Source organism: Phascolarctos cinereus, unplaced genomic scaffold (genome assembly GCF_003287225.1).
Source record: "Phascolarctos cinereus isolate Bilbo 61053 unplaced genomic scaffold, phaCin_HiC Scaffold_9;HRSCAF=440, whole genome shotgun sequence".
NCBI lineage: Eukaryota > Metazoa > Chordata > Mammalia > Diprotodontia > Phascolarctidae > Phascolarctos > Phascolarctos cinereus.
The window spans coordinates 222,020,364-222,092,452 of record NW_027556402.1 but is presented as its reverse complement, the minus strand read 5'-3'; the positions used below and the strand labels follow the sequence as shown (position 1 = coordinate 222,092,452).

General features: G+C 37.1%; 1 pseudogene; it reads right to left on the bottom strand.

Annotated features, from left to right (window-relative positions):
• Positions 1-42,983: 42,983 nt before the first annotated feature.
• Positions 42,984-57,116, bottom strand: LOC110218932 (perilipin-3-like; annotated as a pseudogene).
• Between the last annotated feature and the right edge of the window lie 14,973 nt (positions 57,117-72,089).

The window sequence follows — 72,089 nt, the reverse complement described above, 5'->3', positions numbered from 1 at the left end:
ACAAGAATATCTGGAAGACTACCATCTAAAAGGAATTTCTCTTTGACACTGCCTCTGCTGAGTCTCCTCCATGACAGTTGTGGATACCATTGCCTGCCCTGTTGCTTAGGACAAGTGGACAATTGAACAAGGTTTGCTCTGCTGTTATATTTTATGAGGAATTGTGAACAGTTGTGCTGAAGGCAATGTAAATACCTCAGTGAATTAGAGTCTATAAGGAGTGTTTTCCTTTGTAATATCAAATGTCCATTTATCAAAATGTAAGCATCATGAGATTTTATATTTTCTTCATCGTTAAGTCAGTTGGATGAAGGTAATGATGTAGCCTTCTATGGAATGTCCAGGAAAATGCCAGATAAGTAAAACTAATATAGCCTCATATTCTTATATGTTAAAATAGTAGAAAGTAGTTATCATTAAAAGCATTCAAAGTGGTACTAGATAAAAACCAGAGAACTAGATCAATTGAATGCAATAGAGATTGTAAACATATACTAAATAAATATAGATTAATACTTGCCAAAACTACAAAAAATAAAAAGCAAGTATAAAAATTGGTTAAAATTTGTTGGATTTAGATACATATATCACATCATAGACCTAAGTGAATTCCAGCTGTATAATACAAGTATTAAAAAAGTCACAAAGAAGAAATACATCAAAATATTTTTTCATGATCATAGAGGGTAGTTTTTTTCCTAGTAGACAAATAGAAGAAATAATTAAGGACAAGATGGTTGTGCTCAATGTCATTAAAGAGTCAAATAATCCATACAATACAATAATATAATAAAAATAACTAAATGTTTATGGTATGCCAAATAGTTATTGAAAATATGACTGACAAAAACTTGACATATAAAAATATAAGGAACTGGTAAAAATTGTAGGGATTCTTCCCAGTACTTAATGAATAAATGATAAAAAGGATATGAAGAATTTTCAAAAGAGGAACCAAATTATATATAATCACTTTGAAAAATATTTAGCCTTATAATAACTGACATATTCTAATTAATCAATCAAATTTGCAAAAATAATTCAGAACAATGAAATTCATTGGTGTCAGGGCTGTAGAAAAATGAGTACATTTGTTCATTGCTGATAGAATTGCAAATTTTTAGCAGCTCTTTGGCAGCTGATTGTTGGATAGAACATCAGCCCTACAGTGAGAAGGCTCTTCTTCCTGAGTTCACATGTGGCTTAAGACACTTAATAGTTGTGTGGCCTTGGGCAAGTCACTTCACCCTGTTTGCCTCAGTTTCCTCATCTATAAAATAAATTGGAGAAGGAAATGGCAAACCAGTCCTGTGTCTTTGCCAAGAAAACCCCAAATGGGGTCATGAAGAGTCAGACCCTACTGAAACAACTGAATAACAATAGTAGCTCTTTGGAGAGCCTTCTGACCAGCGAGATGAAAAAGTGACAAAAATAAGCATGCCCTTTGATTCAATTATTCCGTTGTTGGGAATATATCCTGTTTTTCAAAAGCAAACCCCCAAAAGAGTTCTCTTTAGTTTTTGTTATTGCTGTTGTTGTTGTTTTTTATAACAGCATTTATTTGTCATAAAAACTAGAAGCAACTTAGATTTCCAATAACAGGAGAATCATTATTACATTAATGTAATAAATGGTACATTACAATTAACACTGTGAAATATGAATGATGAATGAAAATATAAATATATGAAATTTATGCAGAACAAAGACAGCAAGAGGAAAAGAATATACATTAATTACAATCACCTAAAATAAGTGAGAATAATCAATACTGATAGTTATTTAAGAGGCAGTACCGGAAAACTCAGGAATTTATAAGATTTGATTTTAATTTATTTAGAAATAGCTATAAAACACATCTTAGACTCTGCAAGCTATAGAACAATGAATTTATCTTCTATTGCACAGAAAATTCTAGAACAGATTACTGAAGAGATAGTTAATGCAAAGCTAGAAAAGGAAACAGTGATTACCAAGAGCCATCATGATTTCATCTGGTCATGGCAGAAAAACCTTATTGCTTCCCGCCTCCCCGCCCCCACCTCAATGAGACTGTATCTTCTTATGCCAGGCTAGGAGTCAGGAAGACTCCTCTTCCCGAGTTCAAATCCAGCTTCAAACACTTACTAGCTGTGTGACCCTTGGGAAGTCACTTCACCCTGTTTGCCTCAGTTTTCTCACATGTAAAATGAGCTGGAGAAGGAAGTGACAAATCGCTCCAGTATCTTTGCCAAGAAAACCACAAATGAGGTCATGAGGTCAGACACAACTGAAAAATGACTCAACCTCAGTTTGTATCTCACCCAAGCTGTGAGGGCAGTATCCATTCAAAAGGTCTAATCCCAAAACTGATTGGCAAAGAGGCTTTAACCTGTTCTATTTTTCCAAAGTGAGCTGGCTCACCCTTTTTCAGGCAATCTAGTAGCCCTCTGCTCCTGGACGACTAACCATACTGGTGCAAATCTCAGTGAAGACACCCAATCAACTTTAGCCCTCTTATAGCTCAGAACTCCTGAACTCAAGTGATCTTGAGTGAACTCAGCTATCCCAGGGGCAAGGTGTATAGGCATATGCCAAAAGGCCCAGCCTTATTTCTTTTTAAAAAATAATGCTAAAAACATTAGGTGATCAGGAGATATCATTTTGTTGGATTTCAATAAAACATCTGCTCAATTATCCCATAATATTCTTTTGGAAAAGATGAATAGGTATATATATTAGACATTAATACAACGGGTAGGTTCAGAACCAGTTGGATGGCCCAATTCAGACTAGTCCATAATGATATAATTATAGCTGTATAAAAGTAGAATTGGTTGCCTTTAGAAATGACAGGCTAGCCCTTTTTTTGATGTCTGCAAGTAGAGTCTGGAGCATTACTTATCAAGCATGTTATAACAGCTGATCGATTTTGGGTATGGGTTTCACTAAATGGTTGCTGAGTCATCTTTCAAAGCCATAGTTTTTGATTCATTAAAATTTGATTACACTGATGCTTTATATAATTTGTAGTAAATTATCCTATTAAAAATGTGTTAAACAACAGAATTAATTCTTTCCTCATATCAAAAGCAAAGCAAAGAAAAAGAACAGCAGTTATAACCCAGAAACCTGATATAGTAAAAACACTTATTAAATGAAGTGATCACAAATTGAGATGTTCTGTGGAATTAAAGTTTCAAACCATGTTGCTCAATATCTTTTTAATGACTTGTCCATTTTCCAGGCTTATTAAGTAGAACTTAATAAAAATCACTGAAGCTTTCTCTGATGACTGAGGAATTTGGAGTATCTACAGTTCATTACTGAGATGCTAAGGGTTAAAAACGTTGAGTAGAATATATTAGATCTCTGGAAGGTGATTTTCTAAAAAAAATCACTAATAATAATATTTAACTCAATTTTCTGTATTAAAATTGTACTCAAGTTTTCATTACAATAATATTTTCTAAACATCTTTCTCTTTATACTAAAAATAACGAGCTAGAAAATAAATAGCTAACTGAGAGTTCTGGTTAGCTGAAATTAAAGTTAATTGCTGTTTTGCTTTTGTAAAGTGTGTTCTAGCATTTAAAAAAAATGAGACTTTGTTGATTGCCCAATCAATTTTTTATTTTCCTACCCTATCATGGTATTCTCCAAAAAACTCAGTTCAAATGATGTACTATCAATGGTATTGACCCAGGTGTCTCAAAGGTTCTTCTAGAAGAATACAAGCCCTGGAAGGTCCTACTACTTGGAAAATTTTCAAGTACAGGTGATGGAATGGGTTACTGTTCAAAGAATGTGAGACTAGCTAGGTTGGGACAGACTCGTTACCAGAAGCATAGACACAAATGAATAATGCACATTCATGTATGTATTGTAATATGCATATATTTACATATGTGTATGTATATATACATGCATATATACATATATATGTATGTGTATATATATAAACATTCACAAAAAATAAGACTAACTATTTAACCATCGCACAATGTGTTTAGGACATAGATCAATAGCAGTACCCCGACCTAATAAAATCATGGGTTCTTGAAATATGATATTTTCAGCAGGCAACTCAATTTCAGGTTGGGATGGGAAAGGAATTTAAACCAAAATGAGAATTATGATTACTTTCAAATTATCTGATCTAGGGCTTTGTGGGAAAAAAATCAAAATGACTTGACAAGAAAAAACAGAAAATGGGAAAAGACAGCAAGGAGGAATTTTCACAAGTCACGCATGAGGAATTCATTGATGCTAGGAAGAAAAGCTACTATCTGGTGAGAGTACAAGATTTTCTAAAGTAGAAAAATGAACTTGACTGGATTCAAAGAAAGGAGAAAAACACAAGCATTTATTAAGTACACAATCTATGCAAAACCACTCCAGTATCTTTGCCAAGAAAACCCCACTCAGGGTCATGAAGAATCAGACCCAATTGAAACACCTGAACAACAACAACTCTATGCTAAACATCACATGAAGTGCTTTACATATGAGGACCATGTGATCTTCACAACAGCCCTTGAAGGTAGAGACGATTATCCCTGCATTCAGTTGAGGAAAGTGAGGTTAAGTAACTCATCCAGGGTCACATAGCTAGTAAGTGTCTAAGGCTAGAACTGAACTCCCGTCTTCCCACTACAGGCCCAGTATTCCATTCACTGAACTACCTAGTTGAAATTAGATAAATGAGAAAGCATTAAACAACCAGTCATATCCCTTTTGTGCTTTTTTTTTTTTTAAGATTAAGGAGCAAATTAGCTTTACAATGTGTTTTCTTTGGGGGGCAGGGAAGGGCATGATCAAGAGAGTCAATGATTTTTTGATTGATGAGTTTCCTAACCAATGTGCTAATGATAATGTGTCATGGTTTGTAAAGTGCTTCTAAAGCGTGTTAACTCATTGATCCCCACAACAAGCCCGGGAGGGAGGTGTTAGTAGTATCTTCATTATTATCCTCAGATGAGGGAACAGAGACAATTCTAGAGGTCATCTTCTGGCTATTTTAATATTTCCTGGATTTGAATTCAACCTGCAATGATTATTGTCCAGAGAAAGTGAAGCACTAAAATTCTCAATTACTCAGCTTTACAGGAACAGTTGTGAATAATAATAATAATAATAATAATAATAATAATAATAATAATAATAATAATAATAGCAACAATAATAATAATTTGATAGAGCTTTAAAGTTTGAAAAGCATTTTACATACCTTTTCTTTTTTGATCCCCCCCCCAAAGAACTCTTGAAAGCAGGCACAATTATTATATTAATTTTACAAATAAGAAAGCTGAGTCTCAGTAAGCCTTACTAACTTGTCCAAGGCCACAAAGCTTATAAATTTTTGAGGACAGATTTGAACTCAAATCTTCCTGACTCTAAATCCACCATTCTCTACTTCACCACTTACCTACCAAGAATAACAAAGGACTTTTGCATCAGGAATAGTTTAGAAATAGAAGCAGTGTTTGAATATTCCAAAGAAGCAAATTTAGGCATGATGTAAACATAACCTTACTAATATTTAGAGATAACCAAAATAGAACAGGCTGCCTCTTCACAGAGTGGATTTGCCATTACTGAATGGCTTTAAGCAAAAGTTATATGACAATTCATGAGGGATACTTAAAGGTGGACTCTCTTTCTGTGTTTGTGTCTCCCTCTCTGTCTCTGTCTCTCTGTCTCTCCCTCTGCCTCTCTATATACATATATATATATGTGTGTGTGTGTGTGTGTGTGTATACACACGCATGTATGTATGTACTTGGATGAATGGATGAATGGATGTGTGTGTTGTACAAGGTTGTCTCTGAAATTCTTTCTAATTTTGAAATTCTGTTAAAACATCATGGCAAGTCAGAAACCAAATAACAGATACTTATTTCAGGTTCACTCTCATTATAGTCCCATTTATTAGAGAGCAGTCATCAAGGTTAAGCAGGTACCATAAATTTCAATAAAGACAGAATGAATCATTAGAAATTCTTAATGAAAAGTACCTAACTGCTCTCAGAAGATAGCTATTCAAATAAACTATTCCATATTAGTAGAAAATCTCATTTGTGCAGAAACAAAGCAGTTTTGAAACTTTTTTCTTCCTAGAAAAAGATATTTAATAAGATATGCAAATTCAGCATCTAAAGGAAATAAATGATCAATGCCTCCAAGATGTGTAATATCTTTTACTTTCCCAAGATTTGCTCAATTATGCCCCTAAAGAAATGAAAGAAAAAAAGGATTTATATGTACAAAAAACACAGATCATTTTTGTGATGGCTCAAAACTGGGAATTAAGGGGGTGTCCTCCTTTTGGGGAATGACCAAACTGTGGTACATAAATATATTAGAAAACTGATGTTCAATAAAAATAATGAAATTGACAGTTTTAGAAGGCCTTTTTGAACTGATGCATAGTGAAGTGAAGAAAGCTACACAACCTTTAAATTCTTTAGATTTCTGATCAATACAATCATAAATCACAAGTCTAAAAGGATAAATTTGAGGCAGAGCCAAGATGGCAGATTGAAAGCAATGACTTGCTTCAGCTCTCCCCCAAACCCCTGAAAATACCTATAAAAATGGCTCTAAATAAATTCTAAAGCAGCAAAACCCACAAAAAAAGAGTGAAGAAAATTTCTAGCCCAAGACAACCTGGACGAATAATCAGAAAGATATATCATGCCAGGCTGGGAGCCGAACGCAGGCCGCAGCAAACCTGGAGCAGGCCTCAGAGCACTGAATTGCAGCTGTGCTGGCTTCCAGACTCCTCAATCCATGAATGCCAAAGACAGCTTAGAAGGTCAGTGGGAAAAGTCTGTTGCTGTGGTGCTGAGAGAGGAACTAGGTCTCAGAGTCAGTCCCAGAGCGCAGAGCACAGAGCGTGGCCCTGGGGAGGGCAGCTGCAGCTTCCAACCCACAGAATGAGGGGGAATCCAGTGGCTGATTAGAGGGGGATTTCAAGGATCTCTTTGCCAATGGCCTGAAGCAGGAATCTCTTGCTTTGCCTCTGTTTGGATCTGGGTCACAGTTCTGGACATCGGTCCTGGGGCAAGGAGGAGTGCTGGTGTGGTGGAGCTTGTAGTGGCTGTAAAGAAGAAACCTTCCTCACAGTTCCAGCACAGAAAGCAGTGCTTGTGGTCACTAATAGAGCACAGCACAGGCCAGGAAAGGAGTAAACACCTTACCTCTTATCATACCACCTTGCAAGAACTGAAAATTTACAGGTCCCTAAAGTATCTCTGAAAAAAGCTGTACAAACCCCTGAAGCTTGAGACAGTACATTCTCCACATTGGAAGCAGACTCTTACCTTAACAAAGAGTTTAAAACTCCAGTAATTGGCCCGGATCAGGAGCAAGCAGGGCAAAAAGAGTCAGACTATATTATCTTACTTTGGTGACAAGATCAAAACATATAACCAGAAGACAACAAAGTCAAAGCTCCTACATCCAAAGCCTCCAAGAAAAATATGAACCAGTCCCAGGCCTTGGAAGACCTCAAAAGGGATTTTGAGAAGCAAGTAAGAGAAGTAGAGGAAAAACTGGGAAGAGAAATGAGAGTGATGCAAGAAAATCATGAAAAACAAGTCAACAGCTTGCTAAAGGAGACCCAAAAAAACACTGAAGAAAATAACAGCTTAAAAAAGCCTAACCCAAATGGCAAAAGAGGTCCAAAAAGCCAATGAGAAGAATGGCCTAAAAAGAAAAATTGGCCAAATGGAAAAGGAAGTCCAAAAGATTACTGAAGAAAATACTTCCTTAAAAATTAGAATAGAGCAATTGGAAGCTAGTGACTTTATGAGAAATCAAGACACTGTAAACAAATCCAAAAGAATGAAAAAATAGAAGACAATGTGAAATATCTCATTGGAAAAACAACTGACCTGGAAAATAGATCCAGGAGAGAGAATTTAAAAATTATTGGACTATCTGAAAGCCATGATCAAAAAAAGAGCCTAGACATCATCTTTCAAGAAATTATCAAGGAAAACTGCCCTGATATTTTAGAACCAGAGGGCAAAATAGAAATTGAAAGAATCCACATCTCCTCCTGAAAGAGATCCCCAAAGGAAAACTCCTAGGAATATTGTAGCCAAATTCCAGAGTTCCCAGGTCAAGGAGAAAATATTACAAGCTGCCAGAAGGAAACAATTCAAGTATTGTGGAAACACAATCAGGATAACACAAGATTTAGCAGCTTCTACATTAAAGGACCGCAGGTCATGGAATATAATATTCCAGAGAGCAAAGGAGTTAGGATTACAACCAAGAATCACCTACCCAGCAAAACTGAGTATAATCCTTCAGGGGAAAAAATGGTCATTCAGTGAAATAGAGGACTTTCAAGCATTCTTGATGAAAAGACCAGAGCTGAATAGAAAATTTGACTTTCAAATACAAGACTCAAGTGGACCATGAAGAGGTAAACAGGAAAGAGAAATCATAAGAGACTTATGAAGGTTGAACTGTTTACATTCCTGCATGGAAAGATGATATTTATAACTCATGAGACCTTTGTCAGTATTAGGCAGTTGGAGGGGGAAACATTATATGTATGCATGTATGGATAGATAGATAGATAGATAGATAGATAGATAGATAGATAGAGGGCACAGGGTGAGCAGAAGATTAAGGTCATATTTGGAGAATAAAATTAAGGGATCAGAGAGGATTATACTAGGAGAAGAAGAAAGGGAGAAGTAGAACGGGGTAAATTATCTCAAAAAAAAAACAGAAAAGAAAAGGCTCTTATAGTGGAGGGAAAATGGGGGAAGGTGAGAGGGAATGAGTGAATCTTATTCTCATAGGATTTGCCTTAAGGAGGGAATAACATACACATTCAATTGGCTATGGAAATCTATCTTACCCTGCAGGAAAATGGGGGGGGGGACAAAGAGCAGGGGATGATAGAGAGGAGGGCAGATTGGGAAAGGGGTAATCAGAATCAAATACTTCTGAGGATGGACAGGGTCAAAAGAAAGAATAGAATAAATGGGGGGGACAGGATAGGATTAAGGGAAATAGAGTTAGTTTTTCACAACATGTCTACTACGGAAGTGTTTTGCATAACTGCACATGTATAACCTACATTGAGTTGCTTGCCTTTTCAATGAGGGTGGGTGGGGAGGGAGGAAAGGAGGAAATTTAGAACCCAAAGTTTTAAAAATACATGTTTAAAAAAAAAGTTTTCACATGCAACTGGGAAACAAGAAATACAGGAAATGGGGTACAGAAGTCTATCCTGCCCTACAGGAAAATAGAAGGGGAAACGGATAAGGGGGGGGGAGAGATAGAAGAAAGGGAAGACTAGGGGGAGGGGTATTCAGAATGCATGTCATCTTGGGGTGGGGGAGGGGCGAGATGGGTTGAAAATTTGGAACTCAAAATCTTGTGGAAGTAAATGTTGAAAACTAAAAATAAATAAATGTAGATCAAAAAAAATAAAAGGATAAATTTGAAAGATGCCACTCATCTCCTGACAGAGAGGTGATGAACTTAAAATACAGAAGCGATATACATTTTCTGACACAGCAAGGTGGGAATTTGTTGTGCTATGCTATGTATGTATTGAAAGTTTTCTTTATTATTATTATTATTCAGTGAGGCATAGTGGAAGAGATAGATTAATTAAAAAAACAAACAAACTTGTTACTTGAACAAAGAAAGTAATAAACCAAAACTATTAAGTATAAAATGAGGTTGACTAAAACAAAACAAAACAAAACAAAAACAACTGAAGTAACAGAATCCTAATGTGAGAATATATAACTTTACTTGCATGATCCTTATTTTATTCATCCAAAAATTTAATTCTAAGTGGAAATTTCCATATTTATTTCTCTTTTATTCCTCCTTACATGGTTCTAAATTTTCACTCTCTGACACACAAAAACTTCATAACAGATTATTAACTATCAACTTCATTGATCAATTTGATAATAATTTATTAAGTTATAGTAGATACAGCAGATGGAAAAAGAACTGAATCAGGAATCAGGCGACCTGAGTTCTAGTCTTGGGTCTGCCACTGTGACCATGGGCAAATCACTTCCCTGACCATTTATTCTATTCTTAAACTCATTTAAAACAATGAGGTGATATCTTTCACCTCTCCTGGGCTTCATTTATCTCTTAATCTTGCTCATTTTAACCTTTTCCAATTTTGAGATTGTTATTTTATAAAGACAATGGAAGTAAAATAACAATCACAGAATTTTTTTTTCCTACATTTTCTGTTACCTGCACCCTACCCCCAAGCACTAAGCCTCTCACCTGATGCTTCTTCTTTTTGTTTTGAATATTATTTCATTCAAAAGAATTCCAATTTTTCCAACTCCAAATTCTGAATATTAATAGTTGTTATTGATAGATTTTGAAATACTCACTTAGGATCAACATCTGGCATATGATTCACAGAAATTCTTTTCTGGGTTTTCTAAAGCATTTATTAATGCTGAAAGCCCTCTGCTCTTTTTTTTCGTACTCCTTCTTTCCTTGGTTTCTGGGCCAGCTTTTTCCTGGCTTTCCTAAGTGATCCATCTTAGTTTCTATAGGTTTATTCTTATCACATTCCCTAAGTATGAATGCTGTCAAGGGCTTTTAAGCCTTTCCTATTCTTTTTTTACACTTGTTAACCCAGCTATTTTGTCTGGTCCAGTGATAATTCCCAAATCTATCTATTCAGGGATAATCTGTTTAATGAACTCTAATCAATCCTAGATTTCCAATTGCCTGATGACTGTCTCTGCCTGGATTTCCTACTATCACCTCAAACTCAACATGTCCAAAAATAATTTCATTATCTTCCCATCCCTCATAAAACCTACAAAGTTTCCTAACTTCTCTATTTGTGTTTATTGGTACCACTCTCTTCCCAGTCATACAAGTCTGAAATTTTGGAGTAGTCGTTGATTCTTCCCTCAGTCTCTATACCCGATCATTCACCAAATCCTATATACTCTGCCTTGCCTATATCTTCTGCATCTCTTCCTATCAACTCACACTATTGCCACCCTACTTTGTGCCCTCATTTCCCACTGGGCCCAACATAATATATGTCTAACTGGTCTACCTACCTCTGGTCTTCTCATTCTCCAATCTATTTATAATAACAGTAACAAACAGATTTCAGCAGGAGTCTACAGACTAAATACCCAAAAACTGTAACATGCTATGTATGACCCTATAGATTGGGTCTAGTTACCCAGTTGGCTGTCTACACATCTATTCAGGGTCATACTTGGCACTTCACAACTCTCACCTGAGTATGTGAGACAGTCCACTGCTCTCTGGATTTGCCTCAATCCTCTAATTTGCCCTCACATTTGTAAGTCAAAGTTGCTGTGATAAATGATGGCCACATATTTATATTCAAACTCTTTCAAAGTCCTAATGATAACCCTGTTGAGCAGAAGTATACTTCACTTATTCACCCCTCCAGCTCTTAAGCCCCCACACAATCTATTTTTTATCTACACGCCCAGCCATTCAAAATAATGACACTTTGATTTTATACATAATGTTTTACTTAATAATGAAGCAAAGGAAATGATATAAATATCAATGTATCAAATCAAATATCTTAATGATAAAATATATCACAATATACATATAAGCCCAGATTATACCCTTTCAGCAATGTACTCAATAAACTATGTATGGTAAAGAATGGCCACACATCTATAGGAACCTGTCAGGGAAATATATGAGGTGGAAAAATTCATGCACTTTGGGTAACTCACAGCTCTAGACTTTAGGTTTCAATGATATTAGTCCATTCCCTTCACAACCGCAGATCAGATTCCACCTCTTCCATGATGTCTTCCCTGATCCTTTCAACTGAAAGTGCTTTCTCCACCTCTAAACTTTTCTGTGGTCTTTTGTCTGGGTATCTCCTTTGCCAATTTTATCTCATACCTTGTATCTTCCTAATTTGCATACCTGTGTTCTATTGTGTTTTTGATTGGAGGATTATTTAAGGTACAGTTTGTTGAATGTTTATCTTTGTTCTCCATTCAGCACCTAGCATGGGGCCTTAAACACAGTGGGCCCTTATGATATTTGTTGAACTGAATGAACAAAGCATTTTTAAGTGCAAAGCGCTATGATAAGGGAAGGGGATATAGAATCATAAAAGCAAAGGAAGTTTTGCTCTCAAGAAGCTCACATTTTAATGGAGTAGATTACACAGATAGAAGGTTTCAACTGCATGTCAGATGGAGTCTCCATGGCCATTAGGGAACAGCACACAAATAGACTGTAATGAATTGATTCATTACCTCAAAGATGTTCCACCTCTTCACAGACATAATTTGAATCTGTCATTCTTCAGAAAGAAGGGCCAATGGCATTACTTATGGAATAAGATGGAAATGGGGAGGTTTCTGAGATCAGATGTAATAAACATGAAGTACCACATGGGTGAAGGTCTTTTCTAGGTCAGTGGACCAGTGCTATCACTTCAAAAGTTGCTATTATCAGATTTTCCTTTAATTTCATGATGACTTTACCCTGCTATATCCTTGAGGCCTAATTCAAACACACTGGTAGTTAGTCCTTGGCTTTGGAATTTGATCCCAGACTTGGCTCATTTGATTCAAAATTAATTCCTGGTTTCGATCTCAGACACTCATACTGAATCTCCCAAATGAGAGATAAATAATTGCTTCCTTTTAGATCTCATACCAGAGTTGCCTTTTGGCTTAAAGAGACTGGCATCCTCTGCCCCAACATATACTGTGACTATCTCATGAACTGTTCTGATACTTCTCCCCATTTTTTTTTGCTTATAGTCTGGAATACCTGAACTATAACTTAACCCTTGAAGAAGTGACATTTATTCAAAAACGAAAACAGAAGGCAGATATGCATGGGCTAAATCCTTACTAGAAGAGAGGGGTAAATTTCATGATGGGGGGGGTGGAGATAAGGAGGAGGACATGTCCAGGAATGACTGATGTAGAAACACAAGGTATCAATAAAAATCTTTTTAAAATATTGGCTCTATCTTTATGGCATGACAAAATGGACCATTTTCCATGAATTCTCTCCACCCTTTCCCTCCCCACTCAGTGTATTCTAGTTTTCTTAACAGTCTTAATGGAATTGGACTGACAGTATAGCAATTCCCTCAATTACTCAGTAATTGGACATTATTATGACTGTAAAAGCCAATTTGAACCTGTCATATAGATGTGTTTTTTTGGATGCTGTGAAAAAAGGTGGATTACAGCAGAAGAAAGATAAATGAAATAAAAGAGACAGATGCAAGGAGTTCACTTATAAGTGAGCCTTAGAGACCAGCAGTGGAGAGAATTTTAAAAATATAATTTATAAAGAAAAGCTAAAAGCCTAATCAATGCACTAAACATCATCATTAAACAGCATCTCTGTCTTTCTTCTTCAGGAATGAATGACAATATGACATAGTATCTCAGCTCCTGGCTATAAGCACTCAAATGGTTTTTCCTGTCCTTTTTTTTGCCCATCTTTTATTCCCATTCCCCTCAAGTCAACCCTAGTGTTGTACTCCTAAGCAACCCAGCCCTTCCTTCCACCATGTTTCCTAGAAAGCATACTCCTTAGGTAATGAACTGGTTTTCCTCTCAAATCTTTGCCTTTCCCACTGCTTCTACCTCCTAGCTCTCACTGAGACACGACTCCTACTTGATGACACAGCCTCCCTGGCCACACTTACCAGCACTGGCTGTATTTTCACTAGCTAGCTAAGGTGGGAGTGTTAGAGGACTCTTTGTTCTCCACTGCCACTTACAGTACTTCATCTACCATTATTGCTTAGTAACCTCTCATCCTTAGAGCTTCAATCAATCTATATGTACTACCCAATCAATATTATAGTAGCTGTTATTTACCTACTTCATGAATACTCTCCTTCCTTCCTCAAGGAGTATACTGCCTAGATCACAGTCCTTCTCTCCTCTTCATCTCCTACCTCAAACTAGGGAGACTTCAACATATATATTAATGTATGTTATTATCAAATACTCTAAATTCACAGTTCCTCAACTGACTCATTTCATATGTCCTCTCCTCTACCCCATCTTAGCCATGCACAAAGACAACTATACCTTTGATTTTGAAATTACCCATAAATGTACCACTTCCATGTTTATGAATTCTAAAATGTCCTTCTTTTATTATAAGCTATTGTTATTTCAGAGCAGCAAGGTGGAGCAGTAGATAGAGCTTAGAATTAGGAAGAATCATCTTCCTGAATTCAAATCCAACCTCAGACATTCATTAGCTTTGTGACCTTGGGCAAGTCATTTAACCTTGCTTGCCTTAGTTTCCTCATCTATAAATTAAGTTGAAGAAAGAAAGGGCAAACCACTTGAGTATCTTCACCAAGAGAACTCCAAATAGGGTCATGAAGAGTTGGACACAACTGAAAATGACTGAACAACATTGTCATTTCATCTTTCCCTTAGCCTTGCAAACCCAAATCCTGTCCTTTACCCTCACTGTGAACTGTAACCCCTCAACCCCTCAGTTCCTTTCCAAGTCATCACCGCTACACTTGGCTACACTCTCCTTTCTTGCCCATCTTGACCCATCACTTCAATTCTGCACTGTTCTCTTCTGTACCTTACCTTCTCTTTATTGTATTGCCCTGCACCTTCACTCTTACATATGTGCTGCTAATCAGTGCTAAAGAAAATCATGAAACCATGCTGACTACAAATTTATATTACATAACTTCAACTGGACCTTCACTATGGCCAGATAATCCTTTGACACCTCCAAAATTATTTCATTATCACATTCACCACAGTGGATCTTCTCAACTTTTTCTTCCCTCCTCAAACCTCTTATGATTCCCTCTTTCCCCATTCTCTTGCTGAGAACCTTGACTCATATTTCACTGAAATAATTGAGGTCATTTACTGAGCATTCCCCTTCCTTTTTCTTCCTCATCTCAAGACATCCAAGATGCCTTCTGCCATTTCTGCCTCCATCCCTATCTCATAAAAGACATGGCCCATCTCCTACCGAGGCAAACACATCTACATGTACAAGTGATCCCATTCCAACCTGTTTTTTTTCAGTAGATTGTCTACTCCATCATCTCCTCTCACTTATCTTCCGTCTCTCCTTTACTATTGGCAGTTTCTCTACTGTCTACAAATGTGTCCATGTCTCATCAATCCCTCCAAAAACCTCTTCTTTGCTCTATATTGCTCTATCTTGTTTCCCTTTTGTGGCTACATGCCTTAAGAAATCCACCAATAATTGAAGTCTCCACTTCCTTTCCTCTCACTCTCCTGGCTGCTGACTTCATTATTCAACTGCTACTGCTTTTTTTCACTTATCAAATATCTCTTACCAGATTACCAAATCTAATGGTCTTTTTCCTCCTTTGTCCTTCTTGGACTTTCTGCAGACTCTGACACTGTCAACAACCCACTTCTCTTTAGTACTCTCTTCTCTCTAGATCTTCTCGGCACTACTCTCTCTTGGTTCTCCTTCTACCTGCCTGACTGCTCCTTCTTAGTCTCCTTTTCTGGATCTTGATCCAGGTCACATCTGCTATCTGTGGGTTTCTAACAAGGTTCTGTCTTGGGCTGCCTTCTCTTCTCCCTCTATGCTGTTTCATTTGGTGATCTCATCAGCTCTCATTGTTCAATTATCATCTCTATGTAGATGACTCTTAGATTTACGTGAGCAGAACTGACTCCACTGCTGACATCCAGATGCATCTCCAACTGCCAATTAGACATCACACACTGGATTGTAAACATCTTAAACTCAACATGTCCAAGACTGAACTCATTTTCTTTTCCCCACAATTTTCCCCCTTTCCTTACTTCTACATTACTTTTGAAGATACCACCATTGCCCAAGTCATCCAGGTTCATAACCTAGGTGTCCATCTCAATTCTTCACTTTCACCCTCTCGATCAAATCTCTGGCCAAAGTCTGTCAGTTTTATCTTCATAAAACCTCATAAATATTCCCTTTTCTTCACTTTGACATTGCCACAATTCTGGTGCCGGCTCTCATCATTTCATGCTTAGACTGTTGCAATAACCTAATAGGTTACCTGCTTGAAGTTGATCCCCAATCAAATCTATACTCCAATTGTCAAATTGAGCTTCCTAAAGCTCATATTGACCATATCACTTCCTTATTCAATATACTTCAGTGTCTAGTTTTCTCCTCTAGGATCAAATAGAAAATCCTGTTTGGCCTTGCAAACCCTTCACAACTTGGACCTCTCCTGTCTTTCTAGTCTTCTTACACCTCACTCCCCTTACATATACAAACACAGATGTGCTCTGTGATCGAATAGTAGCACTGGCCTCTTTGCTGCTCCTTGCACAAAGTATTTAATCTCCAGTCTCTGGGCATTGTTCCCTGGCTATTCTCCATGACTAGAATACTCTGCCTCCTCATTTCTACCTCTTGGCTTCCCTAGCCACCTCCAGTCCCAACTAAGATCCCATTTTCAACAAGAAGACTTTCTTCATCCCCTTTCATGTTAGTGCCTTCCTTTATGGATTATCTCCAATTCATCCTGCATATGTTTGATTTGTACATAACTGTTTGTATATTGTCTCCCCCCATTAGACTGTGAGCTCCTTGAGAGCAGGAACTACTTTTTGCTTTTCTTTGTATCCTGAGTATTTAGCAAGGTGCCTGCCACATAAAATTCATGTAATAAATGCTTGTTGACTGACTGACTGACTGACTGACTGAATCTGGAGTCAGAAAAATCTGGTTATAAGTTCTCCTTCAGAAATTTGATACATATTTGACCCTGGACAAGTCACTTATCCTCTACGGGCCTCTACTCCTCACATATAAAACAGGGGCATGCACTCAATGACATCTGCCGACTTTGAGCTTTTTACCATCTCTCATGCTTGGGAAGCTCCATTTCCTGCTTTTCTTGGACTTTAAAGTTTCAACATGAATGTCACCATCTACAAGAGGCTTACCTGGACCACCCCATATCTGCTCCATAGTGCTTTACCTTAGAAATTAACTTTCATTATTAGATATACATACAGATGATAGAGAGCTAGAGATAAGTAATATAGATGTACATATTTATATCTATATCTATATATCTTCTATCTAGATCGTTATTTATATGTTGTCTCTCCCATTACAATGAGAACCTATTACGACAAAGACCATTTTTGCCCTTTGTTGTATCCTCAGTGCTTGGCACAGTGTCTGGAACAATTTAAAGGCTTAATAAAGACTTGTTGAGTAACTGATTCAAATCTAGATCCTCTGCTTAAGAACCCATGCACTTTCTCCTATGAGACATTGCTTCCTTGAAGAATGTGGTCTCTAAGGCACTTTCTAAATCTAATGTCCTATGATTATCCCAAGGCCAAGCAGGGAAAAAAAATCACTTGTCCCTATTTTATAGTATAGGAGATTGAAAACAAAAACAAAAACAAACAAAAAGAAAACACCTAAGAAGTGACCCTATGTCTTCATAATTTATTCAGAACCTGTGATTGTAGACCTTATTTCAGATTTCCTTTGTTCCCTAAACTTTTATTTTAAAAAACACAATTTGTTTATACTCATCTTTTTACTGACATGTCTAATTTCTTGCCTACTGAACATGAACTTACTTTTACTCAGGCTCCCTTTTAATTAAACTTTCTAGTATTCATGGTTGAGATCTTTTATCAATTATTTTAAATCATGAGTGTTCTCCGTGAGTGGAATTCCATCCATGGAATTCTCTCTTTCTCCATTAGGGAGTTGCTGAAGCTAAATGAAATCATCAAAAAACCTGTTTATTGAGGCTATGTTTATGCTTATTTGCCTATGTTTCAGGTTTTCTTCACTGTTGGCTTAATCTGCATGCACACCAAGATCATTCCCCCTGTTCTCCCAATTTTTATAGAACTATTCTGTTCTAAGAGTTGAATATCTTGTTTGCTGTATCTTAATTGTTTTGCAACAACTATCTGGAACAGCAGATTATGACTAAATGTGATTGAACAAGAACAAAAGAAGACTTCTGCTTAAATGTCATTAGCAGCAGACAACAGAATATGAAAGCAGAATTTAGTTTAGATGCATTCTTTTCCTAAGTATTTCTTGAATAGACAGGTTAGCAGAGCAACCCACATTTCTGAAAAGGCAGGCATTGTATTTCTTGGTCTATTGCGTTCTCCTCATGAAGAGTATCAGGAACTTTTATCAACAGATATTGTGTCCTAAGGTCAGCATTATATTTACTTTAATGTTGTTAAGCTTCAGGAAGGTGATTTATTTTCCCTCTGCGTTCTGACTTTATCTTTTTTAGATAAAGGCTAGGCATTTTAGATAAGAGAAGAACTGAAGCACCACCACTACTAAAAGAAATTCCAATTATAAATAATCACTGGGGAAAAACTATTCATCACATCTAGTAATTAAGCAAATGTAAAATGAAACAGTTTTGAGGGACCATTCATAGCACTAAGATGGCAAAAATTAGATAAAAAATTGACATGAATCAGTGCTGGTGAAAGCATGGAAAATAAGATACTGTAAGAAAATTGCTAGTGGATTTGCAAATTAGCATTTTTTAAGCATTCTGGCAACATGCTACAAAAGTAACACCAATCATCATACCTTTTGACCAATAATCCCATTCCTGGAGACATATCCTATGGAAATTAACAAAAAAGAGAGGTCTGTGTTTAAAGACATGTATAGCTATGTTGTTTTTTATGAAGAACTGGAATCAATCTAACTGCTCTCAAATTGGTTAATGAATAAACTATATTATTTTCATATAATGAAAAATTATGATATAATTTAATACTCCAATGCACCAAATATCTATAATTCTATCATTGAGGGGACCTGCTATTTGAATGAAGGGTGCAATTCTTATATAATATAATAGATAGTCTTCAAGATGGTATTGGGGCAGAAAAATTCCCCCTGCAGCTAACCCATTGATGTTCCTTTGCTAATACTGCCTTAATCAGGCTTTGGTGTATGTTCATTTTTACCCAATATAAGATGGCAAAGGTTTGAATTCCTGGCTCTTAGGAGAGTGTTTAAACAAGTCTCCTAAACCAGGCATGGTGATTTAAGCCTCTAACCCCTGATATTTGAGGAAGCTGAGGTTGGCGAGGGTTCTGACCTATCAGGACTGAAGCTCAGAGGGTGTTGGCACTGATCTGAACATTCATATGGCAAACCCCAAGCAGCAGAGGGCCCCCAGTCTAGCTATAGAGGAACAAACTGCCTAGGTCATAAAAATTGAGCAGATTGAAGTTCTATACCAATAACCATTGGGATCAGGCCTGTGAGTGGCCTCTGAATTTCCAGTGATGGCAAGACTGAGATTCCTAATTTCCAAAAAAAAGTCTTTATGTAAAATAAACAGATAGTCATTGCTGGAGAGTGTAGGCTTACACCTCATTAGGGCTACCTTATGAAAATGACTGATGCTTCAGAATGATGAATTTGGAGCCAAAGGACCTGAATTCAAATCCATACTTTGGCTTTTGGTATTTGTGTGACCTTGGTAACTTCAGTTCTCTGAGTCTAGGCAAAATAAAACAATTAATTTGCAAGAAGAAAACTCTTTTTTTTATGACAGATGGCTTTCTGGGTGGAAAAAAAAAAGGAAATTAATGTTATGTAAAAATGAATAGCTATCACTTAGCAGCACATAACACATATATGTGTGTATGTGTGTGTGTGCATACACATGTGTCTATACCTCTAAAGTTTGCAAAGTACATTAATAACATCATTTCATTATATCATCACAACACCATTGGTGGGCTAGCAGGGATAGGGCAGGTGGGTGCTATGAGTATCCCTATTTTATAGATGAAGAAACTAAAGCAATCAGAGTTTGTTAAATGACTTGCCCAGGTCCACATAGGAAGTGTCTAAGTCTGGATTTGAACTCTCCACTAATCTATCCACTGTCCCACCTAACTGAATCAATAAAAGTAAAATCATTTTTCAAAAAAACAAAGATATTGGACTAAATTACCTCTAGGACTCCTCATTCTAGAAATCGTGATCTAAAGTATATTGAAATGTCTTGGCTTCAAAAGTTCTCCTGGAGAATCTATTATCTAATCCAAATCAGAAATTCAAGGACTGTGAGTGTCTACTCCAATTCTAACTCCCTAGGGAGCAAACTCTTTCAACTCTTTCTTCTTTTCTTCCCTCATATGCTGAAAGGCAATCCCCATAAAAAACCTCTTTTACATGGTAGTTTTAAAGCATAACTAAAACTGCTCCCTGCACACAGTAGTGAGAATCTGCACTATCCAATTTTCACTCTGACACAATGACTACTGAATATAGCTTAATGAATAAAATGTAGGCTCCAAACCTCAGGCTTCAAAGCCATGCACTTTTTACCTTCATCTGCCCAACTACAATCTCTTAGCTATTTGTTCTTCGGCTTTTGAACTTCTCCTTTTCCTGTGAGTCTCCCTTTGTATTATGAATCGTAGGAAATGATAAAAATGTACATCTGGAAGCAATTTTACAGATCACCTAGTGGTTTAGTGAAATCAGAGAAGTCAAGAGACTTGCTCAAGACCACACAAATACGAAGCAGCAGAACCAGGACCTCCCACAGCATTTGCTGTTCTACTATGAGTTGGAAGAGACCTCAGTGGTCAAGTGCAACTGGCATATGAAACCACAATTCTCCCTACAGCATCACTGAAAAGTAATTGTCTCGTTTTTACTTCAAGTTCTCAAGAAAGGCCATCTTACTACATTCTCTAAAATGAATTATAGTTACATTGATTAAAAAAAAACACGTTTTTTTTTAAGTTTCTTGTTTGTCTGTTTTCCTGTCACTGTCAGAGAAAGGACTACTAATTAAGTGACCATGGCCTTTTAAAGAGGGGGCACAAAACTTGAATATAAGAGTCAAAAACATCTCATAAAAAATAACATATGTAAGTTCACAAAATATTTTCTTTACAAATAGCCTTGTGGGGAAGATTATTATTATTAATTATTGTCATAAATAAACAATCAAGAAAGCAATAAGTCACTTATCAATCTACCACTGTGTACCAAGCACTGTTCTTAGTGCTGGAGATAAAAAAAATAATAATAATTAAATAGTCCCTGACCTCAAGAAACTGCTGCTCTAGAAACTAAATGACTGTGCCTGATTCAGCTATTAAGTATGTAAGGTGGCACACAAAGTCTAACATGCTATCCACTACAGCACCATGTTGAAGATATATTTTTAAAATATCCCAGATTCTTGTAAGAGGAGAGATGTCTGGTGCACTTCTAGAAATCTCAGAAACATTCTTAGAGGAAGAAGTCAGTTGTACATGGAGGCCTAAGTCAACCACATTTTCAGTTCCACCCTGAATCAATTTTAGCTGAAATGTACAACAGAAGACAGAGTGGTGGTACCTGTCTCTCTTCACTCAACTCAGGTGAAGACAGACCAGTATATCTGGGTATGAACAGATCAAGATAGGGGCTTCAGAAAATGATTTCTTAAAAAAGACAGAAGACCATTCCTGTGACTGCATAAATCTGATCTAAAGAATTTGATGCAGAAAGAGAAATCCCATTAAAAAACTATAGACAAGATAAAATACGTGGGAGTCTACCTGCCAAAACAGACCCAGAAACCATATGAACACAATTACAAATAGTTCACACAAATAAAGTCATTTCTAAACAATTGGAAAAATATTAATTGCTCATAGGTAAGCCAAGCCAATATAAAAATGTCATTTCTACCTAAATTAATTTACTCATTCAGTGCTACACCCATCAAACTACCAAAAATATTTGATGGAGCTAGAAAAATAATAGCAAAATTCATCTGAAAGAAAAAGATATCAAGGGAATTAATAAAAACAAATGTGACAGAAGGTGGCCTAGCTATACCAGATCTCAAACTGTATTATAAAGCAGTAATAATCATCAAAAAAAAATCTGGTAGTAGTTAAGAAATAGAGTTGTGAATTAGTGGAATAAATTACATCCACAAGACACAGTAATAAATGACCATAGTAATCTGGTGTTTGATAAATCCACAGACCCCAGCTTTTGGGACAAGTACTAACTGTTCGACAAAAACTGCTGGGAAAACTGGAAAACAGAAATTAGGTATATACCCACATCTCATGCTACATAACAAGATGAGGTCAAAATGGGTACATGATTTAGACATAAAGGATGATACTATAAAAAAAAATTAGGAGAGCAAGGAATAGTTTCCCTGTCACCTTATTTGGGATTTTTTTGGCAAAGATACTGGAGTATTTTACAATTTCTTTCTCTAGCTCATTTTACAGATGAGGAAACTGAGGCAAACAGGGTTAAGTGACTTGTTCAAGGTCACACCACTGGTTGTCTGAGGCTGCATTTGAGCTCAGGTCTTTCTGATTCCAGGCCTAGCACCCTTACCTACTGTGCCATCTAGCTGCCCAGGGATATATTAGATCTCAAACACCACCTCCTTCATGAAGCCTTCTCTGATCTCCCAGTTTATAATTACCTCCCTACTCATTTGCACCTTTCATACACTTACTGTGCATTGGTATGGCTTATACTTACTTACTAATTTGTAAAATTTACTACTAGACTCTCTCTTGCAATAAAAAGCATAATGCTCTGTATACAGTAGGCATGTAATAAATATCATATGAATGTACAAAAGGATATTAAATGAAAGACTAGAAATTGTTTGAGCCTTCTCAGTTGAGTAGGATTAGTTGTTCTGATTTATAGATACCAGCATCCCATTCGGCTTCATATCTGCTGACTTTAGGCTCCCCTTTTAAAGATACACATTCTTGGTTACCTTTTACTTTCTTCCACTTTCATGTGGTAAACTCTGTTTTTTCAGTGTAGCCATAAGGCATTTTACAAGGTTTCTTAAACAGAACACAGAACACAGGCCAGGGCTGAGTCTCCCGGGATTTTCTCTAGGCTTTAGCACCGCAGAACTGCATCCAAGCTACCAGACACCACAGTAATTAAAAGAAGAGTGGAAATAGAAAATGAAGGATATATTTGAAATTGATCACCAAACAAAGAGAGTGCCTCTTAAAAAAAGAAAAGGTCTACTTGTAAACACAATAAGATCAGCAGATTTTGAAACAATATCTCAAACGATAAAACAATATGAAATGAATAATTTTAAATTCCTAAATGAAGGAGAACTTTTGAAATTATAAATTTCAGGCTAGAAGAGACTTTAGAGATTAATTTGAACAACCTTCTCACTTTACAGAGGAGGAATGTGAGGCCTAGTACAGTACCTATCACAAGGTAAGGAATTAATTGTTCTATCTACCTACCTATTATCTATAATATATCTATCACCTATCATCTATCTATCTATCTATCTATCTATCTATCTATCTATCTATCTATCTATCTATCTATCATCTATTTACCTATTATCTATCTATCAGCTATCTATTACATATCAAGACCAAAAGGCTGAAGGGGTAGAGAGGGCCACATTCTTTGTGTACAGTAGGAGGTAAGACACCTGGTTCATATTCAAACTCACCACTCTGCTAATAATGATGTGACCTTGGGACAATCTGTTTCCTTTATCTGGATCCCAATTTCCCCATGTGTCCAATAACAGGGCTGTGTAGCAAGATTTCCTACTTCTGATGTGCTATGATTCTATGATTCCTTCTTCATGTAGACAGCTGGGAAACCCTATTCAAGCAGGTCATCGGTGTCCACAAATTAAAGGACAAAAAAGAAGTGTGGCTACAACTCCCTGAAGCCTGTTTTCAAGAGCAGATATTTCCTCTGAAGAATATCTTCAGGGTTGTGGATGATAATAATTAGCATTAACTCCATATCAAATGGCATAATGCATATAAATAGGTATGCAAATCAAAAAGAACACAGAGATGGGTGCTGTTGGGATTAACCTTATCTATAAACATCAACGTGGCAGGCAGGCATGCTCCTAGGGACAAGATTCCCCTAAACTTACCCTAAATCCTGCCTCCTCATCTCCACGCCCACTTCAAATCAAGTGCCTTGCATATGTCTTAGGAGATAATAAAGAAACAAAGTCCCCAGATCAGGGCAAAAGGCTGTATTGGTACTTTAATCTACCCATCCTTAGGGTTCTAAAGCCTTCATTACCAGTCAGTCAACAAGCATTTATTTAGCATCTATTATGCGTCATATACTCTGCTAAGTGTTGGGCATGCAAAGATAAACCAAATACAGTGCCTGCCCTCAAGGAGCTTACATGCTAACGTAATGGGGAAAGCAATATGGACATTTTATACATGTATGCATATGTATATATGTGTTACATATACATATATAGGGAAACACATATATACGTGTGTATATACCTGTATATAGATGATACATACAGAACAGCAGACAGCTCACTCAGAGCATGAGAGCTAAATCCCGAAAGAAATCCTGCCTGTCCAGGACCTAGCAAATTCAGACAAAAGGAACATTGCCAATGCCTATAAGGGGCAGTGAGGTGATACCATAGAGCACAGAGTGCTAGGTCTGATGTTAAGAAGACTTGATATCATTTCCGGCCTCAGACACTTACTAGCTGTGTGACCCTCGGCAAGTCACTTAATCCTGTTTGCCTCAGTTTCCTCCTCTGTGAAACGGAGATAATAAGAGCACCTACCTCCCAGGATTGTAGTGAAGATCAAAGGAGATCATAATTGTAAAACATTTAGCAAAATGCCTGGAATACAGCAGGAACTATACAAATTATATTGATGAGGATGAGGATGAGGATGAGGGTGATGCTAATGATGATGATAATGATGATGATGACGATGGTGGTAGTGGTGGTGGTGATAAGAAGACAGCTACTGGCCGGGGTCCCTTTATTCCTGAGGGAGTTGCTGAATGATTTAATTACCACATGTAACTTTGCAATGACAGTCAGCATGGCAACTCTTTAATGTTAGAGGTTACATCTAAAAAGAAAGTGCAAATCTTGATTTACAGAGGAAGCTGCTGCATTAGGAATATCCTTAACACCATCAACACAATTTCAGAAAGTACAAAACTATCTGTGAATTTGAAAAAATTCTGATTGGAGAACTTTTGCTCAAACTGAGAATGTCCTATTAACACCTCTGTGATATATATTTTAACAAATATAAAAACAGAGGAGATGAGACTGCTAATTCTGGTGTTCAGTGGATCTGTGTTCAGATCATGACTAATGATAAAAGATGCAAATGCAAATATACATATTTGTTTATGTATATACAAAAATAGAAAGGATGAATTATGTTTCCCACCTCCTAGCAGAAAAATTATGAAGAGTACAAAATTAAATCTACATTTTCTGGCATACATGGTGTGGTTTGTTATAAGACTATCCTTACTTATTTAAAGGGAATCCTTTCTCTCTCTCTCTCTCTCTCTCTCTCTCTCTCTCTCTCTCTCTCTCTCTCTCTCTCTCTCTCTCTCTCTCTCCCTCCCTCCCCCCCTCCCTCCCTCCCTCCCTCTCTCTCTCTCTCTCTCTCTCTCTCTCTCTCTCTCTCTCTCTCTCTCTCTCTCTCTCTGCCTCTCTCTCCCATTCCCAGCCCCTCTCTTTTTTTTTTTTCTACTTCTTGTCTAAGGAAGAGTTTCAGGGCTGCTCATCTACCTTTGGTGTCCATCTTCACTCATTTCTATCTGTGGCTCCAAGAAGATGCATAATGCTCAGCTGCCACTGCTGGGTAAACCATCTCAGCAGACAGGATAAACCATACTGAGGGTAACCAATAGGCCTCAAACCCATTGGTGAATTAGGGGTATGTTTACGCCAAGCATGTGAAGACTTTCCCTAGCAGAATGGGCAAATTAGAACAATTTGTTCCAATGGCCATAAAAGAGGTTGAAGCAGGCACTGTGAAGAACTTAGAGCTTGGTCGGACATCCAAGATGCCAAGGTAATCCACTGCATCCTGAGCCATTGCCAGTCCTCTTGATATTTGTCTTGCCACTGGACTTTGATGACTCTAGAAGAGAGAGTGAGGCTGATGACTTTGTACAACTCTGCCTCACTTAAATCCAATTCATGCGGAAGTCAAGACTTCACGATCATGATGTCACTGGTCCTCTTTGAAATTGAAGGACAAACAACAACGCAGAGGAATAATTGAAGGGTAGAGTAATACTAATATTAAAAAAAGAAAGAAAATAAATAAAAAGTGACAATGAATCATTAAAAATAAACAGAAGAAAGTTGGGAAGGGTACAGATGAGAAGGACAATGTTGGGACCTATTGAAGTTATGTAGAAAAGTGAACCTTAATACATCGAAAAAAAGACAAATTGTTAACAAAAGTTGACATTTCATACACAATCCTCTTGTTTATATTTCTGTTTATACTGAAATGTTCATCTTGGTTTATGTTTATTATGTTCATAATTACAATTTTAAAAATAGATTGATAAATGTATAGATACGCGAAAATGATAGATAGATAGACAGACAGAAAGATAAATAGATAGATAGATAGATAGATAGATAGATAGATAGATAGATAGATAGATAGATAGATAGATAGATGGAGCATAGATGCTCTACAAGGATTTTTTAGACATTCTGATGATGCAGGCAAGCAGTGAACATTTATTAAGTGCTGACTTTTTGCCAAGCATTATGCTAAGCACTGGGGTTACAAATACAAGCAAAAAGCAAGCCAGGCTCTGCCACAAGGAAATTGTATTCTAAAGGGGGAAGACAACACACAAAAAAAACCCAAGCTGAAAAGGGTTGATGGGGGTAAAGAAGATACCTTCCAGAGGGTACGGTGGCAAATCCAAAAAGTCAGAAGTTCATCCAGGAAGGTGATTAAGCAGATTTGGCCAATCATTAAAATGAAGAATCTCAGGAGGAAGTCAACAGTAGCAGAAGGAAGACAGCATGGTAGAGGGACATTGTCAAGAAAGAAGGCCCCAGACAAGTAGGAGAGTTCCAAGGTAAGAATGCATCTGAGTCATGATGGCAAAGTCCAAAGAGAATATATCAGGGTTGTTCAGTCATATCAGTTATATCCTACTCTTCATGACCCTATGTGGAGTTTTCTTGGCAAAGATACTGGAGCAGTTTGCCATTTCCTTCTCCAGCTCGTTTCATAGACAAAAAAAACTGAGGCAAACAGGGTGACGTGACTTGCCCAGGGTCACACAGCTAGTAAGTATCTAAGTCCAAATCTGAACTCAGGAAAAGGAGTCTTCCTGACTCCAGGCCTGGCACTTTAGATGTAAATGATTTTTTTTTAAATGGGATGCTATGTGACAGGTAAATCAGATTCTCAGGCACTCGATTTTCTTATCTATAAAATAAGCAGATTCAACTTGGCGATTTCTAAGTTCCCTTCAGCTTTATATCCTATTATCTTACTCAGCAACATTTCTCTATTTTCTCAACCATAATGACTATCAAAATAGAGTGGAAAGCTTATATAGAGTGGTTGGGTATATCCACTTACATGGGACCCCGATACAATGTAACAGCAATGCCCAACTGCAGTGAATTCACTATTTTCTCATTTAAGTTTAGAAAACAAATTAAATCCACTTCAGTGGTTAGACACAGTTTACTTTCCAATTCATTGCCCTGAAAGAGTTTCTTGTCTGTCACCTCACAGGCGGCTCAGAAGCTCTGGGGAGATGCTACCTTAGCTATACAAATGAACAGAGGCAAATAAGTACATTAAGAAACCACGTCAAGAGTTATTGGATGAAGAAGAAACCCAAAGTGTTTTCTAAAGCAACTAAATATTTTTTGTAGCAAAATTATGAGCAACACCATGATAAACTGCATATGTCATTGTTTTCAGGCTGACACAATACTTTGTAAATTTAAGATAGACAAAAAATGATCCTGATTAAAGGTTAGGCCCATGTTGAGATCTATAGATGTAAGTCGTTGGCAAGACAGGTATGAAAGAGGTCACTGGCCTTTTCTCCTCAGTTCCGTTTCTTTAGTAAGCATAGTAATGATCTAAAGCTATAAACCTTTGGGGATGCAAAATATTTGCCCAAAATATATTCTTTTTGTGTGATTTCCATGACATTAATAGGAATTGTGCATGCATAATATACTTTGGCGAATTTAAGACATTTTTCCAAAGTATAGTTTGATGTGACAGTCTTTGTATGTTATAGGCTCACCTCTGACAATTGTACTTTGCATTGCAAAATAAAAAGAACAAATCACTTTTTTTAAGAATTGGATTTATGTATTATTATGAAAGCTTCATATTCAATGCAAATTCATATAAGATGAAAAGGGCACTTCTGAAAAAAATCTCAAGCTCCCCCTCCATACACACACTTTCTAAAACTGTGCCTTCAACAACAATGCCTTGAACTATTAGAAGCTATTCAAAGGTATTTTTTAAAAAGCACATCATCAAATAGGTACAATAAATCAACTGCTATTTTGAAAAAAACAAAATGTCTATTATGTGAAGTAGAACAGCCTTAGCTTGTCACTCAAGTCTCATCACAATCTGGTCCCACCCTACTTTTCCATCTTTATCTTACTCTACTCCTGTCATCACGCTTCACAGCCCAGCTGAAACTATATGGCCAACCATGGGGAAATTATTCCAACTCCAGTGAAAGATTCTGGATTAGACTATAGGCTTTGCTAGCTGCTATCTTTATCACCCTGGACAAGTCATTCAGGTACTTTTTGAGCACTGTTTCTTCATCTATGGAATGGGGGTTTATGGACTATGTGACCTCCAAAGTCCCTCCTACTTATAAGCCTATTATCCTATAAGCCCATGTTTTCCCACCTCTACAGCTTTGCTCCAAATGTGCCCAGTGCCCTCCATTTCCACCACATAATCTCTAGTTATTGACATGTTTTTCTTTTGTAATAAATAGTGGCTACCACTATTTATAACTATGAAGTAAGCATCTAAAACAAAGAAAAGTAAATTCTTCTTAAGGAAAGGAAAAAGAGGAAAAGCTCCAGTAGATAGCTGTTACTGTCTTAGGGGTTCTATATCCTGAGGGCTTTAGGACATAGGCTGTGCCCTAACATCTCCTACCAGACTGACCCAAGCAGCCTTACTTCCCAAAGTTCTGGCTTCTTTTTTCATGATAGTTTCCTAAGTAGAAGAAATTTCTCTTATTTATGCTTCTATTCTTGCAGTGCTGCATGCCTTCTTACAGCTTCTCTTTCCTTTTTTAATGAAAAGTTTTATGAAATATTTATTTTTTAATTAACTGAAATCTATTTTCTCTCCAGTTCCAAATTACAATGAGAAAAAAAATACAAAAGAAAAAAACTGCCAGCAACAAATATACATAGTCAAATAAGATAAATTCTCTCATTGGGAATACTAAAAAAAGTGTCTCATTTTGTACCCTGAATCCATCAGCTCTACATCAGGATTTAGACAACATGCTCCATCATAGATCCTCTGGGATTATGGATAGTCATTGCATTAATCAGAGCCCATGTATCTTTCAGTGTTGTTTGTATTTATAGAGTTGTTGCTATGTATAAATTGTTCTCCTGGTTCTACTCATTTCATTATTCATCAGTTTATAAAATTCTTCAAATTTGTTCATTTTTATAATATTGATGTTAGAGTATACATCATTTTTCTGGTTCTGCTCACAGCACACTGTATTATTTCATACAAATCTTTCCAAAGTCTATTTCCTCTTTTCTTAAACCAAATGATATTTTACCAATTTCTTAATATTGAGTGCAAATGGTACCTCCTCCATGAAAACTTCCCCAAATCCTTCCAGATAAAAATGGACTTTCTTTTTTCAAAACAAATGCTTAGCTTGGTATCTGGCATTTATTAGGTATTTCAGTGATGGGTGATTGATGGTATGATACTTTGCATGTGCCTCTGATTAAGTTCACATTTTGATTGTGTGTTCTATGTACATATGTACAAAAACATTCTTTCATAATAGATTGGAATTTCCTTGAAGACAGAGAATATATCTTACTTATTTGATTATATCTCTCAAGACCTATAATACTTCTCAAATATCTTTGAACTTTTTATGAAAAAAGTAAAAATACATATTTTTCTTTTTAAATTTTATTTTTATTCTCATTTAAGTACAATAGAATATTTTCATATACAAATCAGAACACAAAAAAGAAGTACATATGAAACTGTCTCCCAGTGACTTTCAGAACTGTACTGCTTGCTCTCTGATCTAAACTTCCTTCTGTTCCTTTTTGTACATTTTAAAATATAAGTACATAGATTTTTGCTAAACTGTTTGAAGATATTAATATTTCTTGAGCCAAGAAATTTTAATTCATGCCTATTGTATGTGGTATATAAATGTGTATGTGCTCAGATGCTAATCTAGTTTTTCAAATCATCTCATGGAAATTATGAGAATAAATTAGAAAATATCACGTAACCAGAGATGAAGGAAGAAAGTATATTGGGAAAGGAAATCAATGATTTCAGTAGATTTGGAGGGCCTAGTGTTAGGATACACTCCTAACTAGAAATTAATGAATCTAACTTAGGTCACAATAATGGCTAATGTCTTTCCTTTTGTTGATGTATAAGTTTTGAACCTCAGAATTACCATTGAGAAAAAAAAATCTAAGGAAAGACTAGAATGAGAGATGCTGCATCTATCTTATTCCTTGCTCACCTTGCCAACACCCGACTCCAGTTGGATATGACTCTTCAAGAAAAGCACAGTTTGGAAGAGAATCATAAAGGATGCTCAGGCAGCTGAGCACACAAGTAACAACTCCAACTCCAATCTGGACCAGTGCCAGAAGCCCCAGCCAGAGGTAGGATACTCATAGTTCATAGCACCAGGGGGGCAGAGACTTCCCACCAGATATTTCATGAGAAGGGTTCCTTTGAAAATGTGCTGCCCTAAGGGGGTGGGAAAGGATCTAATGTAAATGATAATCAGTCAGGGGTAGAACACCGTAGCCATCTCATAGGAGTAAACAGTTTTTATTTCCACCAGGTTAAGTTCATCCAAGGATCAGTGGAGCCAGCTCTAAAGAGCCAACTGTTAAATTTTTAGTGGGAGTATTCACAGCTCAGAAATCAGCAGCTGCTACAAATCAGAAATTGATTTATGGTCTCATTTGTTTAGCCTTTTAAAAATGTTGAAAATTTAGACTGAACTTAAAACTGGGAGTTCAAACTTTTTTTTTTCCCAGAGAACCTGGTTGTTAAACATTTACCAGCACACTCTCTTACTACTCTATAAACATTATTTGAGTTTGTCAGGAGTTTAGGAGAAGGCTCAAGCACTGAAATGATCACCAGACTAGAAGCCTGGTTGCTACATTAATAATACTTAATAACATTGCTAATATTATTATTTGTTATTATAGTGATGCTATTAATGACCAATAATATAATGATAACTGGTATTTGTATTGCACTTGATGTTGCAAAGTGTTTTACACCCATTATTCTATTTGAGGCTTATAACCTTCTGGACTGATCCTCACTATAGTAACTGTTAGTTTAGCACCACGGGCAATGATCAACTATCTGGTAAATGCTTCTGAAGTATTACCAATGGAAGTTTCATGTTTTAATATTTCAAAAGAATTTTAGTGTTAGCAATGTGGTTACTCCCCTCCCTGATGCAGATTTCAGCTCCCAATTAAATGACCCAGTTGTTGACTTGGCATTCTAGTTTCCAGTTGGCAGGTACTTGACATAGGATTGAAGTCACTCTAGCTTGATAGGACCTTACAGAATTTGGGATCCATGGCCATAGCCTTCAAAGAGTCAGGATCCACAGTATGTCATAGCAAGAAGTACGAAGAAGATTAAAAAGTATGAAAATCAAAACTAATGCCACACCATTATGAGTTAAAGTCAACACCTACCAGAAATGTAATCAAGTAGATATAAAAAAGGTCTTTCAAATGTCTAGATATTGAATCCACCCAAAAATCGCAGTTATATAGTAGTGTCAATAGGACAAAGGGCACACAAATCTACCACCACTTTGGGGTGGAATGGCATAAATATTTAGAATGTAGATTCTGGTGACAGAGTGGTGGTCATTAGTATGATTCACATAGTGAAAGAGGTTTTTTTTTTCCTTTAAATTTTCATGGAAACATACATAACTGTAGTGCAGAAAATAAAATGCTGACCTTAGAGTCAAAAAGACTTGATTCAATTATTCACTTCCCATCTTTAACCCTACCTAGTTGACCGCTGACAAATACGTCACCTACCTAAGCCTCAGGAAATTCTTGAAGGTGAAAGTTATGATAGTATACAGTCTGTGTCAGTTGAGAAAATTAAAAAAGAGCTAAAAAAAACAGATCCTTAATTTCTCAGTAGAATCATAACTTTAACTCGGGATATCATGGACAGTACGATTATTTAGTACTAATAGCTTACATTCCTATAGTGGTTCCCAATTTGTGGGCCACAGGGGAACAAAAGAGTTACTAGAATGGAATCACAGATTCATGTGCAAATCCATAAGCAAGCAAAAACACCTGAATAGTACTCTTCCATGTCTATGTACCCACTATTTTTCTAATGGGTATAGATGCCCTTGTGATTAATAAAGTGCAAATTTATTTAAACTCATTACTGAATTCCTAATAGCTTTTTGGCCATTATTTAAGGATACTCATAATACAACAATAATAAGGGGATCTATTGGGCTTTTTCTTTAACGTTCAAGAATGGTCCTCACACTAAAATAGTTGGGAATCACTGCAATAATACCCAATAAAAAGTCAGAGGAAGGGAGTTTCGTTATGAGTATTATATTTTACTAGTTTTATAGGCATTAAACATTTTGAAGAGGTAAACTTATATTTAAAGAGAAAAGATTTTCAGGTATTTAACAGGTCAGTAGATCAAGTCTGTGTATTAAATATGGCCATGCATTAACATTTAAATGGCTCCCCATTGCTTACTAAATAAAATTCTGACTCCCTAGCTTGACATTGAAAGAATGCTATATATGCCTCCCAGGGCATCTCACCTATTTCCCTTTGTGTAAATCTAAGCTCCAGCCAACTAGACGATATACTTACTATTGCTTAAGTACATCTTAAGCTTACCTCTAAGCCATTGCTCACACCATCCCCTTTGCATGAAAGCTCATCCCAAACACTTCTCTCTGACTCTTGACATCTTACCTCCCTTTCAGGGCCCAGTGTAGAAGTCCTTTTCCAGAAATAATCTCCCTTTCATTTGAACACTCATAGTTCTGTCTAAATCTCTCTTACTTACCATCACCAGTCAGTAAATAAATATTTATTAAAGACCTTGCATGTGTCAGGCACTAGGAGAAACACTGGTGATACAAAGAAAAGCAAAAAACAGCCACAGTTCTCAAGGAACTTAGTCTAATGGGAGAGACAACATGCAGACAGCTATGTACAAAGATAAACTGGAAACAGTCAAGATAGGAAAGGCATTAGAATTAAATGGGATTGGAAAAGGCTTCATGGAGAAGGCAGGATTTTCCAAGGGAATTGAAGGAATCCAGGCAAAACAGTGGGTTGAGATGAGGAAGGAGAAAAATTGAGGTATGTGGGATGGCCAATGAAAATGCTCAAAATCAGGAGATGGTTTGCCTTGTAAGAGGAACAGGAAGGAGACCAGTGGTGCTGCATCACAGCAAGGTGTAAGAAAACTGGAAAAGGGGTGGGGAGTAGCTTATTCATGACTTTGAATATCAAACTAAGCTTTTAAATTTGATTCTGGATGCAACAGGGTTGACAATGGTGTTTATTTAATAGTGGGGTGACATGGTCAGACCTACACTTTAGGAAAGATCACTTTGAAAGATCAAAGTTATCTAACTGGCATGTATATAGGGTTTTTAAAGTTTCCAAAGTGATACGTCATTCTCATTCACAACCTCTCAACAATCCTATAAAATACATACCACAGTTATTATTATTGACATTCCTATTTTCCAGGGAGAACATAGCTAATTTACTTACGGCCACGAGGCTAGCAGATGTCAGAAGCAGGATGTGATTCTGGGCCTTTGTGACTCCAAGCACAGTATATCATCCACGATGTCCCACATCTTTTAGGAACTCATCATATTTGATTTAATACTAGCTATTTATGTACCTGGTTTATCTGTCCTATTAGATTATAAATTCCTTGAACGAAGCAAATAATTATTTGTATCTGACTATATATCCCCCAATATTTAGCACGTTTCTTTAAAAAAAATCATAACTTTGTTATACATGTATATATAATATGTAATGCAAAATATGTATATATTTGTCTAATGGTAGCCATCTCTAGGGTGGGGGAGATAAAAAAAGAAAAGAAAAAAATAAATTTACATGATGACAATTATATATGTAAAAGGAATAGTAAACTGTACATAGATTTGCTGTTTTATGTGCAATCCTTGTTTTTAGTATACTATATTATAGAAATGCTTCATTCCATAAATTAAAAATAAAATAAATCATTTTTAAATGCAGCTGGAAAAGATCTTAAACGTTCTTTAATCTATTCCTCTCAATGTAGAGATGAGAAACAAAATACCTTCCAAGATCACATAGGTAGTAAGTGGCAAAGATGAGATATGAACCCACGTCCTCTGACTCCCAACCCATGGCCCTTTCCACTGAACCATCTGGTGCTGGGAAGGGCTGAATAAATTTTCATTCAATAAGTGTTGAAGAACATTTAATAAAAGCAAGCAATAAAAGAAATAGCTATGGTTTTATTTATTTTTGTCATATTTACATTGTCTTCCCTCCTTTAATGACTATCCACATATTCCCTCATTCTTTTCTTGATTTTGCATTGCATCTCAAGGTTATTTATGATCCGCCCCTGAGAATATGAAGATTTGGAAAATAGTATCCCATATGACAGGTTAAGCAGATAGAGCACCACTCTTCTTTCTGTCACCATTTTATTCAAAGTATCTATTATCTTTATTGTTGCAGTGAATTTAAATTGAATTTGAAATCTGCCTTAACACATTTAAGAAACACTTTTCATCAGAAATTTTCTTTGAGAAGGACAATGGAGAAAAAGTATCAAGCTCATTGCAATTATAGCATTGCTGGCTGGATCCAGTTAAATCTGGATCCTTAGTACAATGGGGTACAACGAAAGAGTGATTGATGCCTTCAAAGTTGGGGATTGAAGTTCAAATGTCAGCTGTTATTTATCATTTATATAATTTTGACCTGTGGCTAGACACAATCTCTATCCTGTTTTTCGATCCTGTCTCCATGGTCTCTCCAAGAGATAAAAGAAAAAAGGAGGAAAAGAACAGGGATCAAGAAGATGAGGGCCTCAGTTCAAATTATGCCTCTGATGTTTGCCACAAATGTGACTTTGGGCAAGTCAATTAACCTCCCTTGAGAGTCTGTTTCCTCAGTGGTAAAAATGAGGGGGTAGATTTGTTGGCCTTTGAAATCCCTTCTAGCTCTAGACTTATTATTTTATAAATCAAAGTAAAGGGAATAGAAGCAGATGAAGAACAATGAAACCAAACCAAGTATACATTGAGACGATCCAAGCTGGAGCTGATTGTTGTCTTTGGACTCAAAGAGGACCAAAATGGCATCACTATTTTGGAGGTCGGCATACGGTATGTCTCACTGTGGCTGATAAGACCAATACGACCACAAGTCAGGCACAAATAGTCTATATGAACACTGGGGATGGAGATGTCTCTCAACTGGTGCACCTCACATTTCTTTTTGCAAGTTTGCTTTGCTCATAGAGCATACAGCCTTCTTCAATGTGAGTACATCATGCTAGGTGGTCCTTTGCCAATGTCTCCCGTGTCTCATAATCAATTCCAAAGTTTTTTCAGAGAGAACTTGAGAGTGCCCTTGTATCACTTCTTCTGACCTCTGTGTGAGCACTTGCTTTGCATGAGTTCTCTTGTAAAATAGTCTTTTAGGCAAATGAATGTTTGGCATTTGAACAACATAGCCAGCCCATTGGAGTTGAGTTCTCTGTAGTAGAGTATGAATGTTTGGCAGTTTAGCTCGAGAAAGGACCTCTGTGTCAGGTATCTTATCCTTCCAGGTGATCTTCAGAATCTTCCTAATACAATTCAAAAGGAAGTGATTCAATTTCCTGGCGTGGTGCTGGTAGACTGTCCAGGTTTCATGGGCATACAACAATGAGGTAAGCACAACAGTTCTATAGACTTTACATCTGGTAGTCAGCTTCTCTCTCACATTTTCCTTTGTCGCCTCCCAAACACTGAGCTAACTCTGGCAATGTGTACATCAGTCTCTTCATCTATGTGTATATCCCTGGAAACTATAATGCCAAGGGGTAGAGCCAAGATGGCAGAGTAAAACCAGTGATTTGTTTGAGCTTTCTCCAAAACCCCTCCAAATACCTGTAAAAATTGCTCTAAAAAATTCTAAAACAGCAGAACCCACCAAAAGGCAGGATGAAACAAATTTCCAGCTCAAGACAACCTGGATGATTGATCAGAAAGGTATATCGTGCCAGGCTGGGACAGGAGTGCAGTTAGGCATAGGTAAGCAGGCCTCAGAGAACCTGGAGCAGGCCTCAGAGGACCGAATTGCAGGCAGCTGTGGTGGTTTCCAGACCTCTCAACCCACAAACACCAAAGACAACTTAGAAGGTCAGTGGGAAAAGTCTGTGTCTGTGGTGAGAGAGAGAAGTGCAGTAGCAGCCCCAGTCCCAGAGGTTGGTCCTGGGGCAGTGGCTGCCTCCAGAGCTTCTGGCCCACAGACTGAGAGGGAATCAAGTGCCTGATCAGAGGGGGATTGCAGGGATCTCTCTGCTGGTGCAGGATTCTCTTGCTTTGCCTGTGGTTGGACCTGGGTCACGGTTCTGGGTAGCGATCCTGGCATAAGGAGGAGCGATGGCGTGGTGGAGCATTTAGTGGAGATACAGACAGAATCCTCCTCACAGTTCCAAGACAGAAAAGAGTGCTTGTGGTCACTCATACACCAGAGCACAGGCCAGGAAAGGAGTAAACACCTCGCCCTTCCGCATAGCACCTTGGAAGAACTGAAAATTTGCAGGTCCCTAGAAGTATCTCTGAAAACAGCTGCACAAAGCTTGGGACAGTACATTGTCCACACTGGAAGCAGATCCCTACCTTAATAAAGAGTTTAAAACTCAAGCAATTGGCTGAGATCATAAGCAAGCAGCACAAAAAGAGTCAGACCATAGAATCTTTCTTTGGTGACAAAGAAGATCAAAACATACAACCAGAAGAAGACAACAAAGTCAAAGCTCCTACATCCAAAGCCTTCAAGAAAAATATGAATTAGTACCATGAAAGAGCTCAAAAAGGATTTTGAGAAGCAAGTAAGAGAACTAGAGGAAAAACTGAGAGTAATGCAAGAAAATCATGAAAAACAAGTCAACAGCTTGCTAAAGGAGACCCAAAAAAAATACTGAAGAAAATAACATCCTAAAAAATAGGAAGAGGTCCAAAAAGCCAATAAGGAGAAGAATGCCCTAAAAAGCAAAATTGGCCAAATGGAAAAGGAAGTCCAAACGCTTACTGAAGAAAATGTTTCCTAAAAAATTAGAATAGAGCAATTGGAAGCTAGTGATTTTATGGGAAATCAAGACACTATAAAACAAATTCAAAAGAATGAAAAAATAGAAAACAATGTGAAATATCTCATTGGAAAAACAACTGACCTGGAAAATAGATCCAGGAGAAAGAATTTTAAAATTATTGGACTATCTGAAAGCCATGATCAAAAAAAGAGCCTAGACATCATCTTTCAAGAAATACCAAGGAAAACTGCCCTGATATTTTAAAACCACAGGGCAAAATAGAAATTGAAAGAATCCACCAATCACCTCCTGAAAGAGATCCTCAAAGGAAAACTCCTAGGAATTTTGTAGCCAAATTCCTGAGTGCCCAGGTCAAGGAGAAAATATTGCAAGCAGCCAGAAAGAAAAATTGAAGTATTGTGGAAATTCAATCAGGATAACACAAGATTTAGCAGCTTCTACATTAAGGGACCACTGGGCATGGAATCTGATATTCCCGAGGGCAAAGGAGATAGGATTACAATGAAGAATCAAGTACCCAGCAAAACTGAGCATAATCCTTCAGGGGGTAAAATGAATATTCAGTGAAATAAAGGACTTTCAAGCATTCTTGATGAAAAGACCTGAGCTGAACAGAAAATTTGACTTTAAGATGCAAGACTCAAGAGCAACATGAAGAGGTAAACAGGAAAGAGCATAAGGGACTTATTAAGGTTGAACTGTTTACATTCTGCATGAAAAGATGATATTTGTAACTCATGAGTCCTTTGTCAGTATTAAAGTAGTTGGAGGGAAAAAATTATATATATGTAGATAGATAGATAGATAGATAGATAGACAGACAGACAGACAGATAGATAAATAGAGGGCACAGGGTGAGTTGAAGATGAAGCAATGATATCTGGAAAATAAAATTAAGGAGTGAGAGAGGATTATATGGAGATAAGGAGAAAGGAAGAGGTAGAATGGGGTAAATTATCTCATATAAATCAAACAAGAAAAGGCTTTTATAGTGGAGGGGAAACAGGAAGGTGAGAGGGAATTAGTGAATCTCATTCTCATCAGATTTGGCTTAAGAAGAGAATAACATACACATTCAATTGGGTATGGAAATCTATCTTAACCTACAGGAAAATGGGGGGAGGGGACGAGAGAGCAGGAGGATGATAGAGGGGAGGGCAGATTTGGGGAGGCAAGCACTTCTAAGGAGGGACAGTGTCAAAAGAGAGAACAGAATAAATAGGGGGTGGGACAGGATGAAGGGAAATATACTTAGTTTTTCACAACATGACTACTACGGAAGTGTTTTGCATGACTACACATGTATAACCTGTATTGAGTTGCTTGCCTTCTCGGCGATGGCAGGTGGGGAGGGAGGAAGGGAGAAAATTTGGAACCCAAAATTTTAAAAACACATGTTAAAAAAAATTGTTTTCACCTGCAACTTGAAAATAAGATATATACGAAATGGGGTATAGAAATCTATCCTGCCCTACAGGAAAACTGAAGGGGAAAGGGATAAGAAACGGGGTGGGGGGAGATAGAAGGGAGGGCATATTAGGGGAAGGAGTATTCAGAATGCATGCCATCTTGGGGTGGGGGAAGGGACAAGATGGGGAGAAAATTTGGAAATCAAAATCTTGTGGAAGTGAATGTTGAAAACTAAAAATAAATTAATTAATTAAAAAAAAAAAAGAATGGGAGCAAACACACAGCCCTGCTTTACTCTATTGGTGACTGAGAAAGGAGAAGAGCATCATCCATTATCCAGAACCCATGCAAAGATGGCATCCTGGAAGTGGCATAATACTGATGAACTTCTCCAGGCAAGCAAATTTTGCCGTGATCTTCCACAAGCCTTCACAAATGACCTTTGATACTCAGAGCCTTACAACAATGAATATTGTCTATAGACCTCTGTTTTGCTCCTGACATTTATCCTGCAGTTGTCAGGCAGCAAACATCTTATTGACCATTCCTCAAGTAGATGACCATTTCCAAATGAAGGATCAGCCTATTAAGAAGGCCTCTGGATCTTGCTGGCAATGACTAAGACAAAGACCTCTTTTGTGGTTGTCACACGACAACCTTTTTCCTTTATAGAGACAGACAATGGAGGCATCCTTGAGTTCCTGGGAGATCACCTCCTCTTGCCATATAACCCAAAAGACTTCAGTCTTGAGCAGTGGACTCCCTATCTTATAAATCTCAGCTGGAATAGAATCAGAACCAGACACTTTGCTACATGAGAGAAGCTTAGTGGCATTCAAAACGTCTTCTTCAGTAGGTTATAGAGGGATTGACTTTAACCTGAAGAATATGGTCAATGGCTTCAGCATTGGTTGATGAGGGTCTGTTGAGAACATTATGAAAGTATTCAGCCCATTTCTCCAGGATCATGTCCTTATCACTAATCAATATGGCTCCATTAGCACTAAGTAGTTGAGAAGCACCATAGGTCTTTGGCCTATAAATAACCTTCAGGGCATCATAAAAGTGCTTTGGGTTATTCCCATCAGAATAAAAGTGAATTTCATCTGCCCTCTTACTGAGCCAATAATTCTGCATCTCTCTCATCTTTGTTTGCATTTTACTTTTCATGTAGTTAAATGTTGCTTTCTTAGAGATGGACAAACTATTCTTGCTGGTAAACTCTGTAGAGTTCTTTTGTTTTCATTTAGTAACTTCTGAATTTTCCCATCATTCTCATCAAACCAACTCTGATGTTTATGAGTGTTCTGGTCCAGATTAGTAAATATGGTGCTGTATACCAAATTTCTTTTCTTTTTTTTTCTTTTCTTTTCTTTTTTTTCTAGGCAATGGGGTTAAGTGACTCACCCAGGGTCACACAGCTAGTGTTTTCTGTGTCTGAGAAGGGATTTGAATATGGTCCTCCTGAATTAAGAGCCAGTGCTCCTTCCACTGCACCGCCTAGCTGCCCCTGTATACCAAATTTCTGAAAGCTGATTACTCCTTTTTGGCTCCACTGTTCCCAACCATGTGTTGGCTCAGCTTTCTCTCCAAGTTAGCAACAAACTGTTCATGCAGGGAGTAGAACTCTAATCTGCTGACATTAAGTCTTCTGGTGGACATCTTGCCTTGGAGCAACTGCCTTTGTTGAATGTGAACATTTAACTTGGAGAGGATAAGTCTATGATTGATACATTACTGTGTGCCACCCATCACCTTCATCACTCTCACATTGTGTCTCTTCTCCTTACATGGTCTATTAAATACCAATGTTTGCTTAAAAAAAAAAGTGTATCTATGAAGTTTCATTGCTTTCACATAAATGGAAGACAGTGTTGGTGATGAGAACAGCATGAGATGCACAAGTTGTCTGTCATAAGTGAGCATTGCTGTTGCTGTTTCCAACTCTATTCCTCCCAAGGACTCCCTGGCATGTCTGATAGACTGTGTCTACTCTGGTGTTAAAGTCACCCAGAATTACAAGCTTGTCCTCTTTAGGCACATTGATGAAGAGGGTCTCTAGATCTTCATACGATTTTTCTTTTACCTCATCAAGGTTCAAAATGGTTGGAGCATGTGCACTGATAATGGTGGCATGGAATTTCCTGCAAGTGGCAACTGCATTGTCATGAGCCTGTCATTCACTCCTTTTGGGAGGCATACAAGCTTGTTGACCAGATTAGATTTGATCGTGAAACCTACATCAGCTTCATGGCACACTTCACCACTTTGGGCCACTCCTGAAAAACATGCATCTAGCTCCAAATTTGGTAAGCTGGCCTTCATTTGACAGCATTGTTTAACTCAGGGCTACTATTTGGATAGGATGTCTGTTGAGTTCTCTCACAACAAGAGCTTTCAGATCTACTGGATTTAGTGCGGTCCATAAGTGTGTGTAAATTCCACATACTAATGATGAGTGGAATCATCTTTTCAAAAGTTTTTTATACATTCCTGTGTGTGTGTGTGTGTGTGTGTGTGTGTGTGTGTGTGTGTGTGTGTGTGTGTAAGTTTCAAGTACAGGCTAAGATCCCTGGATACTTCAGTAAACAGGCCAGGGTTGGGTGAAGCAGGCAATTTTTGGGGCACCTTTTCTAACTCTTCCCTCATGCCAAGATGTGGGCACTGCAGTTCTTCAAAAAGGCTGCTCGGACACCCAGGGAGTAGCCAAATCCCACTGCTGCTTCAGTCCAGTGAGAAGACGACCCTATAACCCGGGCTGCCTGTGTGCAAGGTTGTGACTACAACTCCTGAAGCTTTGTCACTTGCCCACTGCCACAGGACTTCAAGGTATGGAATAATGGTACAGTGGTATGGGTGATGTCTTTTAACTCATGCATAAGTTAGATAAAAGTGGGGCAGAATTGCACAGTCATTGGCCTCAGTCTCTCTTCCAGAGACATTGGAGTCCAGGAGTAGAGCAAAATTCAAGACAACTGGCAATGACTCAGGAGGCAGTGGATGACCTTGGCATCTTCAATGTTGAACCAACCTCTAAGTGCTCCACAGCACCTGCTTCCAAGGCCTTTTTGGCCCGGTGGAAGAAATGGCTCTCATCTGCCTTTTCTGCTGGGGAAATCTTCATTTGCTTGGGGCAGACACCCTGCAAACTCAGCGATGGATTTGAGGCTGGTTGGTTTCCCTCAGCCTGGTTTAGCCCATCTACTGAAACAGTTTTACTGAGGTGTGGCTGCTGAGCAGGCTCTAGCTTCTTGGAGCCACAGGTGAAAATTGGGTGAGTCAGGTGGATACCAAAGTCAGAAAACAGCCCTGGAGAAAGGGCTTGGCAACCCTCACACCAGAGATACTGTCCTTCCCTTATCACCTGACACGTCCCATGCTGGGAGCTGCCTAATTTTGAAGGCACAAATGGGCAAATGTTCCAGAAATTCAAAGGCGAAAAAACATTAAATTCTCTCACTCTATGATTCATGCAGGAAAAGCCACATGAATGAAGACAAATAGCCCGCAATATTGCAAAGTGTAGTCCAAAACAGATTAAAGTATAATTGGGGAATATTTAACAAAATAAATAAGAACGAATAAAATACAGTAATGTTATAAATGGTTTTCTAAGTCAATATGTGCCCACAGGCATCCTTATATGATTTAGTTGCTCCCATTTCTATTTACTTTGACAAGACTTTTCCAAACTACAATGTACAGTTGCACGGATAGCCTCATGTCCTGATGTCTTGGACATCTACTATAGACAGACAGTGAGCAGGTTTTAGGAGGAAGAGAACTGGTTGGATTTTATTCAGTAAATGACCCAGAACCCAAAATGCTAAGTATAGTAATAAGACAAGAAAATGAATCAAGGAAATAAATATAGGCAAAAATAAAAAGTCATCACTTTTTATAGATGATATGTCGTGTACTTAGAGAACCACAGAGTGTATTAAAAATTTAATTGAAAAATTAATAACCAGCAAAGTTGTAGAATATAAAATGAATTTACATTAATCATTTTAATTCATGCATATTATACATAAAACTCAACAGGAAGAGATAAGAAGAGAAATTTCACTTTAAAATAACTGATGTATAACATACTTGTGAATCTCTCTGCCAAGATACATACAGGAATTATCTGAATTTATGAAAATAAAGACAAATGATAGGAAAAATAATCATTGCACATGGGTAGGCCAAGCCATTATAACAAAAAAAAATGACATTATTACTTAAATTAATTTATTTTTTCAGTGCCATACCCATCAAAATATCAAAGACTTGCTTTATCAAATTAGATCTTTTTAAAAATTTTTCAAAGCAACTTTATTTCATAATCCAAAAAAATACACAGAGGATAGTTATTAACTATAAACTAGCACAAGAATGCTTGCCAGGAATCTGGAAGTATCAGTTTGATTCCATGTCATAATTCAAGTTTTTTTTTTTCAGGGAATGTTATTGCCTCTGGGAAGGGATCTTCAGAGGAGAAAAGTGGTCCTACAATCCAATCAGAAGTAATACTACCTTCTTAAGAAACACAAAAATCATTCTATACTTTCCTGGCCTTGGATCGGCTTAAAACGTCTCTCGGTCAAATCATAACTGTCTAAATCTTCAAACCCATTACTTAGGGAAAAGGTGGTATGATGCTCCTGCATGTCACAACAGGCCTGTTGGAGCTTGTCTTGTAGGCTGCTTGGGAAACCTTGGACTTTAGGCATGAGATAAATTAAGGCTGACCATTATTTCAGGGCAATGCTACAGGACATTCCCAGAGTCCAGGCTCCAAGGAGACGTGTATCACCACCCACATTTTCTCACCAGTTCCTACTCTACTTGATCCACAATTCATATAGTGCCTTATAGTTATTCTGCTGATCCTCAGAACCTTGCTTGCTTTCATGAGTCAATTTACTTGCTTCATAGAGGTGGTAGAAGAATTCTCTGACATCATACTTAGGACCTCTGATATTTTCCATAGCATTTTTATATGCCTGGGGCTGGAGATTGCTTAACATAGAATCTAGTGATGTGAAATAGCCTTCATCTCTTGAAAAGTCTTTTCTAAAATAATCTGTCTTCCTCTGAAGATTCTTAGATTTTAGCCACATGCAGTGAGATTGGGAGGTCAAGACCCTCAAGACAAATAATTTTTTTTTTATTTTTTTTAGGCAATTGGGGTTAAGTGATTTTCCCAGGATCACACAGCCAGTAAGCGCCAAGTGTTTGGTCTGAGGCCAGATTTGAACTCAGGTCCTCCTGACTTCAGGGCCGGTGCTCTATCCACTGTGCAACCTAGCTGCCCCCGAGAAATAATTCTTAAAAAGTATAAACAAAGGGAGGCTTGCAGTAGTAGATTTCAAAATGTTCTTAATTAAAACAATTTGGCAAGGCTTAAAAATAGATAGTTCGATCAGTGGAGCAGATTAGGTATGTAACATACTGAATTAAAATAACTTATTAGCATAATTTACAATAAACCCAATGATGTCAGCTACTGGAGTAAAGACCTACCATTTGATAGGAACTTCTGCAAAAAGTGGAAAGCAGTCTGGAAGAAATTAGGCTTAGGCCAATATCTAACATCCTACACCAAGTAAGTTCCAAATGGATATTTGACTTAGATATAAAAGGTCAGATCATAAACAAACTATATGAACAAGGAAGAAATTTACGTTCAGATTTAAGGATAAAGAAGAGTTCATAGCCAAACAAGGGATACAGAGGATTAGGGAAGATAAAATGAACTGTTTTGATTACATAAAATTTAAAGTGTTTTTTTTAAAGCAAATTCATTACAGGTAAGATTAGGAAATAATTTAATTGGGGAAAAGTCTCTACAGCAAGTTAACTTAGATAAAGGTCTCATTTCCAAGACATGTAAATAATAGATTTGAATTTATATAAATAATTATAGCAATATCATTCCTCAATTGATAAATGATCAAAGGATATATGTGAGTAATTTGCAGGGGATGAAATATTATTGTCACATTAAAAAATGTTCCAAATCAATAAAAATTAGAGAAATGCACATTAAAGCAATTCTGAGGTTCCACCTTATACTTAAGCAAAGGTGATCAAAAAAAGAAAATTATATGTGATAGAAGCGCTGTGAGGAAACAAGTACACTGATACTTTTTTGTGGAATTGTGAATTGACAGCCATTCTGGAAAACAATTTGGAATTATGCCTAGAAAGTTACTAAGAAGTGTATATACCCTTTTAACTAGCAATACCGCTACTAGACCTATACACCGCAAAGAACAAAGGAAGAAGAAAAGATCCTATATTGATTAAAAAAAAACCTGATAGTAGCATTTTTGTTGTGTAAAAGAGCTAGAAAACATGGGATGTATTTATCAATTGGGGAATGGTTGAACAAATCATTACATATGATTGTAATGTAATACCACTGTGCTGTAAGAAATGAGAGAAGAGATTGTGTCAGAGAAACTACAGAAAACTCGCATGAACCATCGCAGAATAAAGTGAGTAGGACAAGGAGAATAATTCATGTTATAACAACAACATTGCAAAAATGCATAATTTTGAAACACTTAACTCCAATCAGTGCTATGATTTACGGTGATTCTAGACAGAGTAGTGATGGACAAATAGGCAGAATAAGACACACATTGTTGGACGTGGCCAATTTGAAGTGTTTTGCTTGACTTTGCATATTTTTACATGGGTTTTATTTTTTGTTGTTTCTTTTCTAAGCATGTGACAAGATGGATTCTTTATCAATGAAAAATACATTTTTTTAAAACGCTAATTTTAAGAGGTTCCGCAGAAGTCCTTACCCCCCCCAATTTTTCCTGAAATAGTACCTTCCAAGATCAGACATATGAATGAGCGTGAAGAGATTCTACTGAGCTGCGATCAATATTCTTCATCCTCTTGCGATTTTCTTTTTCTCTTTCCTGTGTAGATGCTTAGGCCATACACTTTTGTATGATCATGGATGCTCTATGGCTTGATGCAATGCAACTAATACAACATCATCCACAAATCAAAGAACTAGGAGGAGGGCCTTGCCATTTATAGGGCATCTGTCTCCAACTTAGATGCTATACTGTACCTACCCCATGACAATAGTAAACACCTCTGGCAAGCAAAAATCTCCCTATTTCATGTCTCACCGGATAATTCCTCAGAGGCCAGGCAATTGTGAATTTTCCACAGGGTGTCCCAAAAGCTTTATTGTAATTTTAAGTTGAATATTATACTGATTTTTGATCCAGTAATAATAAAAATAAAATAAATTTTAAAATACTCCCTGTATTTTAATAAGTATGCTACAGTAAAAAGAACAACAATTTTGGAGTGAAAGGATCTGGGTGTGAATACAGCTGTGTCACTTACTATCTCTATAATCTTAGCCAAGTCTTTTAACCTTCAAGCATCTTAATTTCCACATTTTAAAAAAAAGAGAATTGGATCAGACAGGCTCTGGGATCATTTCTTACTTCAAATCTACGAGCCTATGGTAGGCTATTTAACTTCTCTGCATCTCAGTTTTCTCATCTATAAGATGAGATTTTTGGTCTAGATTGCCTCTAAGCTCCATTGCAGCAGACAATCTTATGTCTATGATCCTATGAAACAAATGTCTTATCTTATTAACAGTATTCAATCAATCAATTAATCCAGAAGCATTTGTTAAGACCTTATTTTGTACCTGGTACAATAATCAGCACTGGGAATGCACAGAAAGACAAATCAGTCCTTGACCTCTATGAGATTGCATTCTAATGGGAGAGACAACATGGAAATACTTTGGTTCACACAAAATGTGTATGGAGCAGGTGGAAAACAATTTTCAAATGGAACATGTGAGAGCATGGGATTGGGAAAAGTGTCTAGAAGTATGTAGGATTCAAGCTGGTATTGATGAAATACAGAGAAACTAAGAAGCACAATGAAAGAGAGCATGCCAAACACGGAGGAACAACAAATTCAGAGTCAAAGAAATTGGAAGTGGATTAGACTGTTGTGTGTGAACAATAGCAAACAGGTCGATGTAGATGGATTGCAGAGCATATTGAGATGAATGAGGTGAAAGAAAACTGACAAGGTAGAAGAGGGCCATGCTATGAAGATAATTAAATTATTCTTAAATTGAATATCACTTAGATTTAAACAAGACTTTATATTTAATCTTTGAGATAATAGGAAGCCATTGGAATTTATTGAAAATCAGCTTAGGTATTTGATAAAGAGTAGATTGGATTGGGGAGATACTTGAGATGAGGATATCAGCTAGAAAGCTCTTCTAAAGTCTGAGTGAAAAGTATGAAGTACTTAAATTAGAGGGTTGTGTAAACAGAAGGAAATATAAATGAGAGGTGTTGGTGAAGTAGAAAGAACAGCAATTTAGCAAGAGTTTGAACTGTGAGGCAAGTTCCAGTGAAGAGTCAAAGGAGATATCATATTTGTGAGCCAGGGTAATTGGGAGAATACTGGTGCCCTCAACAATAATGGGAAAATTAAAAGAGCAAAGGGTTTAAACTTCAGAGGGAAGGATAAAAAAAATATGTTTGTAAAATGTTGAGTTAAAGTGCCTACAGAGCATTCAATTCAAGCTGTACCAAAAGGTAGTTGGTGATATAGGGAAGTACCTTAGGAAAAAGACTAGAGCTGAAGATATAGCTAGGGGAATCATCTACAGAAAGATGATGAGTGAAATTTCATGTGCCAATGAGATCATCAAGTGGAACAGGATAGAAGAAAAAGAGAACAAGACCTAGGGCAGAACCTTGGAGGATACTCAGGGTAATTGGGATGCCGTGAATGGAGACCAATCATAGGAGACTGAGAAATAGTCATCAAACAGGAGAAGAAGAACCAGGAGATTATGATGTCATGAAAACCTAGAGACGAGTTTCCAAGAAGATAAAGTTATCTACTGTTTCAAACATGGAGAGAGATTAAGAAGAATAAAAGGCCATTAAATTTGGCAATTTATTGATCACTAGTGCAAGGGATTAAAGAATAAAGAATAGTGTAGAGTTAAACTGATTCACCAAATGGTTGAGAGATGAAAGGAAAGGGATTACATAAAAGCAAGAACCTGGGAAAGAATTGAGGGGTAGAGAGAATAAGGGTTGGAGTGAGGAAAAGAACAGGATAAGAATGCAAATCAGCAAAGATGAAAGATAGGAATAGTCAATTTTGGAGGAGTTGTAGGAATATTGGTACATTGCTGGTGGAGCTGTGAGTCAGTACAGTTTTAGGAATCAAAGTGATTAAAACTTCGATATCCCTAGATACAAATTTCACACTACTAGGCTCAACATCCAAAGTAGTATATTAACAAGAAGAAAACAACTTCCACTTCTGGGAGCCAAGATGGCGGAGTGAAAAGGTAGTCGCTCTCACTCTCCCCTATCAACCTCTAAAAACGCAGAAAATATCACCCCAGAAAAAAAAAAACCCTGGAACAGCTGAACTAGAAGAAAGACAGGGAGCAGCAGTGCAGCAGCCCAGCAAATGTTCATCTGAAAAGAGCTGAAGAAAGCAACCTAAAGTCTTCCTAAAGTCCAAACCTTGCTGATTCGAGCCCAACACCAGGTAAGCTCTCCGAACCTCCAACTGTCAACCAGGAAGATATCTTGAAGCCCAGGTGGTAGAGCAGGCAAACACCAACACCTGGACCTCCGAGTGCCTCAGTGAGGGCCTGGGGGAACTGGTGGAAACCAGCTCAGAAAACCACCAGGTGCCTCGCACTCTACCTCAAAGGAATCTACCAGTGCATTAGCAGAAACGAGGGAGGCAGCATTTTAAAGGGCCCCAGGCAGATAAACACCCTGCAGCACCCATCTAAAAGGAGCTGAAGAAAGCTAAAGGAAAGGAAAAACAGGCAACCTAGAACTGCCTGAAAGTTCCAGCCTTGCTGATTCCTGCCCAACAAGAGGTAAGCTGCCAGAACCCTACAGCCTCCAATTGCCAACATAAGAGGCACCAGCACACAAAGCCAGTGACCAAGACCTAGGCTCCCAACACAAGAAGTTTGGGTCAGTGCCCTCTATTCCCCAGCAGGGGAACTCAATCTCTTTAAAGGCCAGAGAATAAAGAAACGCCATGAGTAAAAAGAAATGTACCATAGATTCATATTATGAGAACAGTGAAGATCAAGACAGAAATTGTGAACCGGACAACATTGTCAACAAACCCCACATCTGCAACATCAAAAGGGAATATGAACTGGTCTGAAGCCCAAAAAGCCTTCTTAGAAGAGCTCAAGAAGGATTTTAATAGTCAAATGAGAGAGGTAGAAGAGTCCTTAAAAAATACAATCTGCCAATTGGAAAAAAAGTACACTGAAGAAAATAAGTCCCTAAAACAATTTGCCAATTGAAGAAGGAAGTACAAAAACTAACAGAAGAAAACAATCTGTTAAAAACTGGAATTGGACAAATGGAAACTAATGTCTCTATGAGAGAGCAAGAATCAGTCAAACAGAAACAAAAAAATGAAAAAATAGATGAAAAGAAGAAAGCCTCTATATATACCACATATTTTAGCAACACTTTTTGTCACATCAAAGAATTAGAAATTAAGGAAATGTCCATTGATGACTGAATAGCTATTTTGCATGGTAAATAAATACAATGGAATATTACTATTCTATAAGAAATTATGAATGTGATTAATACAGAGAATAAAGATCTATACAAACTGATGAGTAAAGTAAGCATAGGTAAGAAAACACCATATATGACACTAGCAATACAAATGGAAAGAATAACCACAAAAAGGTTATTGTTGAAAATTATGAGGAAAAAACATGGTATCAAAGAAGTAATATGAGGAGACATCTGCATTATATTCTTTTGAAGAAGTGAGACCTCCATGCTGCATGTATATTTATACTTTAAGGGATGCATTGGTTAGTTATACTGATATTTCTTTCTTTATCTTTAAAAATAGTTTTATGTAGGATAATTCTCTGGGATGGAGACATATGGAAGACAGTGTCAGAAAATATAGTAATTGAAAAGATAACAATAAAAACATACTTTAAAAGGGGGTCTGGGGAATCCTAAGGCATAGGAAAAGAGGAATGATAAAAGGGTATGATCAGAAATGGGAATTTCAGATTTCATGATCATAAAAGTAGAAAAAAATATGGATGCTACTAAGATAAAGGGTAGAGCTATCTGTAGATGGCATTAAATCTAACACTAAACTGAAAGAGAACTAAGGTGGGGAAACTAATTCAATTCAGTTTTACTTGGTCAAGGTTAGGCAACCAAGTCACCCTAGTGTTAGTAGAAGTACACTACCATGACTACTGCTATCATAAAAATGAAATCAATCAAAATTATCATTTGTCACAAATGCACCACTCTACATGTAATTCATTGTTATAATAATGGCTCCATGTCACTGACTTTAGACTAGTAAAGCTTTGAGCTACTAACCCTATGAGATATTTCTACAAGTTGAGTATCCATCTGTGAAAATCTGGATTAATCCTTCCAATTCAATTATCAAGTGGATATCTGGGAGGTACAATCTAGTATAGATTCTAGACTTGATCTAAACTAAAAGGTTTAGCTATATGATTTTGTCCAGCACGACATTTTCTATGCTAGTGGTACACTATCTTTTCAGTAACAGGAGGTGGAGATGAGAAAGAGTAGTCAACTCCTTGATTGTTTAACTAATTTACTTATAATTACAGGAGCCCTAAAATGAATCTCATGAATAATTTCTATTTATTTTCACTTTAATTAATTTTCTATTTCTATTTCTTAGATGTGATAGGCATACTTGAATTCATATGATAGTGATTCTACTGGCTACATCCCCACATGTTAGTTGGAGGATAAGATCTCAGCATTCAATCACCTATGGCAAAAGGATGGTTATTATAGACTGAGAGATTACATCAGTAAATAACAGGCTGAAAATTTCCCCTCAAAATTCATTTTTAAAAACTTGGATATATATTTTAAATACAGGAAATATGCAAAAATTCAAATTTACATGTGTGCATAGACAGATATAGCATATATATATATATATACATATATATATATATATGTGTATATATACATATATATATGATTTGTCAGTATATATATACATATATGTATATGTGTGTTCTCTATATAAATGGAGAAAAGGAAAGAAAAAGACAGGGGTGAAAGATGAAAGGGAGACCAAGAGGAAACAGAAGGGAATAAAGAAGGAGAAAGAGAGAGGTAAAGAGAAAATGAATAAAGAGGGGGGGGGAAAGAGGCAAAGGAAGAGGAGAAGAAGGCAGAGGAGGTGAATAAACCTTGAATTTCAATTACATTTCTGTCACTTTCCAGCTGTATATCTCCTTGGGCAAGTAACTCTACATCTCCCTGCAGTTTTCTCATCTATAAAACTGGGCTAATAATGCCCATAGTACCTACCTTATAAGTATGTCACAAGGCTCAAATATAATAATGTACGTGAAATATTTTGCAAATTTTAAAGTGTCATACAAATGTCTCAAAATCACATAATTTATGTATTGGAAAGGACTTTGGCTGCCACCTAGTCTGAAGGGATACCCACTCAGAATGTGCCTGCATGGTCTCTCCTTAAAATTTTCCAAAGAGAGGAAATTCCTCTTCATCTACTACCTCTGCTGGCCTTAGATACTTACTAGCTATGTTACCCTGAGCAAGTTACTTAACTTGTTTGCCTCAGTTTCCTCATCTGTAAAATGGATATAATAACAGCACTTGCATCTCAGGGTTGTTGCGAGGATAAAATAATATATTTGTAATGTGTTTTGTAAAACCTGAAGTGCTAGATAAATGCCATTGCTGTCGTGATCATCATTATGCTGTTGTTATTAAACCTTGTCAGAAAGTCCATGGAAGACACTGAGCTCCTATAATAGCCAGTAGCTTCTAGGGACAAGCCAGTGGCTCGTACTTACTGAATGCTGCCCAGGACTGCATTAATTCATTCATTCATTTACCCAAAAAACACTTAGAGAACACCAACTATACTCAAGCCACTCTGCTCCTCCCAATTTCTCTTTCATGTACCCATTTGAAAGGTTGGGTTTATTACACAGAAATGATTATCCAATTATTGGCTCAAAAATAATTCATGCAATGTACTCCAAAATACATGGTCATAATGAAGACATTTAGAATATGATTAACACCAAAGGCAATCATTTGCCCTCATGTCTCTACTTCTAAATGATAAGTGATTAGGTATTGCTTGCTTGAGGGCTTTCAATTCAGTGATGCTCTTATAATAGTAGTGTACTTAAGTACACTAAAATACTTTCATCTCAAATGCATTAATGGAATTTAAGCAACATAAAGTTCTATTTAATTTGCCAAAAGTTACTTGCCCTCTCTGGGCCTCAGTTTCCTAAAATATAAAATGAATACCAGTAAAGAAAAAAACAGATAAACTAGATGATAAATAAAAGTCTTTATGACTCAAATAGCTTATGAGTTAATATCCTAAGTTCCTTTGCAACTCAAACTGCTTTGCCTCACCAGTCTCCTGTTTCCTGATCTATTAAATGAAGATATTTAACTTAAGCTCTATGACATTTTCAAGTGCTCCATGGAATGATCCTCAAACCAATAGTCTATATGTCTATAAAAATATGAGCTACGTAACTACCGAGAAAGGAATTTATAATTTTCATATTAACCGATATGATATGTATAATGAATATACTAATAATTTAGTTTTCTCAACAGCTGACTCTCTGGCTTGCGAGTTAGAGTTCACAATGCAATTTAAAGTGATTAATCAAAACTCTGACAATGCTTACAATCACTGGATCTTAAGTGAAGTGAATCAAAGATTGTAGAACCTGTTTCCATCACAGAACACTGGTTCTGTACTTTAGGGGAGGTGGTTATAACCCTTAAAGTGTTGTATTGTGGGACTTGTGGGCTTCTCATGGGAAACCACTAAATGATTATTTGTAATCCACCTTCCCACCTCCTTCCCCAGTTGTGATTTAAGTATATAACCTGTGCTTTTACTTCAACTAAGAGAACATTCCTCGCTCTGAATTTGATTAATTAAACTACTTGATTACTGGCACTCTTGTCTCTAGGCCAGCTTTGTATGGCCCTGAGCGTTCTCAAGCTAGAGACTGGCTCAGTAAAAAATCCTGTTAATGCTATACAAGGTCTAAAGTAGCATACAATGAAGGAGAGTTGTTCTTTTAGGGTGCTGATGGTGTAAGTAGAAGCAACGGATAGAAGCTTCAAAGAGAAGAATTTGGGTTTGACATAAAGAAAATTTTCCTAACACGTCTATCTAAAAGTGGAATGATATGACTCAGGAGGCACTGGGTTCCCCTTCACTTTAAAGCTTCAAGTGGGAGTTAAATGACCATTTATTGGAGATCTTGGAGAAAGGATTCTAGGACAGGAAAATAAGATGTTTTGACCAATTCTCCAGGGCCCAATCCATCAGCTTCTGTATTATCTAACACTTTGTTTGCTCCTCTTTGTCTAATGTATTCCTCATTTGTACCTATAATAGGATGGACTAGATGACTTCTGAGCTCATTTCCAACTCTGAGCTTCTGAGATTCTTTGGAACACTGAATAAGAATGGCAGGTACCATTTGTGTAGAGGGAAGACATTATTGTAAGCTGAAGTGAAAGGAGGAGCTTTCAGACCAGAAAAGGGAAATTATATAGGAGGTCTTAAATAAACACTAAGATGTTAACTGCCTGAGGAAAGAGCATAAATGACATGGGGAAAGGTATGGAGGCAAGGGTGTGCTGGTCAATCTTTAGCAATCAGCCCTGAAAGAGAAGGGAGCTTGCAAACTGTATACTTTTCAGGTTAATCTGCTTTAACACTTTCTCCATCACTTTCTTAGCTCTAGACAATGAACAGAACAATAAATCAAGCCCTAATTTGTAGCTTGCCAATTTTCAAGGTGCAAATGCTCACATTGGAAATTTAGCAATTGGCTATCAGCAGCCAATCTGGACTGGCTCCAGCAAACTGCTTTGTGAAAGTGAAAATGTCCATGTCACCTTACTATGAAGGTAATTAGAACAGTCAGTTCACAGCAGAATGTTTGTGTAGGTAAATAGTGACTAATAAAATTGGAGAGAAAAGTCGTGGCCATCTGGATAATTAATTTCGCCCTTTCTCTTTATTCAAGCTTCAGTCACTGACTGGGTTTTTCACTTACTTGTGGAAGGAGTGAACTAAGACAATATCAAGATAATTCAGGGCAAAAAAAAATCTTATTTTTGCCTGAAATATTTTGGTAATTTCCACATTCCTCTCATCCCTGAATTAATCATATAGGGGCTCCAACAGCAGCAAATACCTATCTCTTCTGCACTCCTCACAAGCTTGGAAGCAACAGGACAAATTCAGAATCATCTAACTCAGGGAGAAATAAATGAGAGGCCCAATAAAATATGTACTCAGGTGTTTGCATAATTATCTTTCAAAAATACTCTAGAGAAATCACTGGAAAACCTAATAGTTTGTGAATCTCTCTGGTTTTTTTTTTTTACTATTGCTCACAATCCACTGATCCTCTATGAAAGAACACAAGCTAATAAACAGAATTATTCAAGCTATATCCTCAATGCCCTTGGGCACAAATCACATTTAACAAAACACTGCTCCTAATGCAGTGAGAACACAGAAGAGGTGTATGGGAAAAGTGATGGAAAGGAATCAGTCTCTCAAATTCCCCTAAAGGAAATACCCTAGTTCTACAGGGCCTAGGATTTTGCAAATATAAAAATTTAAATTTGAAAAAAAAAATTCTCTGGGCTGTTCATCAGTTATCAGGATTGGTTGCTTGCATAGCCTGAGGCTAATGATACATTCTCAGATTTTTACTTTATTTTGGCCTGGCCAATACTTCCCAAATGAACATGGTCATGACAGATACCTATGACTGCCCTAGCTATTTTACAGAGCCACAAAATTAGAGTGGAAGTGAGTTAGACTTCGTTCTGGGGGCCCACATGTAGAGGAGTCTTTCAGTTGAGGAAACACAGAAAAGTGCATCTAGTTAGCTGGAATAATTAATTAAAATAAGAAGCTGCAGATGTCCTACTCTGATGGCTTATTACAACATGTCAGATGTTATGCTAATGGGGCATGATGGGCTGAGGTGATTTCTTCCCCTTCCTGCCTAGCTCTATCACTAGCAGTGGACACTTGCTAATATCTTGTCTCCTCCCCAGGGAGTGATGGTCCACCTTTCCTCAACCGCATACACATGTTATGTCATGTACCCCAGGTGCTGTCTGTGGTACTGAAGAGAAGGTACAGAAGTGGTACTGTTTTGCAAAGGAAAGAATGTTAAACCTTTAATCATAGGACCTAAATTTGAATTGCAACCCTGCCATCTGTGTAATCTTAGGCAATTCACTTCATCTCTCTTGCCTTCAGCTTTCTCACATATAAAATGAGGATATTGGGATAGATGATCTCTGGGTCCTTGTTATTTCTAGATCTATGATATTATGGTCTTATTTGTTCCAAGAGCAAAATTTCCTAAAAAACAGCTCTGCTAATAGAGTTTCCTCTTGGGTCAAATGCAAGGCTTGGACTAGATAACATCTAAGGACTTCTTCAGCACTAACATCCTCTGAAGTCTGACAGTAAAGCAGATGAAAAACTGTGTAAAAGCTCATCCTGCAGCCTTGTCTTCATAAATGAATATTTTATAATTAAAGAAATAGTGTTCAAGAGGAGTGAAACCAGGGTAGTTAACATATAAGCTCTGAGGAAAGAGTAAGAGGCTAAAATATAAAGTAACAGAAGATAATGGCCATATAAAAGATCTCAGGAGGAGAATTAAAATGATTTTTTTCACTGTTCATATTTTAAAATCTTAAAACACACATATACATAGACTGGATACTTAAATATCCTTTATGTTTGCTAAGGTGCTTTTTAAAATTTCATTTTATCATTTTAAGAAAGATGGCCTAAAAAACTCTACCAAAGTTTCCATGCAGTTTTTCTAGCCCCTGAATGTGCTTTTTGAGCACCTTGAGTCTGTATCCCAGAGCTCTCTGTTCCCTGAACCTTAACAGTTCAGAGTAACTTACTCCTCAGGTCCTCCTCAAGCAAGGCTTTCAGAGCCAAAGTGGCCCAGCAGCCATCCTGTCTACAGGTGAGGTTGCCTAGCAACCAACCCCCATGAGAGTGTGGATGCTGCCTGAATGCATCAATTCCAAGAGGAACTAACCCCACGGATCAATTACTAAGAGGGAAAATGAAGGGGCAGCATGTGGGAAGTAGAAAGAAAATGTTGGTAGAGTACCTCTTGGAGTTAAGGGGGAAAAAAAGGTCTCCATGTTTTAAAGGGCAAAACTGTAATAAAATACTTCTCCATCCCCAACTCCCTATGCCTGAAAATAATGGATGAAATGAGTGAGAGGACTGCACCCTGAGAGAGAGAGAACTTTAAGAGGACTGTATTTATCATCTACCACACAAATGACATGCAGCAAACAGGAAGAATCTGTAGTCACTTCAAATTGCATCTCAGCAACCTCTGAGGTGACAGATAAGCTAAGCTTCCTGTTTTCCATAATAAAGGAAGCCTTGGGGAAAAAGATAAAGTTTTAACCAATTCTCCAGAGGACTAATTTTCCAGTATCTATCATATCCAGATCTTTGCTTGTCCCACTTCTCTTTGGTTACTGTGTTTCTCATTTGTACCTCTGTCAGAGACTGGACCAGATGAATGAAGTGCAAGGAAATTTGTCATTCAATCTATAGGCCAAGCTAAAGTCCCAGGTCATAGAATCAGAAGGTTTTATGTTTGGAATGGACCTCAGTGACCATGAAAGGAGTTCCTACCGTAATATATTTGCAAGTGATCATTCAGCCAATGTTTAAAGATTTTTCAATGAGAAAGAATGTACCATCTCTATTGGTAGCCCATTACACTTTTGGACAGCTCTAATTGTCAAGATCTTGGTGGTGTTTGTGGGGTTTTTTTGTTTGTTTGTTTGGTTGGTTGGGTTTTGGTGTGTTCTCCAGACACTGAGCTTAAACTGACTCTTTTGAAACATGTGCTCCTGGTTCTGTTCTCTGAAACCAAAGGAAAAAAAAAAACTTAATGCTTCCTCCTCATGACAGTCCTTTAAGTACCTGAACAAAGCTATCAATGTCCCCTGAGTATTCTGTTCTCCATGACAAAAATGTCCATTTCTGATTCTCACATAAGACAGATTCAAGGGCTTCCACCATCCTGGCTGGGCTTTCACCATCCTGGTTGGGTTTTCACCATCCTGGCTGGGCTTTCACCATCCTGGTTGGGTTTTCACCATCCTGGCTGGGTTTTCACCATCCTGGCTGGGTTTTCATTATCCAGGTTGGGTTTTCACCATCCTGGCTGGGCTTTCACCATCCTGGCTGTCCTCCTTTATATATCCTCCAGCTTATCAAAGTTCTCTTAAACCTAGAATACTCAGATTGAGCACAATGCCCGATGAGATCTGATAAGGACAAAGCATAATGAGACTGACACTCATTGTCCAGCCCCCCTCCCCCAGTCTACCTTCACCCTGACCCATTCCTATGTCTCTTATTTTACAGGATATTATCGCATTACCTTTTTTAGCTGTCACATCACATTCCTGGCTATACTGAAATTTTAACCAAATAAAATCTGCAAATATGCTATCTATCCAAGTCTCCCCAAATGAGTACTGATCAAGCTGGGGCATATTTTGTACCTAACTGTGAGAATTTACACTTCACTGACTTTAATCATATTGTTTCATCTTATTATTGGGACAGCTAGGTGGCACCATGGATAGAGTACCAGGCCTGGAATCAGGAAGACCCAAGTTCAAATCCAGCCTCAAACTCTTATAAGCTATGTGAGCCTAGGCAAGTCACTTAACTTCTAGGTGCCTCAGTTTCCTCATCTAAATGGAGATAAAATGGGGATAATGACAGCACCTACCTTCTAGGTTGATTTGAAGATAAAATGAGATAACAGTTCTACAGTGCTGCAGTATAAGTACACATAGGAAGCACTATATACATGTTAGCAATCATTATTATCCTTATTATTATTATTATCCTTATTGCTATTACTATTAGATCCAGGTTAAAGCCCTAGGGTGTCAAGATCTTTCTGGACACTGACAATGGCAAAAACTAGCTCTGTAGCAAATGCACAGATCTGTGTGACCTTGCCCTGCATAGATAGATAGATAGATAGATAGATAGATAGATAGATAGATAGATAGATAGATAGATCATGAGGGTGAACCACTAGAATATCCCTGAACCCAGACAGGTATAACAGATCATTCCCAGGAGGGTAAAGGGGCTGTGGTGCCTTTTATATGATGTTTTTACTCAAACAAAACCTCAAAAAAGACAAAAGAAAAAGAAAAAATGTTATATTAATGCTGTTCAGTATGTTAGCTTTATGTCACTTTCAAATTTGATGAGTATGAGGAGCATAACATCAATTCCATTATCCAAGTCATTGATAAAAATGTTAGTAGCACAGTACAGATTCATGCAGATCACAACTCATCTGCAAGATAAATGTTTCCATTGGGTAACCTCCAAGGCCCATTAGAGTTCTAAGAAAAAAAAATGAAGGAAGTCACTCTTTGCTAGTCCAACTCATGTTTCTGACTCCATTTTGTTAACTCCCAGAAAAGATGTGGTATGCTCCTTAAGTCAGAGTCCTTCTTTTCCAATGATCTTAAACTACTAATTGTTCCATGTATGCTTTATCTTTCCAAGAAAACCACAAGCTTCTTAAAGGCAGAAATGTAATTTCTAGCTCTGTTACAAATCCCAAAAGAATTTGTACAATAGAGGTACATTAGCAAATACTTGTGAAATTTAACTGATATTGATTGGGGGAAGGAATATGATGGAGACTCAGCACTTCACTGACATTTAGGGGTTTGTCTTTCTTGAAGTCTTCTATTCCCCACCTCATTTTTCAGATAAGAAAAACAAGGCTCAGAGAAGTTAAACAACTTACCCAGAGTTACACAGGTAGTATATAACAGAGGCAGAATGTGAACCCAGGTTCTCTGATGTCAGAGCCTGAATTCTTATTCCAAAGCCTCACATTCATCAATGTCCAACTTATCTATAAAAACAAAAATAATTTTAAGCAAATTTTATATAGATAAACAGAATAGCATAATGGTTAGAGGGTCAGCATCAGTTCCCATCCCATCAAGAACATTGGCCACATGACTTTGGGTAAGTCATTTAACTCCTCATTGTCCCAGGCATCTCTGTAAGATTACAACTTACAGGTGAGTTACTAATTTTAATGAGAGAAAATTTTTAGAAGAGAATTTCAGGAAATCACAGGTCCAAACCCTTTCCTTGCCTCTGGGTCCCCATACTTCCCTAAATAAAAATCTATTGCATGTGCAATCATGAAAGTAAAGAGAGAAGAGTGGAAAAGAAGTAAATAAATTCTAAATGCACTTTGATAAATCATGTTATAGAAGGATCCCTCCTCTAACAATTATTATACTTGACCTCTTATCTAATTTCCAATTCTGAGATTCCATGATTTCATAGTTTCAGATATTGGACATGATCTGAGTTATCTGAAAAATTGCTTTAATTCACTCTATCAGTTCATTAATGTAGAGCTGGCTTCAGTTACAAGAAAGTATTTCTTGTGCATTAATTTTTATAGCAATGTTATATAGTGCTTAATGGTTTATAGAAAGTGTTGTTTATTACAGTCTTTTGAGGGGAGTAATATGCATATGAGCACCTACATTTAACAGATTAGGAAAGAGTATCTGAAAATTAAAATTACTTACAATCACTGGGAAGTGAGATCAAAAATGGTTTACAAGGACTTGAAACCCAAGAAGTGTAAACTGATGCAAGAAAGTGTCTACTGTAGCTGACCTCAGTGGCTTCAAGTAATCAAGGCTTAACTAAATTATATCACAGGTTAATGGAAGAACTGGAGGGGGAGATTGCTAAGAAACCCTCCAGGATCTTTGAAAGGTAGTGTTGAATAAGAGAGGCATTGCAGAACTGGAGTCAGGTAAATGGAATGAGAAGGAGAAAAAGGAGGAGAAGAAGGAGAAGGAGAATAGGAGCAGGAGGAAAAGGAGGAGAAAGAAAAAGAATGTCATTCATGTGATCTATACATCAATGTGCCTGACTTTGATTCCTAGCAAAATTCTAGAATGTATTAACACAAAAATATGTTCGTTAAGCTTTAGAAAAGGAAACTGATCACTAAGAGACAAAAACAGTTTCCACAAGAATTAAGTCGTAGCATACTAGCAAATCAGCATTTCTTCAGAACCAACTATGTGCCAGGTAGCTAGAGGGCACAATGCTAGAGGCAGCTAGGTGGCTCAGTGGATAGAGCCCTGGGTCTAGAGTAAAGAACACCTGAGTTCAAACCAGAAATCACCTACTAGCTGTGTGACCTTGGGAAAGTCACTTAACCTCTTTTTGCCTTAATCCACCAGAGAAGGAAATGACAACCCACTCCAGTATCTTTGCCAAGAAAATTTCATGGACAATATTGGTGTGCTATGGCTCACAGGGTCATGAATAGTCAGACATGACTGAACACCAACAACAATAATGCACCAGATGCCATGCTAAATGCTGAAAAAGTAAAAATAAAAACCTCTTCTCTCAAGGAGCTAGGGAGAAGCAACAAATATACAAATCTGTACATATTAAATAAACACAGAGTAGATATAAGAATGTCTTACGGATGAAAGCTCTAGCATCTGGAGAGACCTAGAAAGGCATCCTAGGGCACCTAGGTGGCACAATGGAAAGAGCACTGGCCCTGAAGTCAGGAGGACCTGAGTTCAAATCCGACCTCACACCAAACACTTGACACTTACTAGCTGCATGACCCTGGGCAAGTCACTTAACCCCAATTGCCTAAAAATAATTTTAAAAAAATTAGAAAGGCATCCTGCAGAAAAGACCTTGATCTAAGTCTTGAAGGAAGCTGGAGATTCTGAGAGGCAGGAGTGAGGTGGCAGAGCATTCTAGGTATGGGGAAAATCTAATGTGCTTTTGCATGGGAACATGAGATGGAGCATCATGTGAGCAAAATTGCAAATAAGATAGCATGGCTGAACTGAAGAAAATAAGGAAAGGAGTAATGCATTAAATGATTGGAAAGGTAGGAAAGGAGGCAGGCTATTAAGAGCCTTAGATGCCAAGTAGAAGAGTTTATATTTTATCCTAGAGGTAAAAATAAAGCATTAGAGTTTACTGAGTAGGGGGTGACATGGTCAGACCCCATGTTTGAGGAAAATCAATGTGATGTGATGTAGGGAATGAATTAGAGTAGGGAAGAGATCTGAGCCCAATTAGAAGTGATTGCAGCAGTAAAAGTGAAAGGTGATGAGAGACTGAACTGGGATGGTCAGGCTATATGAGTATAGAGAGAGTACATGAAAGAGATATTGTAGAAAAAGAAAGGACAGTATTTGGCAACTAAATAACTGGTCATGTGAAAAAGATCTGAGGGATTGAGTAGACCACAAGGTCAAAAGGGTTAATAGTTTGATGTGGCTGCTTGTTAACGTGCTCTTGGGCTTCTTTAACAGAGGCATAGAATCTAGGATAAGGTTGATAATATCACCCTACCTTCTATCCTGGTCAGTCCACATCTTCAGTATTATTTCAATTTTAGGTGCCACATTTTACAAAAGAAATTTTATTTTTGTTGGTGTTCAGACATTTCCAACTCTGTGAGTACATTTGGCATTTTCCTAGCAAAGATACAGGAATGGTTTGCCATTTCCTTCTCCAGCTCATTTTTCATATAAGGAATTGAGGCAAACAGGATTAAGTGATTGGCCCAGGGTCACACAGCTACTAAGTGCCTGAAGGTGGATTTGAACTCAGGAAGATGAGTCTTTCTGACGTCAGGCCCAGCACTCTATCCATTGTACACCTAACTGCCTAAGTTGTCCCATCTTGTCTGACTCTTCATGACTCCAGTTGGAGTTTTCTTGGCAGAGATCCTGGAGTGGTTTGCCATTTCTTTCTCTAGCTTATTTTACAGATGAGGAAACTGAAGCAGAGTTAAATGACTTGCCCAGGGTCACACAGACAGTAAGTGTCTGTTCATGCATAACAAGGGGAGGATGATCAGACTAGCAACCTGCCTTTTGATAGCTATCTTCAAGTATTTGAAGAGATGTAATTTAGGGGGAAAATTACTCTAGTTCTACCTCCCCTCCCACCAAGGGCATAAGTAGAGAATAGGCAGAAGTGGCAGAGAGCCAAATTTAGTTCCAGTGAACATTTAACACACTTCAGTTTGATAAGAAGCAATTACGTGCCTATTATGTATAAGGCATCTTACTAGGTGCTGGAGATTAAAAAAAGAAAAGAAAAAAAGCCCTTCCTTTGGGCTGCTTACATTATACTTTGGGATATGGAAAAATAAACAGATAAATAGTTTTAGCATTTGTGGAAGAGAACATTAGGAGTTATGGTGATCAGAAAAGCCTTCTATAGGAGGTGATGTCTGAGCTGAGCCTTGAAAGAAGTTACATATTCTAAGATGTAGAAGAGGAGTGCATGGGGCATGGCCTGCACCATGCTAAAACTGGAATGTCAAGTTCAGAGAAGAGCCAGTAGTACCATTTGGCTGCAACATAGAATTTGTGATGGGGAAAAATGTCTAACAAGTATGGAAATGCAAGCTAAATTATGAAGGACTTCAAATAACTGTCTAAGGAATGTGTTTTTTTTTTCCTTTGAGATACTAGGTGGCACTGAAGATTCTGGAGAAGAATAGTAACATGATGAGATCTGTGTTTTTAAATTGAAACTGAAAGAGGTTAGTTCTTCAATGGATGTCTTCAAATCAAAGTCTGATGGCTATTTGGCATGGATGTTTTAGGTGTAATTCACAAATATGTATCTATTGACTTAATTAGATCACCTCTGAGCTCATCATGAACTCATAATCTCAGTGCTTAGCACAGTGCCTGGCACAGAGTAGGTGCTTAATAAATGAGTATTAATTTATTCTTTGACATGACTAAAAATTGGGCTTCCAACCTAGTTCCTCCAAATCCAAGTGAGGGGTTCTTTCTACTCCATCAAAGTCCTACTTAACACAGAATCATAAAAATTCTACAGTCCTCCAAGAAAGAAGAATGTTCTCTCTTTTCTTTTATGTCTTGGTGAAAGAATTTTGTTTAACAGTACTCCATTTAGGTAGGTTTTTAAAAATTGCATATCTTAAAATGGTCAGCACATTTAATAATGCACCATGTCCAATTATCTACCCTTCCAAATCGCATGCATTAATAATAAGCAAGCATTTCCCAGTCACTCATTTAAAATGTAGGCATCGCTGCATCAATGCAAAAAAGAAAAAAAACCCAAACCTTTTTATCGAATGGCTTTTATACACCCTTCCTTATAAATCTGCAAGGTACCCAGAGCTGCTCATCAATCCACATAGATGCTTGTATTGCTAACAATCCTCATTGTGAAGGACAAAGATAAGATCCATAGTTTAATGGTGTGCTATGCTGCCATTTCTTTGAAGCTAATATTTCCTTTGGCATAAATCATGGTGCTCATTGTGAATTTCATTTGTCAAGATTTAGATGTGAGATACTTCTTCCATTAAAAAGTGAACTGTAGGCCCAAATAAAGCAGAGTACTTGTCACTTGTTTTCTATCACAACTCTTTCCCAAATCCATGATGTTGGGAAAAGAGCCCTGGACTCGGAGTGAGAAAGAACCTGGGTTCAAATATCACCTCCAACAGCAACCCCATGAACAAGGCACTTCATCTCTGACCTCAGTTGCTTCAATGATAAAACAGGGCTAATAATACTAGTAGGACCTGGCTTGTAGAGTTGCTGTTGATTATCTCATTTGATAATTAGATGATTATTTGATAATGAGATCATCAATAACTCTAGTGGCAGGCACTATTGGTTATCAAATGAGATAATCTGAAAGCTGACAACTATTATTGTTAACCATCATTGCAAGGTCAAGCTCAAATGCCACCTCCTCCATGCTACCCAGCCAGAAGAGATCCCTCTGCTCTAGTGAACTCCCAGAGAGATTTGCCAACACCTCATGTGCTTTTCCATTTCATTTTGTATTCCCAATATCTGTGCACAAACTTACCTCCTTTAGAATAGTGAGGGCAGGGGTCATGCCTTATTTGACAGCAAAATCCTCATATATAGTAGGCACTCAACATATGTTTGTTCATTTTAATAATACAGCAAATTGATCTTCTCACCTATAATGAAACAAGTAAAAGGAAGCCATGTCTTGGTGGTTCATATATGGAAGTAAAAAAGGTTGTTTGTGGCAGTGAATTTAAATGACTGCTACTCCTTAATTATTTAATCATATGTTATTTCTGTTGCATTTTTTTACTCCAACATTCATTTATTCCACAAAACACTGTATCTCTACCACCTGCAAGATTCTGTTAGGCACTAGGAGAGATACAATGATGAATATGACATTGGCCATGGCTTCAAAGAGCTTTTAACCTTGTAGGGGGAAATAAGGCATGTTCACAGAACATGATAATTAGATATTATCCAATAATTTAGATAATTAGATTTATCCAAAAGAAGAAAATGATACTTTAAGTGGTCGTGTTTTCTCCCTATCTAGGTGTCATAAGCAAAAGGTAGATGACTATTACTGGCTATATTATAAAAAGGATTCCTAATCACGTAAAGGTTGTATTACATGGCCTCTGATTTTTATCCCAATTCTATGATTCTGTGAATTTGAGTACTTAGACCTTACAAGAGTTGTTCAGTTGCCTTTATACATGAGTTGACAGGGGATCCAGATCCTCTCAGATTGTAATTTTTAGAAATAAAGACAGAAGAGCTTCAGGACCGTATTTTAAGACATCAGCTGTTAGCCTAATTTGGTGCTACACCTCATACCTGGCAATCTTCTTCAGAAGGCTGACTAACCTCAGGCCAGAACACTTCACCATATACGCATGCCCAAGTATTGTTCTACTGCCCAGAAAAACATACAGGTACATGGAGAAATGCTATTTGGAATTACCATTCCCCAGGGAATACATAGATGGTATATCTTTTCATGAGATTAAATCTAGTGGGGAAATTCCCAAGGCCAGGCCATAAACTCACTTATTGATGAGGAGGAATAGGTATCTTCAATTGCTTAAGCAAGGGATCTCAGCCTTTTATTCATGTTTGTCAATCCACTCACGTATTTTCCAAAGTGAAATCATCCTAATATCACCGTTCAGGGAAGGTACTGATCACAGATCTCATTCAGATCACCAGCCTTGCTACCCCGGTGGTGTAAGACCTCATTGAAAGTATGGATACTTTTTAATGGAATGGAGACTAAATTTGGATAGAAGGGACTCTACCCACAAAACTACAACTAGTTCTCTCCTGTTTTAATCCAGGCACTTGGCAGTCTCTATCTGCCTCAGCATCTCCCATGGTTTCTGTACAGTGAAGTTGTTTCTCTCCTACCATAGCAAACACATTATTTCATTTTCTTTTTTCTGGAGCAGATGTGTCTTTCCCTGTGGGCTGGGGCTCAATTACACATCTCTCTTCTGTGAAGAGGAGATTTTTCCTAACTAATTCTAGTATTACTGACACAGTTATGTGATATATATAAAGGTGGCTGTGGAAAATTATTGTCAATTTGAAACATGCTGAGGAATATTATTCAGTCTGGTGTGGAAATGAGAGGTCACTCAATACTTATTGACTACTTGCTGTGTGTGCGATTTTCTTCCAGGTGCTCAGACAATCAATATTTTTCCCAAGATGCTATCAACTTTCTTGAAAGAGAATTATCTCAGTATTATTCTGGATGATAAAAAGAGTAACAGAAAACAATTGCTCTTAACTGAAATGAATTTTTGAGCATGAATAGTCAATTTGATATAGTTGAAAAGAGACAAACTTATTTTATTTTAATCTTTATTATTAATGTCTTTGTCATTAATTCAATAATTGGTTTTTTAAATATACTATATGTAATACACTATTACTCCCTAGGGATTCAGAGATTTTTAAAAATATTGAAATTGTCATAACTGTAAAAAAATGCTTTCTCTTCAACATTACAAAGGATTTGTCAGAGGTGTACTCATCAAGAAATATGTGAATAGTGATCATATTTTATGACTATATATTTTTAGAATATTCTCCCTCACTTATGAATCTATACAGACTCCCATCCTTTAATCTTCCTCCACTCTCTTGCAAACCTTTGCAACTTTTCATCTGAACAGTTGCAACAGGCTACTCACCAGCTTCTCTCTCTCCAGTATCTCCCTTTCCAGTTCATTTATGACTCATCGCCAAATCTTCTTATAACAACTCTGATTGTATTATTACCACCCAAGGTAGCCCATTCTTCTCTTGGATAATTCTAATTGTTAGTTTGGGTTTTTTTCCCCTTCCCTCTTGGATCAAGAAAAAAAAAAGTGTCCTTCTGCAATGTTTACCCAATGCTCCTAAGTATTCCATCCACAATTAAGCAAAACAAATTGAATTACCCTTTCACATAATAGTCCTTTAAGTACTTAAAGATTACTATATGCTCCTACCACCAGTGTTCTTTTCTGCATGTGACATATCTCCAGTTCCTTTGCTGATCATTATATAACCTTATCTTGAAATCTTCACCATAAAAACCACACTCTTCTATATCTTTTTGCCTGGGGTTCAAATAGCTAATCTTCAAAGGCTGAAATTCTAATCATTCTCTCTCACCTATTTCCCCAACATTTAGTAATAAATACTTTCTAAATCAGTAGTTACAGTTCAATGGTTGTGCCAATAAAATAATGACAAAACTCAACATACAGCTTACTTTTTCAACCTGGTTTTATTGAATGGTAGGGTATAGCCTAGAAGATTGAGGATAGACAGCAAGTGCAAAGACTATGGTTACTAAAGGAACCCTTACAGGTGATTCTAGATTATGGTCACATTCCAGTGCAAGCTCAGAAAGTCTCTAAACCAATGACCAGTCCTCCACCAAAAGCACCTGCACCCACGGAAAATGTATGAGGCAGAGCAGCAGTAATATGGGCGACTCAGTCTTTTTACTTTTATATAAATAAAATACTAGCCCTTGATACATCTCTTGGTGTGTAAACATTTCTCTTCAATTCAAGTCCTGTTCATAAGGCATTAGGCGACAGTGATTGACTAAGATTGGAGCAGCTGGACCCCAAATTGACTTTATACAAACATTTGATCTTTATTAAATGAAAAAAAAACTTTGCATAGAATCTGGCAGGGTCTTTTTATCTATTCTACATACTCAAGGCTATAAGGACCCCTCTTTTTTCACAGACTGGCCTGTAACACTTTCTAAACGGAAAATTCAGACATTGAAGACCTAAAATAAATCACTAATACAACATACAACAACAGGAAGTTAAAGGAAAAATAAAATTTTGGTAAACTAGTAGTAAATGCATGATAAAATGTATGTGAATGTAACTAAATGCTAACATAATAATTTCTATCTTTATCTAAAAATCTCTTTAGAGGCCATGTTTCTTATGGTTATAGTATAACAAAATTCTAGCATAGTAATAAATAGAGGAGTTTTAGCTAATGCAACAACTTTTTTATGTATAGGCCTAAAAAAATCTCCTAAACTACTTTCTCCATATAAGGCTATGTCCTCTGGAAAAGTGTGTTTCACCAGACAAAAAGTTACATGTTTTTCTCTAATTCTAATAGGTGTAGGCATAGAGAACATTCTAGATTAAGATTTGTCAGGTAAAAGAAATATACTATTTCTTTTCAGTGGTTGAGTCTCTTCTCACATAGCAGATTGGACTTTACTTGTACAACTCACACAAAAAAAAAGATTTCACAAAGTAAAGGCAAGTTGCATGGGGGGGAGGGGGCACGCTAAGGGAATCAGCTTATTGATATAAAATATACCGAGACAGTTCACAGGGCTCATGCTTATCTTAAAGCAAACACACACATACACACTTGGTTGAATGACATTCCATTCCGCAGAGCAAGCATTAGCAATATTTTCTAATTTGATTCTCTCTGACGAAGGGCAAGGACTCTATACATTATCTGGGAGCAAATAATGTTCATGTTATACTGACAAAAGGGAAGAATGGCACCTGAAGTTACAAATACTTGATTATGTACATATATATTTATGTGTGCTGTGGGATGAATTAAACCAGTCAGAAATGTGCTGGCCAAATAGTTCCCCATGATAATTCTTCCCCTTGTAATATTCTTCTTAAAATGGGATATACTCTTCATATTTGCATCTCTTCGTATGTGGAACCATCCTCAATGTTAGAATAATGAAATGGGAGGACTGACTCTCCGCGTAACCTAAATAAAAGGATATAATGATAACAACAATATTCATACAGTTGCATTAGGAACAGATTGTATCAAACTAACCTTAATACTTCTTTTTCAGATAGACTTACCAACCTGGCATAGGAGGGAGAACACTACAGGTATGAGTTAGTTACATTTTACCAAGGGTTTTTGATAAAATATCTCATATTGTGGAGGTGATGAGATGTGAACTATCCATGAAAAATAAAAGGAAGTAAATTTAGAAATGGTTGAATAGCCAGACACAAGGAATGGTCTGCTAATATGGCAGGAAATTATCAGAGGATTAGCTCAAAGATCCATGATTGGCCCTGTGCTATCAAATATTTTTACCAATGACTTGGATAAGGCAAGGAAGTTATACTTGACAAATTTACAAATGAAACAGTAACTAGAGAAAATAGCTAATGCACTTAATGACAGAGACAGGATTCATAAAGGTCTCAATATAATAGACAATTAGGTCAAATCATAGCAAGGAAATTTAAACATGCAAAATCTTGGTTTCAAAGGAAAACTTCACAAATATAACTTGGTAACAATTTGACTGAAAGTTCTTGAAGTTGGAGTTGATTCAATACTATATCATGCTCTAGATATGAATAAATAATGTAATCTTATGCCCCATTGAGAGAGGCACAGTGCCTAGGACAAAGAATTTGATAATGCCAGTGTACTCTGCCATGGTCTAGAAAACGGCATTCCATTTTGTGTACCACCTTCTAAGGAAGACAGTGGTAACCTGAATAGAGTCCACTGGAGGACAAAAAGGATGATGAAAGTCACTGAGGTCATCTCATATGAGAGTCTGTTGAAAGACCCAAAGAGGTTTAATGAGGAGAAGAGGAGGGTTGGCTATCCTTTAAATATTTTAAGGGTTTTCATATGGAAGAGGGATTAGACTTGCAAAACTATGAGTAAAAGTTAAAGTTACCAGAAGACAAATTCAAATTTGATATAAGGAAAGTTTTTCTAACAATCAGAGCTATTCAAAACTTGAATAAACTACCTCAAGAAGTAATGGGTTGCCCTAACTTGATGTCTTCAAGGAGAGGCTAGATGATCATTTGGGGATGTTGTAAAGGTCACGATACTGGGGATTCTTATTCAGGTATAGGTGGATCTAAATGGCCTTTCATGTTCCCTCCCACTCTGAGAGTCTGTGATTACATAGATCAGGAAACTGAGATTGAGGAGACTTACATGTCTTATCCAAGGTCATATTGAGGGTGAGCTTATCTAAGCTCTTTTGCTCAGAGTAGGATAAGAATGAGATCATAGTCTTCTGGCAATAGGTTTGCTTCTCAGTGTGGGTCACTTTTCTTCATTCATTTCCACAGTTATGGGCTGTTTCAGAAAATGGGATTACCAGTTGCAGGGATTGCCAACCTGGAGAAAGGAAACTCAAAATGCACACCCAACTACTGATAGCCTTGCTTTAAAAAAAAAAAAGGTCACAGGATTTTCCACACCCCAAAGTGATTTACAAAAGGAAGCATTCTATCAATTGGGAACCTCTGTTAGATGACAGTTCTATCCATCTGCAGCAAAATGCTATCAGCCCTCACAATAATGAACTTGAAGAACTGCAAGATCCTGAAATATTTCCTAAATCACAAAAGAAATATTCAATTATGTTTGGTATGGATTTAAGTACAGTTTATGGCATTCTAATCTTTGATGATTCATGACTCAATTTTATTAACTCTATTAATCTGAATATTTAATTAACCAGAAGACCCAATTCCCCAACCGTGCCCAAGAACAGAGTGTATTCATATATACAGAAGCATCTATGCATTCACTCTCCCTGGTGTACGGTTCACAGTCCTTCTTTCACCTGTTGCTGGTTTAATCTCTGTTAAAATAAACAGAGCATCGAGAGTGAACTATACCATTATTTTCTTAGTTTCTGTTTCCAAAACTAGCATTTCAGAAACTGTTACTATCCATATATGTTTGCTATTAAGGTATTCCAATGACAGGTGCATGGAGGCACTTCCCAGATTTTGATTCTATTCCTTGATTTTCTTTCTTTTCAAAATAAGGAATCAGAAGAGATGAATTCAGTGTCATCTTTCAGAACGAAAATTCTATGTTTCAATGATTTTCTGAAGTTTACAATTAAGTAAGGGAGGGAAAAGATCAATTGGAAAACAAAGAACTAACAATAAAACAAATTAATATGGTAAAATGAATAAAACCAATCCAGTAATAGAGAAAGATGAAGCAGGCTGTGTTGACTGAAGGCTGTGTGTTTGAGAAGGCTTCCTGAAGGAGATGAGGTGAATTAGGTATAGGAAGATAATGAGGAGAAGGTTTTCGAGGAGGAATTATTTTTTGTTTACTTCTCTTTCTGTCCCCAATACTGAGCAAAATTATTGTTATATAAGAGGTGCTAAATAAATACTTGTTGACTGACTGACTATACACTTCAGTATAATTCCTAATTTGATTCACACAACTACCCTGTGAGATATGTAACATAAATATTACTTACTGCCAATATGTAGAATAGAAAATTAAGCCATAGAGAGGTCATATAACTTCTAAGTGAGAGAGCCTGGACTAGAACCTAGTTCAGAGTCCCATTTATTGTCCAATTGAACAGCAAGAGGAAGGAAATTCCAGGTAGAGAGAATGTTGTAAGGATAACAAGTGGGATAGTCCTTCCTTTACTTAATAGTATTTTTTGAATTACATGTAAATATAGTTTTCAAGATTCATCTTTGTAAGATTTTGAGCTCCAAATTTTTCTCTCTCCATCTCTTCCCTCACCCCTCCCCAAGACTGCAAGCAATCTGATATAGGTTATACATGTACAATCATGTTAAACATATTCCTATATTAGTCATGTGAAAGAAGACTCAGAACAAAAGGGAAAATACACGAGAAAGGAAGAAAAAAATCAAATAAAGTGAAAGTAGTATGCCTCGATCTGCATTCAGACTCCATAGTTCTTTCTCTGGGTGTGGTCAGCATTTTCCATCACAAGTCTTTTGGAATTGTCCCAGATCCTTGCATTGCTGAGAAGGGCTAAGTCTATCAAAGTTAGTCATCACACAATGTGGCTGTTACCGTGTGCAACATTCTCCTGGTTCAGCTCACTTCATTCAGCATCAGTTCATATAAATATTTCCAGGTTTTTCTGAAGTCCACCTGCTCATCATTTCTTATAGTACAATAGTATTCCATTATATTCATATACCACAACTTGTTCAGCCATTTCCCAATTGATGTGCATCCCTTCAATTTCCAATTCTTGGCCATCACAAAAATGGCTACTATAAATATTTTGTATATGTGGGACATTTTACCTTTTTTTTACAATCTCTTTATGATCTCAGACTTAGCAGTAGTATTGCTGGATCAAAGCATATGCACAGTTTTATGGCCTTTTGGGTATAGGTCCAAATTGCTCTCCAGAATGGTTGGATCAGTTCACAATTCCGCCAACAATGCATTAGTGTTCTAATTTCCCACGTCTTCTCCAACATTTATCAATATCCTTTTCTTTCATATTAGCCAATCTGATAGATATGAGGTGGTACCTCAGAGTGGTTTTAATTTGCATTTCTCTAAGAAATAGTGAGTCAGAGCATTTTTTTTTCATATGACTATAGATAGCTTTAATTCCTTCTTCTGAAAACTGCCTGTCCACATTTCTCAATTAGGGAATGACTTGCATTCTTATAAATTTGACTCAGGTCTCTATATAGTTGAGAAATGACCTTTATCAGAAACACTGGCTATAAAAATCATGTCCCAGCTTTCTGACTCCCTTCTAATCTTGGTTGCATTGGTTTCATTTGTGCAAAAACTT